The 72089-nt window shown below is 37.0% G+C and overlaps 4 protein-coding genes across 7 annotated transcripts; 1 reads left to right on the top strand and 3 right to left on the bottom strand.

Moving 5' to 3' along the window:
• Positions 1-17443: 17443 nt before the first annotated feature.
• LOC117912151 (probable alpha,alpha-trehalose-phosphate synthase [UDP-forming] 10) lies at positions 17444-23857 on the bottom strand. Of its 3 annotated transcripts, XM_034826659.1 has the most exons (6): positions 23702-23857; positions 23227-23290; positions 18781-20874; positions 18420-18693; positions 18028-18308; positions 17444-17936 (listed from the first exon to the last, which is right to left on the bottom strand). In XM_034826659.1, the coding sequence occupies exons 3-6, from the start codon at positions 20754-20756 to the stop codon at positions 17930-17932; spliced, it is 2538 nt and encodes an 845-aa protein (XP_034682550.1). In that variant the 5' UTR covers positions 20757-20874; positions 23227-23290; positions 23702-23857; the 3' UTR covers positions 17444-17929. The 3 variants fall into 3 exon arrangements, with proteins under 3 accessions (XP_034682550.1, XP_034682535.1, XP_034682542.1); XM_034826644.1 differs by having other exon boundaries at positions 17444-18308; XM_034826651.1 differs by having other exon boundaries at positions 17444-18308; positions 18781-20778.
• A 3992-nt stretch (positions 23858-27849) lies between these two features.
• On the top strand, positions 27850-28848 carry LOC117920082. Its single transcript, XM_034837436.1, has 2 exons — positions 27850-28285; positions 28532-28848. Exons 1-2 carry the CDS (start codon positions 28060-28062, stop codon positions 28846-28848), a joined length of 543 nt encoding a protein of 180 aa, XP_034693327.1. The 5' UTR covers positions 27850-28059.
• A 10756-nt stretch (positions 28849-39604) lies between these two features.
• Positions 39605-50382, bottom strand: LOC117916688 (potassium transporter 6-like). Of its 2 annotated transcripts, XM_034832845.1 has the most exons (9): positions 49981-50382; positions 49720-49840; positions 49141-49630; positions 49000-49053; positions 45128-45388; positions 44982-45034; positions 42372-42495; positions 42025-42279; positions 39605-40763 (listed from the first exon to the last, which is right to left on the bottom strand). In XM_034832845.1, exons 2-9 carry the CDS (start codon positions 49759-49761, stop codon positions 39703-39705), a joined length of 2340 nt encoding a protein of 779 aa, XP_034688736.1. In that variant the 5' UTR covers positions 49762-49840; positions 49981-50382; the 3' UTR covers positions 39605-39702. The 2 variants fall into 2 exon arrangements, with proteins under 2 accessions (XP_034688736.1, XP_034688729.1); XM_034832838.1 differs by having other exon boundaries at positions 49720-50382.
• Positions 50383-56703: 6321 nt separating this feature from the next.
• Positions 56704-67679, bottom strand: LOC117914090 (putative potassium transporter 12). The gene is made up of 9 exons (XM_034829283.1): positions 67259-67679; positions 66330-66558; positions 65995-66243; positions 61610-61660; positions 60802-61062; positions 58936-58988; positions 58722-58836; positions 58340-58594; positions 56704-57899 (listed from the first exon to the last, which is right to left on the bottom strand). The coding sequence occupies exons 1-9, from the start codon at positions 67511-67513 to the stop codon at positions 56851-56853; spliced, it is 2517 nt and encodes an 838-aa protein (XP_034685174.1). The 5' UTR covers positions 67514-67679; the 3' UTR covers positions 56704-56850.
• Between the last annotated feature and the right edge of the window lie 4410 nt (positions 67680-72089).

Here is a 72089-nt window from a genome sequence, read left to right as displayed (position 1 = left end):
ATGAATAAATACATAATGGAGATAATTGCCCTTGACAACAAAGTATGATGTAAATTTCTTGAATAAAAAGCAAGAATGATGACAAGGAAAGTGAAGAAGTATGCTATGTAACTAATTTTATTTGGCAAATGGATAATTAAACACCTATTGAAGATTGCCTTTCTGAATCAAATGACTTATGTGATGGTAGATGGCAAGCACAATTGGAGTTGCATAAAATGAATTATTTAGTCCAACTGTGAGTTGTTATTTATAATTTAATTGCAATATTTGTAATGTAATTCAAACTCTCCTTGTTTTCATCTAAACTTTTGAAGGTTGAAATTAATGTTAAAATGTTGAGGTATGAAGCAATGCGTTTCACATGCCTAAAATTGTAGGCTTAGTTCTCTAGATTGATGAATTAGTAGTAATATCAATCATGAACATGTATCTTATAGATAAATAAAAATTTATTTATGAAGTTTATGTGTTAAAAGACATTAAAGAAGGGACCTAGTTTGTTGGATCATGCTATCTTTTTCAAAGTTATTTTAGTATAGAGAGCAACCATGCACTTGGAATTATAAGGAGGGAAAGCCTCGCATGCTTTGTTTGGATCTTTGAAAGAACAATCATTAGGAAGATTCTTTGTTCATCTTGTTTTTCTTGCTATCCATATAGAGCTTGTAATCGATGGATTGTCCATATTTTTTACTATCTTGTTGACTTTGGTTACATCCAATATGGATGTAGGATTTATAGTGAACCCAAAATGGCCTTCTAAACTAGTATTTTCTTATAAAGCTAGCTTCCCTACTAAGGCGTTCCCCACTAATGAAAGAGTTTCTTTTCTTATTACCACCAACGATCCTTAGTCCTAATCCAAAAGGGTTCATGATTGCTGGAAAAATATTCAACAATTTACTTGATATCACAAACTTGTTTTTCCATTTGGGCTCAGATACTCTTGGCCAAAGAAAAATCACAATGAGGACAAGTTGGAAATTACATATATATATAGGACTCCAATTTTTAGAAAAATAAGTTTTTCATTAGAAAACGAGTCTTGCCATCAAGTGGGGTCGCATATGAAAAATGCAAGTCCATAGGTGGTCATATATTTCCTATGGAATGAATTACTATTGATTAAGACGGGTCACAATATGTATTCTCAAGATAGACATCATGATATCTTATGGGTTTAAGATAATATTTTCTTTTAGGTGATTTTAACAACTTGTAATCATGAAATTTGTGGTCATCCTAATTCTTATAATAGAATTCAACATATGTTTTTGATAAATTAAAGTATATCAGTTGATCAAATAATAGAAGGACTTGAGACTCAATAATGGTAGAGGTAAACTTAAGAGGATGATAACTTATACCTCATTAAATTATAAACATTAGTTCATGAGAAGCTTGCAAACAATAGTTAATAGGTTATGAGCCTAAGAAATTGATTAAATTAGATTTAATTAATTTATTTCCTGATATAAATTTTACAAGATATTAGAGTGCAATTGACTTTTTGTAATAGGATGTTAAGTTAACTTTAGAATTGGATTCTGAAAGAAACACTATTTTCCTATGGGTCATAGTGGTTCTTATTCAAGATCACATTCCTTAGTGGCGTGTTATTGTTGGGAATTTATGTGTTTTTATTCATATATGTGCATAAAGGCGTTTTGATTATAAAAAAATAAAAAGTAAAATTGCACAAGAGCTTATGCATGATCTTTCTGGATTGAGCTAATTAATTAATATTAGCCCAATAAGGCTAATTAATTAATTAAGTCTCAGTAAACTAGATTAAGTGACACAAGCTCAAGATGAACTTAAGTCACTTAAGCCTACAAGGAAATCTATATAAACTCCTAAGTGGTTTAGGATTAGACATACAAGTTCATTATTGTCTTCCAGAATGAGAGCCTTAGCCTTTATCCATTTGAAGAGAAAAGTCTATCCTTCTCAAGTACCAAGTTCCAGGAAAGTGTCATCAAATGAAAAATCCTTGATTTTTGAGATTTGCTTCATTGATTAGAATTGATCTAAGAACATTTTGATCAAATGTAATACTTTTAAAACTATTTACGGTTTTTAATCTTAAATGTTTGTGTTGTACTTAGATCTAAATCCCTAGGCAGATTAGATGCATATACCATAATGATCCAGGGCTTACACTAGATTTAGCCAAGATATTCCAACAACTATGTGAGACAATTACTCATTGTTAGGTAAACTACAATTGACTTTGTTTTGCCAAAATTTGATTGACCTTTTGATGAAAATCTTCATGGGGATGGGACTTAAGTCAACATCTAGTAGATTACCAATGGTAGAATCTCAACTCAACACTTGAAACATTATGCCCTTGAGTTCGATGAATAACAATGCATCATATGTCATAATTGCAAGCAATATAATGTCTATAATGTATCCTAAAAGTGAAAGTACTTGGTAACTACAATGTGAAAGGAAAGGATAAGAGAAAACATTCAATAAACTTATGGAAGGAACATTTTAGATAAGTCTCTCTATATGAGTAAGGAGTGGTATCACTTGCTATGTAACTCAACTAGTTACCAAATTCATGAAAATAGGCGGTAAGACACCATCCACAAGTCAGCTTAATAACTACTTGAGAAATAGAAAAGTTGTGTAAATTATGTTCATTTAATTAAACATGGTAATGGTTCAAAACTTGTCTATCATACCACCTCAACTAACTTTGATATACTTTCACTAAGTGGTTCAAAACTTGTCTATCATACCACCTCGACTAATTTTGATATACTTTCACTAAGTTTTATATATATATATTGCCCTATAAAAGGTATAAATTTAGTTTTAAATTTTTGACATAAAAAAATGCTTTTAAAATGATATTAATAAAAAAAATGCTAATCTTCAAGGATTTAAATAAAAATAACTTTATAAAATTTAAATAAAACTAAAAAACAAATAAAATATTTTTATAAATCTGTTTAATATTCATACTTATTTTTCCATATTTATTTTATCTTCATCATTTTTTTTTTCTCACATCGACATTATCTTAATTTATTTTCCCTCCTTTAGTATACATAAAAAAACTCTATTTTATTGTAAATTTTCTTTTTTTTTTTTTTTTTTTGTATTTAATATTTTATTAAACAATTTTTCCATGGTAAAAATTTTACAAATTTTTGGTACATTGTTGATTAATTTGATACATTATATATATATATTTGGTTGAATAATGAAAGGATATCATTAGCTACTTTTTTAATTTATCGAACACTAATTATAATTAATATATATATATATATACGCACACGTAAGCTTCGCTCCTCCCAATTGAAGTTTGTGGCTCCCCACTGGTTCTCATTCATAACAGGTAAGCTCTAAAATGGTATGTTGTGCCCTCAAATATGCACTTGATGTTCCTTACAGAAAGGGTTTCTTAAATGACATTATACTAGGCACCAACAGTAAAATCTCTGGACTAAAATATTGCTGGAATGGGATTGTTTTGATCATTTAATCTATTTTTGTTTGATCTCCTCTACTACGAGATGACCAGCTTTGAGTGGGGACTGGATGAACCAGAGGGTGCTAATAGGACATGACTCATTTCATATGATTTATCCTGTGCTTGCAAAGATGAGAAGCTACAAGACATTGACTCACTGAGCCTGTCGTGCAGGTTAATCACCAAGGTGATTGTTCAGGTTTGAAGTTTCATTTTTCCCCTTCCATCTTATTAGCAATCAAATGAAGCAACATGGAAGTTATTCTCAGCAAATCTACAAGAACAATTGCAGCACCAGCCCTTATACAAAGTTGGGTCTCTTCTTGTTTTGCTTCCAACTCCAACTCCAACTTCTCATTGAGAATTAGTCACATACCATTCATCAAGGATGGGTTCAGAACCAGAGAGGAATTTGAGCTGCTCCATTATAGTTTGCATGGCATATTTGGGAGTCAAAGACCAACTCTCATTGTGGTTCAACCAACAAAAAATTTTCTTCACTTCATTAGTTTTTTGAGTTAGCTGCTGTAGGGACCCCTCCCCCTGATGACACATGGCGCTCATTGCTATCCGGAGCAACTCCATCCAGACCCTCTAAAGAGGACACGTGGCGTTCTTTTCTATCCGGACTCCCTTAGGGAGAAGCACACGGCACTCGCAAACGTCACACCCGGACGATAGCATATCCTATCCGGATATGTTGTCCGGATCATTGACTGAAGTAAACAAGTCTTGCTACGTCATTCCGACAGCCTGCCACGGCCCACGTTCCGCCGCTTGCAGAGTGAAAGGACAAGAATGATTGCAAGTCACCTCCCACGATCTCTAACAGCCATATATAGGGTGATGATGACCCTGTCATCACCTAGAGGCATCATGACAAGCCAAAAAGTTTTCCCACCATTAAAGAGGGAGGCAAAGCTTCTGACACTATATAAAAGATCTTTCACACAAGGAGGAAGATAAGTTGACTATCCTTGGAAAAGTCTGATAGCTTAATCTCTTGAGCCATGATTGACAAAACCATCGGAGGGTGTGTCAGGACATCCTGTCCGGACATCTTTAATTTGCAGGGAAGACTGGACCAGAACTCAATCTTGGTTGAAAGCGTGCGTCCACTTGGCAGCTACGTGGATCACTGGGACGCAAGGCCTCAACAACTGCCATTTAGTGAACTCACAGTGACAAATTTTCTGGAAATGAGCCATTATCACCTTATAATCCAACAAGAAATAGAAATCAACCATGCCAATACTTGGACCCTACACAAGCGGCCGATCGAGGATGCTGGTCTACTCAAATTAATGCTTAGGATTCGAAACAAAAGGCTCCTTTTGATCTTGTATCATGTGCTGTGTTTGGAGGCCTTAAAGGTGTGGGCCTCAGGTTCTAGTACTAGCATTCCACATTCAGACAATGTTGTAAACATCAATTACTGTTTCCGTAGGGTGGATATGCAACTATAAAGTGATCTCTATACCTACCTGTCCTCCCAAATAATCAGCCCCTAATTACCAGGTACTAAATTCTCACTACCATTAGAGCAGTACTGCAGCGCGCACCAACATTTGTTTGCTAGGAGTTGATATAATACAAGAGAAAAGGTGAGAAATTTTGTGCTCTTAATTATCACATATTAGTGGGCTATTTACGTGGTCTCTAGAGAGTTGCATCCAAACTCATAGTTGAAAACTGAAACATTTATGATCAAAGCCAAGTACACTGTTCAGCAGATGTTTGTGTGGATCAGTAATCCATCTAAAGCAAGAGACATTATCTGGACAGATTAGTCGGTTCAACATGTTGAACTATAGGACATATTTGGTTGCGGATGAAGCTAATTATAAGAATGGTAGGTCATGGATCACACACGTTCTTCATCGGTCCGACAATAGCATGATTCTTTATGCAGAACTATGCTAATTTTGTCGAAACCATGGGATTGCGGCCAAGAGGGAATCTTTTAGTTTTGTGACAAATAGGGGTTGTTGTCCTGTTTACAGGTGGACTGATTTAATTTTTGATTGGACTTCTGCGTTGCTCTAGTGTTTCAAGAGTCTTGCTATCTGATTAAGATGATTCTTGTTTGCATTCAGGAGTTGGACATGTTTTGCACCCAAAGAGAATAATACTCCAAAAGGGAGCTCATGTAGACTTGAAATTAACTGATCATACACCTTTACAGAAGATGAGGGTTTGGCCTAAGAAATTCAGGCTCTTATATATGAGGTTTTGAAGGAGTACTGCAAAATGGTGTGTGATAAATACGAAATTATAAGCCAGTTGGATCTACCAAAATATAGAAATTAAGAGAAATGGACTTTATTATGTAGAACCGAATTTACTGCATGCTTCTCTAAGAGAACATACAATAAAGCCTTGATCTCAATTACTGGAGTGTCTACGAGTTAGGACTTAGGAGAACATAAATGGATAAAACCTATCAATGGAATTACAAAAAGTATGAACTGAATCTGATGAAAATGAAGAGGCGGCGCCTGCAGCATACAGATGGGATCGAAGTGATTCATTCGTATGTAGCATTATAATGGAACTTTTAAATTGTCACTGGCCTCTTGCTGATTCCAAAATTCACTTCTCACATTTTGTCATGCTGTTCTCATATCCTTCTCCCTTGTTTATTATGGTCTAGCCAATTGGCTCAATTACATCTACCCTCATAGCCTGTAGTAACATTCTAACTTGGATTCATTTCATTTCATTTCCTGTTTGCTCAACAATGAAATCCAATGCAGCTTTACCTGAAAAACTGGAATTGCTTCAGAAATGAAAATCCATCCTAACAAATAAAAGGCCCTCCCAATTCAGGTGGGTACTGCTAGAAGCAAATTTTGAAAGGGATAAAATAATGAATCTGATAGAAATGAAGTAGTTGTAAATTTCTCCATTCCAAAAATCTCAGGCCACATGCGCGCAAGTGCAGGAGGTTAAGTTCTGTTGATCGTTGTAATGGTCATCAAGATGTGATGAATTAACTCCTGTGAATGAATTTTGCATTAATACTATATTGCTTTTTTAGTCCTATATATTTAGTGTCGGTTGATTCTATATGCTAACGCGTACGACATCTCTCAAAATGAAAATTTTCATCATGAAGCCAGGTTTAAGATTCAGAAGTATTCAGAGATAGAGCCACATTTTCAACTGCTTTCCAAGCTTCCTTCAAGAGACTAAAAATACTAATGGATTAAAAGGTATTGTGTGGTATGGAGGGTGAAAAAGAAGAGAAAATTAATTTGTTGAGGATTTTGGCTTCTTACCATCTACTGTCTTCTGAATTCTGATGTCTGAACAGTGCCGTGCTAACCCGTGAACAATGATTATCCTCAAAAGTTCCACTCCCTCTCTCTCTCTCTCTCTCTCTCTCTCCTCTTCTCTCTTTCTACTTTTTGTAATGGCTCTTGAAGAAGAGCATGAGCATCTATTTTGTACCTTATACACAATGATGTTCACATCATCAAGTTTATGGGGCTACACATTTACGGAAAAACCATATGCAAGTGAGGAAGGTGATCCACAACTTCGGATTTGCTGCAAATGCAAATAGCTAGGGAGGCTCATGGGGGCTAAGGGAGAGAATAATCTTCCCAGAAAACCAACAAGGACCAAAAGATGAAGAAACCCTTGAAATGTAACCTACAGTTAGTTCAACTAAAAAGATGGAAGCAGCACCTTCATCGACAAGAAAGTAAAGGACCATAATCAAACTATACATATGAAACCCTAATAAATCGGTTACTTTCAGCAAAAAATGAAAATCAAAAGAGCTCCTGAGAACAGTTATCTTATAATCTTGTAGCAGAAAAAGAATAAACCACCCAAAAAGAAGGAAGCGAAGAAGAAGTTAAGAGAAAGAAAGGAAGAAAAAGATTAATGATTCGTATTTATATCCTCTCCTCAAATCTGGCGGAGCGTAAGGCTCTTTAACATTGTCACAGCATACAAAAGGATACCCATCTCAAAGCAATGGAAGATGACTGAAAAACCAATGCTATTTTAAGACCTTGCTCAGAATTGAGAAAAAATAAATAGCCTTCGATCATCAGTACATATTCATGACAAATATATGACTATTTCGATAATAGCTTAGAACTGATGGTATATATGCAAAGAGGAATCCGCTAGACTCAAGGTTTGTAAATCTTGGAAAGAGCCTGCAAAACATTAACCTGCAACCTTAAATGCAAGATGTAATCAGCAGTCCTCAGAAAAAGCCGATCCGGCTGCAGTCCTCTCCCTCCCGGAATCAGCCTCTGCAGCTTCTTCACCTTCCTCCTCACCGACCTCCTCCTCCTCCTCCTCCTCAATTTCTCCCCCGACATCTCTTTGCATCTGCTAACCTCCATTGCCACCTGCACCACTCTCGCCCTCACTGTGGGGATGCCAAATTGGTAGCCCACAAAGAAAAAGAGGAGGGAGGAAATGAGAGATGAGAGGTGTAAGTGGGAAGGATATATTAAGGGACGGGGAGGGTTGGGGTGGTGGTGGTGGAGGAGAAGAAGAAGTAGTGCAAGGACGGGCCATGTGAGCCGATGGGAGAAGCTGAAGCCAAAAGGCTCAAGAAAGAGAGGAGAGAGGGCCAAAACATTGTCGTTTAGTGACGGAGGATTGTAATTCCGCTTAGCTCCCAACTACCTAGGCACGTGTCTGACAGCTCTCACACGCTTACGCCAGCCACTACTTCTGTTATATGACACTATCTGTCCTCGTAATCCCCGAATCCCGACAGTTGCCTCCTCACACGTGCTCCCATCTCATCTCCCACGTCACCCTCACCCTCATTTTTCAAATTCATCCACCATTTTCATCGTACATTCTCCAATTTTAATCATGGTAATGGTGTTCCTCTAATTAAAACGCCACAGAAAAACCAGAAGACGAATTTCGATTTATATATTAATGTCATTCAACCAACCAGCCATTGTTTTTGGAGGGGCTCTTTGATTATTTAATCCTAGTATAAAATGCACATATGTTGCACTAGTTGTTCTTAATTGAGCCGTTCTTGGTCATAATCTATGCATATTTTCATGAATATTGGTTTGGCAGTACCGCATTTTATGGATTGTCTCAAAAGGGCGTCTTGATTTGAAGTACACTCGTGCTATATTCGACATACTTCTAATTGATTCATTTGTTTCCCCTCTTTGGTGGCAATGATTGAATTCAGTCCATGGGCACTACTACTGCCCCGCCAACTAGCTACAATGTGTTCATGTAATTGAGTAATACAACATTACCTTGAAATTAAAGAAACAAATTGTTTCAGCGCTCCAATTTGTGAGATTGAAGCAGTTGATGAGACCCCACAAGAGTTATGGAGGGAGGAAGCACAGTTTACAATAGGCCATAAATTATAATAACTGTGACATGCTTATGCGGTTGAGGCATTTATTAAGTAGCTAGGCATTGGCACATTTGATAGCTCCTTAACTAGCAAGTGTCAGAATGTTTCCCAAAATTTCCCCTTTGTTTTAGCACTAGTACAATTCTTATTTATGACTACCCTCTAATTTAATCCCATTCAATTGTTCTTCCACCAGCAGTAATTTTTTTCTTTCTTATGGCTGAAATGGACTTGGACGGACTCCTACAAATTATTAATGTCTTACAAATTAATGGTGAAATGGGATGGGGCCGGGGTGAAGCAACTATGAAAGGGAGCTAGCCGGGGGAGTTGAGTTGAGCCAAGCTCAATAGCTTGGAGTACATGAAAAAACAGATGAAGGGGTCAACCCCTTTGGATTACATAAAACAGATATGGGGAGTGTGTGTGTATATCAAATATATATGATATGAAAATTAAAGTTGTTAGCATGGAAAGAGCGGTCCCCATTTTGTGCCTCAGAAACTTCCAGGGGTTCACGAGGACAATTAAAGGCCATGCCATGTGAGGCATGATGATGATGATGATGGCTCCCGTACAAATACACATGTAGAAATATCACATATACATCTACACCAGATATAATATAACATGCATTTACTCATTACCACTCACTAAACTAACATCAGCCCCCAGCTCATCTTATAATATAATCAAGTAATATTATCATGGAGGTGTACACTAAATTAAAAGATTTAGTCTTTTTAAATATATTGGGGGGAGGTGTTTGTGGGGGCAATAAGTTGATGTACACAGGGACTCATGTAGTCATGTGCCTTGTCCCTCACCCTAACGTGCTACCAACGGCCCTTAATTTGGCCTGCCCTCTTGATGTTTTAGAATTTGAATCACCTTAATGGCCTTAAAGGTCCTACAGGGATGGCCCCAATCAATAAGGCTCATTTGCGATGTACCATCTTTTGGCGAATTAGCAATTGAATGAGAGTGGGGTCATCCATCGCCCAATCAGTCCACTTGACCTGCAATGGCTACGGGGGGAGGGAGTCGTGCAATCATGGCCCCCGTTTTGGCACAAGGCCTTAAGGCAAAAGGTGTTTGTGTTGGGCCACAGCTGATGAATGGGTGGTGGAGGGGGAGGGTGTATAGGATTACCGGCCGGCTTGTATGGGCTGTCGCTTTTGTGGCAGTCATTCAGGCTATACTCCTGGGAGCATGAGCCGAGAAACATGCAAAATGAAATCCCCTCCATTGGAGTTACATTGTGGGGGTGGGGAGAACGCAGTTGATTTAATTCGTTTCTGTGGGCGAGAGGGGCCTTAGGCCAAACTCCTACGGAGGACTAAGGTCCATCATCAACCCACAAAATTGTCATTGTACCCTACACCCCATACTGTGCATGTGGTCTGCCAACTCATTGATCTCGACCATTCATTCTGTAGACAATACTCATTTCATCCAAGGCGTATTGTCACACTACTATAATATGGCTAGCTGGCTGGCTGGATGGATGGATGGATGGATGGATGGATAGCTGGCTGGCTAACGTTTTGATGATTTATGATGGAGATGGAGTTTTCAGTGATGAATTAATGGAGGGGATTCTTCTGGATTTTTGTAGATAATAACTTCCGTTTGGACTGTATGCATGTGTGAATTTGCCCCCCCCCCCCCCCCCCCCCCCCCCCCCACCTCCCCAATCTTCCAATATGGTGTGCAACAGAATTATTGGGGAGTTTGTCTTCAGAATAAGATAAACGTATATGAGCTAGCTTTGAATGGCACACACACACACACTCATCTCCTTTCCTCATACATTCTCCTCAACATAACTACAAACAAGATACAAAATAATATGCTTTATTTTCAACACTAAAAATATTTGTTAATATATTGTAAAGGAAAAAAAACATCAATTAACCTTGGATATAAAGGATAGAAGATTGAATTTAATCTGCGTGGGGTTCTTTTTTTGCTTTAAAAAGACTCAACGGATCAGTACCATCCTATAGTATTAGAATATTAGAATATTAGATTAAGATAAGATGCATTTCTTTGTTGGAGGAGGTGCTTTCTTCCTATAATGAGTAGATAAGAAAGTGTCCAATGCTCAACAAAATAAGAAAGGAGCCAAACCCACATGAAGATAGGGGGAGGAGGGGTCCGTGCCCTTAGATTAGATTACATATGATTGAAATTAGGAATTGACCAGGGATGTTGCAGGAATGTGAAAGGTATATAGTAGGTGGGGTAACCCATAAGTCTGCCACATTTGAGTATTTAGAGTCCCCCACCCTCCCCCTTTTTACACGATAATGGGAAAAAAGTTTGAAGGAGTTTGTCAGTTGAAGAAGGTGGTGTAATTGGTGTATGTGGTGCTTCTTAGCTGGACTTAGTGGTGGGAACGGAACGCACATGCCTGCACATGCCCATATTTTCACAACCCCCCCTCTCCCCATCAGCTTTGTTCCTAGGTGGTGCCCTACCTCCCTAGTTTGAACTTTCAAGGGTGCGGGGTACCCCACTTTCCCTTTAACTGCCGATGTTATTTCTGAGTGGTGACTAATAACTAATAAACTCTTCTTCATTTTTGGGTCTTGCCCTACATCTATTAAATTCCCTTTTTTGAGTCCGACTGTTCATGGTTGGCAACATAGATGTCCACTTAGTATTGTGAGACGTCTCTCCTCATAGACTTGACCATGTATATGCCCATTCACCACCACCACCTCTTCCTTTCATTCCTACATTTATTATAATATTCTACGGACTTGATCATTTGTGGGACTGAAGCTTCCATCACGTTCTCAAAATTTTAGCTCTAAATTAATTCATCTCACACCTCCCTTCATCGCACAATTTTGTTAGTCATCAAAATCCAATACGCTATAATTTGTCACAAGCTAAAAACTAATTTTATAAAGATTTATTTAATTTAGATATATATTGGATAACCGAGTAACCTTTCATGATCAAACTCTTACGACTCTCCATAGGAATCCAAATCTCGGGTACTAACCATGCTCACAACATCTAGCACTGGGTAAATCAGGTATCATCAATGATAAATTTCTATTATATATAATTAATCCATAAAAAAATTCATTAAAAAGTTATTATAATGATTTGCATATACTTTAACAGTCTCTAAATGGAATTTGGATATGAAATACTTAAAATTTATTTATTTATTAAAGTTTTATTTTAATATTTTGTAATAATATATTCAAAAGCAATATATTCTCTCGTGGCTCGTGAGTCTTGTTTGGGCCTCATCAAAGAATTTGGGCTCCTCAATCAAATGGGTCAAACTGGGCCCAACAGGAAGCAAAGTAAACTTAGACAAGCCCAAAAACGTGCAGCACATGGGCCAGGTTGTGAGACTCTCTCATTCCATTTTATTAGTCATATTATTAATACAAGAGTTTAATATGGTTTAATTCATATTGCACGAAAAAAAAGCAAATTGAAATATAGAATAGTTTTTAGAGAATAAATAAAATTTATTTTTATCCATTTTTCTCTATCTCCCTAAATTAATAATTTCCTAATTCTAGTCAAACTTTAAAAAAAAAATTACTGAAACACAAACTCTATAAATATTGATATATATATAACAAAAATATAAAATAATAATAATTTATTAAAGTTAAAGCTTTATTTAAAAAAAAAGGTTTTAAATTTATTAAAAATTATTTCAAGTCTAAAAAAGACTAGATTTATTTATTTTTTTTAATATTTTATTAAAAGCAAATTCTCAATTTGTTAAAAAAATTGTTTTATTTAAAAAAAAAAGAAAAAAATTATTTTTTTGTTAGTTTTATTTTAAAAATGGGTTTTTCACTTTTATTAAAAAAAAAATTGTCTTCCAATTTTATTTTGAAGAAAAATAGTTTCTAATTTATTTTTAAGAAAAGGGGTTTATCTATTAATAAAAAAAAAAATCTTATCTTAAAAAAATGATTTCATATTATGTAACAAGATTAAGATTTAAAAAATTTTCCATTTATTATTTTTTTAAAATCAGTTTATTAAAAATGATTAAATATTTGTTTGAAATAAAGTTTTAATTTATTAAAAAAACATTTTATTAGAATATTTTTCAAATAAAATTTTATTATCAGATTCTATCACAGACAGAAATATAAGACACTAAATAAATAATAGAAAATACCAAAATAATAATATATGCACAGGATGACAAAATAAATGAAATAAAAAAAATACACAAGGTAATAAATAAAACAAATACATGTAAAATGAGAACATGAATGAATGGATGTAATCCCAATGCCTAGTGGCTCACAAAAAAAAAAAATTAGGCCCAAGGCAATAATATACAAACCCATATAAAATGCAAGGCCCAATAAAAAAATAAAGGCTCAAATACAACATCCAAGATATGCAAGCCCAAATTCAAACTAATAATCAACCTAAATTAAAGGCTCAAATTAAAATCAAAGCCTAAAGTCCAAAAACAAGCCCAAAGCAATATATATCCTTAGCCTAATAACCAATCACAAAGCCCACAAAGCCCAAGCCAACAAACAACTCAATGACAAGTACTGTAGGGATTAAAAGAAGGCTTACTCATATTTGTACGTTGCAACCCCAAGATGAAGAATGTAGTGGCAATGAACAGATGAGTTGTTGTCGGAGATAGGGTGAGAAGTCATGGTGGTGGGAGCAGCCGCAGGTTTATGAGGCAATGGTCGTGGTTGTGGGTGAAGGTGATATCCACTGAGGAAATGGATGTAAAAGGGAGTATGCATGAGGAGTGAAATAGTGATGGGTGAGAGGGAGGGAGAGATACGAGTGGAGATGAGCTATGGGAAGAAGGTGTCGGGGTGCTGCGGTGGCACTAGTAGTCATTGGTGCTGAAATGGCAACAATGGCAGCGTCGGCGTTTTCAACACGTGGCAATAGCTGGTGGTAAAGGTTGTTGTGGTGGAGAAGAAAGGTGATGGAGAAAGGAAAATGTAGGAAAGGGAGAAAAGAAGATAGAGGAAGAAAGAAAGTAGGCGTGGGTGTAAGGAGAGGTGGTTGTCAGCGGTGATGGCTATGACAGCATCAGCGCTATTGGCATGTGGCATATATTGGGCGATAGTGAGGACAACTGTAGTGGAAAAGAAAGGTGAGTAGGAAGAGGAGAGAGAGAGAAAGAAAGAAGAGAGGAAGAAAGGGGGTACGTGGCTGCGAGTGATATTCTTATTCGTTGCGTCTTAGAGATTGAAAAAGTCAGAGATAAATGGATGGTCAAGATGAATCCTAAAAAAGGATGGTCCAGATTAAATGCGTATGAAAGTGGGCTTGAAAACTAGGCTAAAATTCAAATAGAATTGAGTCTCACATTCAAACATAAAATTAGCCCTTAAAAGAGTATAAAATATGAGCCTCACGAATTTTGGGATCTACACGAGAAGGTTAAAACTCTACCCTTGAAAAGGTATTTACAGAGTTCCTACTGGATTTTTAATAAATTAATTCAATATATAAATATCATTGTCAACCTTATACAATATTGTATAATTACCAAAATATCCTTATGCATATAAGTGAACTAAAAGTCAATCAAATCCTCATAAGTTATGTCATTAAGGTATATGAACTCAAATGAGGGATCATAGGAACCCATAGGACAGTACTAACTTCCTCATAATTCAATTATGAAGTTGGCTTAATATTGTATCACAAAGAGTCGATTGTACTCCAATACTCTATGTAAATAATAATGAAACACTAAATGTTCAGGTTCATGACTTATTATCTATCATGTACAATCTTCTTATGAACTGGTGTTCACAATCTAATAAGGTGAAAGTTATCAATCTTTCAAAATTACCTCTATCATCTTTGAATTTCAAATTTTCTTATAATGTATTTAATTAACATATCTTAACTTATTGTTTCAATCTTATAAGGTATCATAGTGCTTTTATCGACAATACTTATTAGTATCAACTTCCATTAACAGTAACTCAATTTATAGATAATACAATATTACCTTAAATTCAATAATAGGTCAAAGTCACTATTAACTTTTACATAAATTCAATATTCTCTCAAGGTTGAGAAATAATACAACATGACAATTTGGTGAAATCATAACAACTTAATAATCTTACATCATGACCATAGGTTTTATTCAATGTATTACTATACATACTAATGCACTCATCATGGAAAATTAATCCTAATGACCAAAACCATCCCTCCTTCTAATTAAAAGGTATAATTTTTAATTAATTGCCTAAATTCATGAATAGGTTATGAACAAATCATTTACTTACACGCAAAGTTTGAAAAATAAAAAAAATTTCACCTTTCAATGAAATATTAGATATCGGAGGTGGCCAAAACAAATTGGCCACCAATTATCACACGAGTAAAAAATCACCAAAAAAGTCAAACGATATTGATGAAATATACATGATATTTAGGGAAAATATCAAAATTTCACCAAAAAAATCGACGATGAATGCATATGCACGTGGGAGGGCGGTTTTCCAAAAAATAATTTGAAATTCAAATAATAATCCAATTAATAAAATAAATTATGAATAAAAATTAATTTGAAGTGACTATTGTTTTTTTCTACTCATTACTATATCTTTTATAAATTTTTTCACTGACTTCAAAGTAAGTGAGACTTTATATTGAATTTATTAATTAGTTGAATAATTTTTAAAAGAATTTGGAACTCAAAAACTTGATCTAATTACTATATAAAAAAAAAAAGAGGATGAAAGTGATATATCATGAGTAATAACTTTAGTATTTTTTATGTACAAGTAATTATATTTTTCATAATTTTTCAATAGGTAAGTAAATTTTAAATTAAGTGAGATGCAATTAATATTTTTATTCAAAATTTCAATTAATCTTTCAATTTTTAAGAAAAATCAAATTTCAAAAAACTAATCCAATTGATTGCAGATTAAATCAATCATATTCCAAAATACTTTGTCTATAATCGAATATTAAATATGTATATATAATGAAAAACTTGACTCATATAATATGTTAAAAAAAGCTCCATCATTTATTTTTAAAATGAATTTAAATAAAATATTATTAACAATACTTAATTGTAAATTATTATTATTATTATTATTATTATTATTATTTTAAATGTTCATATCCATATTTTTATAAAACATACTAAAATAGCATAAATTTATGATTTTATTATAACATTACTAATCATATTTTACTAAAAATTATTTAATTTTTAATTTATTTGTAATTATAAAATATTTTTTTATTTTAATAAGACATTAAATTTAATTAATATTATATAATTGAATTTAAACTTTTTTTTGGGGAAATCAAAACAGAAAGTTATTTTAAAAAACAAGTAATACAAACTTGTTTTTTATTTTTTATTTTTTTGAAAAATGTTTTTAAATATATATTGTTTTATATTCTTTAATTTAAAAACAAGCATAGAGAAACAAGGTCAGTTGGTCAGTAAAACTTTATTCGGATATGGAGAGAAAGTTGAATGAGTCCAAACAGAATTAGTTTTTTTTTTTATGATTTTGATTTTGATTTTATCTTATTTATTTATATAACTTTATTATTTAAAATTATTAATTTATTGATAAATAAAATAGTAATTTATTATTATTATTAAAATAAATATGTACAAAATAAAATCATTAAAATTTAAAATTATAAAACAAGTATATAAAAGTTATATATTTAAAATTACTATTTTATTAACTAATACTTTTTATTTAAGTGTAATTATTTATATATATATATATATAATAAAAATTTTATATATTTAAACTTAAAGTTATAATATTAATTCAATAAGAGAAAGGTTAAAAAAATTAAAAATTAGGTTTTGGTGGGCAAAGTTAAGAGGGCATTTTGGGTATTTTAAATATACTTTTTTAGAAAAAATAAAAATATAAGTGGACACGTTAATAGATGCATTTAAGACTCCTTTTTCAATAAAGATAAATTTTTAAAAATAATAATAAATTAATAATCTTCAAATGAATAAATAAAATAAAATAACAAAATCTTTTTTAAAAAATACATATAAAATTTGAAGTAAAAAACGTAAACAATTAAAAATGAAACAACATTTATGATAAGTAGTTTCAGTTTAAAAGTGTTCCAAAATGAAATCATAGTTAAATTAAAAAAATAAAATAAAATAAAATGATGAGGAAAGTGGTGACAATTAACCCTAGGTTATATTTGATTACAAAAAATACTAAGAAAAAATAAAATAAAATAAAATAATTTTTTTTATGTTTAATTATCTTAAAAATAAAAAAAAATCAAATATAATTAAAACTAATTAAAAACTTATATATTTTTAAATTATTTAATCCCTTCACTTTTTTTTTTTTTTTTTTTAACTTTTCCTTTATATTTTCTTTCTCTTACATTTCCCCTTCCAAACATAACCTAAAAATCATGGATTAAGAATTTAGGATTGAATTTACACACAACATTCATTCACTTTTCCCCTTCCAAACATAACCTAAAAATCATGGATTAAGAATTTAGGATTGAATTTACACACAACATTCATTCACTTGAAGATCCGCGGTCGCCAAGGGTTTAATTCCACCATATTTGAAGATATGCTTGATATGGATTTAGTTAACCGTTAGAATGGATCAACAGAAATTTCTTCAAACTGACATCATGTATGAGAAAGAAAAGAACGTCTCTGTACAAATCAGTGATGCCGTTTTTTTCTCTTTTTTGGTAAGAATCCCTACAGTCTACCCCACAGGATAGGGTCACCCAAACCCAAGTATTACTCGGTTCTATGGGCCTACAAGGTTTTGGTGAGGAATGAATGGAGTACCTTCTATTCAGTATGAACAACCGCAACAACATCTGCAAACCTGAAGTTGGCAAGATAATTCGCCCCAAAGATGCTTCTTTCTTGAAATACAAGATCTTCATCACCATTTATAACCATCCTAGCAAACACTTCGATCTCCCACTCACCTTCTTCAAGCGGCTTGAACCAATTCAATGACCAACAAAAAATCATATCCGCAACAAGCTTCCACTGGTTAAGATCAATGACTCCCTCAGTGCCTACCGCATAAAGAATGGGCAAATCTGCTCTAACCACTTTGTTCAAATTCAAATGGAACTTTCAAAAGAAACCTGGATTTGAGCAATATACCTAGGCTTTGGATTTGAAGCAGTAGCTAGGCCTTGAAGCAATCTCACAACATCAGTAGTATCATCAAGATAGTACTTGGCCTTGCTCGGCTTTTGTCCCACAGTGCAGGCAAAGATCTCTGGACTCATAGACAGAGACGGGCTAGATATCGTCCTGAATATTCCCTCAAACATATCTTCATCAGATCTATCATCTCCAATGCACATTACAAAATCTGGAGGCTTTCCATCATTGACCATTGTTGAGAGAACCTTCTCTGCCACCAACCCTTTGCTCACTCCCTGCATGATACCAAGACACTCATAAGAAAAATTGCTTCAGCTAAGTCTCTGTGCATGTGGGCTCATGTGTGTGTGTGTGTGTGAGAGAGAGAGAGAGAGAGAGAGTCGTACCTGTGGTTTAACTTCGACGATATGCTGGCCCCTTTTCACAACTGCTGGCTCATTTGCAAGTACATTTTCCAAATGATCCATCAATTCTTTTGCTTGGCAGGATCCAAAATCTGGGTCTGCGTCCTGATGGTGCCATACTAAAGCACTCTCTTTAATCTCTATGTTGGAGCCATCAGTTGTCTCAGTATATAATCTCATCACAGGCTCCACAACTTTTTTCCAGTCAAGGTCGGCAGCCAAGTTACAACTTTCCCACTTGGTGGACTCATTCCACCTGCAATGTACAAGAACAAAAACCTAAATTTTGTAGAAGGCATGTCAAAGGGCAAGTGAAACATTAAAGAACATGATACAAACATACCTCATAAAGTACCCATGCTCAGCTGCTATTCCCAACCTTTCACATGGGGCAAGCCACTCACTCAGTGAACTCCTTCCCCTGCCACTAACAATAAATACAGTGTTCTTAGGATCACTGCATAAAGTACTCAGAACAGATATAACTTCAGGGCTGGGGGATTTAATAATAGAAGATTGTGGTACAACAGTCCCATCATAATCCAGAAATATTGCCCTTCTAGTTGTCCTCTTATAGGTTGAGACTATATGGTCAATAGACAATTTCCTAAAACTTGGGGAAAGCGAAACAACTCTGAAACCCAGTCCCAGACCAATTCCCCAACACCGTTTGCTATAATGATCCTTGCATGCTCTGTCAAGATCATGCATAAAGCTGCGTGCCCAGTAGGCCACATCATGAGAGCTAACATATCGATAGTGTTTCTCATGACGCAACTGCTTTTCAGAATTGGGCATGGTAATTGCCAAATTTAAGGCTTCAGCCACAGCATCAGTATCCCATGGGTTAACCCTAATTGCTCCACTTAAAGAAGGTGAGCAACCTATAAACTCAGAGACAACAAGCATGCTGGTGGGAGGAGAAACCAAGTTCATGCCTGTTTCTTTATCCATATGTGGAGTTCCCTGCCTGCAGACAATATACTTGTAAGGAACTAAGTTCATTCCATCCCTTACAGCATTCACTATGCAACATTCTGCCACAGCATAATAGGCAGACTTCTCATAGCGAGCAACAGGACGATCAATGAGAATCACCGGCTCATAATTTGGGGAACCATAAGTTTTATTGATCCTTTCAGCAGTTAAATATGTCTCTCTTTTTGCTTCCTGGACATCTTTCCCTGTGCTCCTCGCCGGGTTCACAATTTGAACCAGTACAAGTTTTCCTTGCAACTCTGGGTGCTGTTGTAAGAGCTGTTCTACAGCAAGAAATTTCAGACTAATACCTTTAAATATATCCATGTCATCCACACCAAGAATCAATTTTTTCCCTTCAAACTGTTTTTGAATTTCTTTGATTTTGGCAGATGTAGAGTGAAGATTCAGTACAGATTCAAGTCTACCCATATGAACCCCAACAGGCAGAATTTTGATATACACAGTCCGACCCGAGTAATCAAGTCCAATGTGTCCCCGCTTAGATTCGTAGTCCAAACCCAGCATTCTACTGCAGCAGGACAGGAAGTGGCGAGCATAATCAAATGTCTGAAAGCCAATTAGATCACAATTCAGCAATCCTCGGAGAATTTCATCTCTAACTGGTAGGGTTCTGTATATTTCTGATGAGGGGAATGGACTGTGCAGGAAGAACCCAAGCTTGACACGATGGAAGCGCTTCCTTAAGAATGTAGGGAGAACCATCAAGTGATAATCCTGAACCCAAACATAATCATCATCAGGATTGATCACTTCTCTGACCTTGTCTGCAAATATCTTATTAGCAGAAACATAGGCCTGCCAAAGCACGCGATCAAAGCGATCGCCATGGTCGGGGCACATGGGCAACATGTAATGAAAAAGAGGCCACAGTTGCTGTTTACAGAACCCATGATAAAACTTTTTATGCAGGTCATGAGGTAAAAATGTTGGTACACAATTGAAATCCTCCAGCAGTTTCTGTGCAACTTCTTCCTGCTCACTTGCATCTATTTCAACCTTGAGAGACCCCACATAAATAACCTCTGTTTCAGGGGAGAAACCATCCTTTAAATGCAATAGAAGAGAATCTTCATCTAAACTAAAGCACCATTTGGCAGTCACTTTATCCCTTTGAGCATGCAAAGGCAGCATATTTGCCACTATAATTTTCCGCTCATGACAAACATCAGAATCCCCATCATTACTGCCATATCCATCCAAGTCAGAGATGATTCCAGGAACAGTCATCACCCGTGGAAGAGGTCTAGGAGTATGAGGGATATCCAGCAGGTTTCCAGAAGCCAAGTCCAAAAAATTTGCACATGATCTTGAGGCCATCACTTGCAGAAAGAGTGTTTGCCTACTTACATATAATACAAGTGCTGATCAAGTAAAATCAACAAAGTCTCAAATAGAAATATCTCTCACAATTGTTGGAGTCCAAAAATATAAAAACCTACAATGTACAAGAAAAAGAAGGAATAAAATGCCCATATTACTTGATTCTCATATGTAAATACACAACATTATATTTCACACACACACACAGGGAGAGAGGGAGAGAGATCATCCAAATGAATCACACAGGCAAACAACAAAAGACAAAATAGTAAAATTTCTATTTCAATTGCTCAGTGATACAATGAGAATAACTGCAAAAAGGAATTTTGTTAGTAAACTTAATTCCACAATGCTAACTAGAAAACCCAAAATCATTTGATTCCAGAATAACTTGTCATATTTATTTCCAACTTTCAGTTCCTGCTCTATTTTATATTCTGTTCCCATATAACACCTCTGATAACTTATTAGAAAAGCACCACCCATATATCCTTTCAAAAATGTTTGGAAGAAATAAAAGCAGCAATTCCTTCTTACTTTCTCTGCAGAGAACAGTAATCATGTGTAGTAATGATATTGATGGTTTCAATATTGTGAAATGGACAATGGTAATGATGGAAGTGAAACAGCCAAAGGACACCAGTGGTAGAGGTGATGGTGACAGTAGCAGTAACAGACTTGTACCATTGGTGGAGAAATCAACAATGATGGATATAGAAGGATGTAGCAATCAACCGGTCAACGCTTGCAGCGGCATTCACGTGCATCAGTTTGGTGTCATTGGTAATAAAGGATGTAGAAGGATATAGAAGGCATGCAAGGAATAAAAAAGAGTTGCTTTAAAAGCTACAAATTTTCATCATGCATCAAAGCTTCTATAATTTCTCTCTTGTTTGGTTTTAAATAGACACTTTTAGGAGCACTACCAAACACATTTCCCCCCTTTACAATATTTGTTGTTGGCTTCCAAAAGACAAGAAAGCACTTCCGAATATCTATCCAGACAAGGCTGATCACCTATGATTATTCATCAGAAGAGGACCAACTATTTTGCTGACCCAAAATATCACTGCTCCCAACAGAGTAATGCTTACAAAACCATTTCATGGTAACACAAGCTAAGGCAAAGCAAAAGGCTGAATTGGTTTGACCTACACTTAGATAAGAGGCTGTAAATGCCAAAAACACTCATGCCCACGAAGCTCACCCACAGTTAGCCAACGTGTAATAGTACATAAAAGATAAAACCACCCAATAATCTGCCCCCATGCTAGACCTAGGTTCCACATGTGTTCTGCCACATGCCAAAAAGACAGCTTCTAGTTCCCCAAGCAATTTCCACGCTCTCTACATAAATATTTTCCTTCTCTCTCTTAAAAAAGGCTTTGTTATTATGCATAAAAATGGTAAAAGGGTAAATGACCTAGATAAGGATATGTTCAACACCAAAAGCATCCTGCGACAGAATGGGTGATTGATACTACACATAAAATAAAATTTAGAGAGAAAAACCAAAATTCATTATATTTTTTGTGATCAACCATTTCTCAACCTAGTTGATTGGCAATCTAAGGATAGGTTGTACTCATATATTAATCCAAGTTGTGTGTGCGCACATGCACCCCATCCCTCCAGGTAATCATAACAAAATTAAAAAATATGAGTTTTTACACTAAATTTGCTTTACTAAACATACCCATATTCCTATACTCTTTTAACAACATAACATTCCATCTTTTTCCTTCAAGAGTTAAGGGTATCCTTCTAAATTTCAAAATAAGTTCCTTCTCGATCACAAAGAATGAGGGGAAAGGAAAAACGGAATGTCAAAAACAGTTTGAAGAAGCGGTCTATTGTTAAGTAATTTTCTTCATTTTTCTTTCTTTTCCTCCAAAAGAAGCCTAATAATTTCAAATATTCTCCTGGGCTTTGTCCTCATTTTCTTGTTTAATTATATTCCAAAACTTCCAAACAGTCTGATTTCTAGTTTAGTGGTATTACTTGTTTCTAGTGTCTTATCCACATGTTTTGCAATGTTATTACAGTTGGGTTCATTTCTTTAGCTGGAAAATAGATCCTCGAAAATTTCTCTAAGAAAAAGATTTGGTCAAGACTCCATTTTGGTGAATTCATGTTTTCTCAGTTGCCTCTGCACTGGAATTCTCTCTAAAAAAAAATTTCACCAAAACATTTCCCTTGAAAGCTAACCTACCTCAAAGAATAGCAAAACACTCGTGATAATATAATCACTAATCGCTAAAAGAATTTAAAAGAAAAAACAAACAAATAATTTGAGAGAACCCTTGAAACAGGAAACAACCTTTTCATGAATTGAAAATAGAAAAGATTAATAAAATATAAATTTCACGGGAAAATGGCTCCAGTTCACGCTAAAACTGAACAGACACAAGTAATTTCAGATCTCAAAAACTCGGAGACAGAAAATAACGAAATATCGAGATCTTACCCAAAAACCAAATCAAGCAAATAATCGATCGCCAAACTTCTGCCGTTAACAGATCAGCAATTTCCTGAAAAAAAAAATAATCAAAATTAAAAAAAACAAAACATACATAAAACGCAACCTAACCTTCAATTCACCTCTTAAACGTTAAAAAACACGCAAGTGCTCGGTTATGTGGCAATAAAAAACGGAAGAAAATAAATGAAAAGTAGAGGAAATCAAAGAAACTCTCGACTTGTACGTTTAATGTAGTTTTCGTTTCCTAAAAATAAAAGCTCTCCTCGACTAAGCTTAATAGTGGACGAGGCTCAATTCAGAGGAAAATAATGAAAAAAACCTGTGATTTAAAGTTTCAAATCCTCGCATTTTCTCTAAAACCAGTCAAAACACAAGAAAACTGAAGAAAATTTAGACCCGGCCAACAGTAGATCAAAGAAACGGTAGTTTCAGCGAGTGATACTCGGTTGTAGAACCCTACCGGAGAAAGAAAAAAAAAGGCATGATTGGGACGTTGCCGGAGCGCCTGCGACGGTAAAACGGCGATTAGATGCTGAGAAAAGCACGTGATATCGAAGAAGAGAAGACGGAGAAGCGATACAAGGATTAGAACATGGAAAAGGAAAAATAGATATGAGAATGAGATAGAGCCGAAGGAAGCTTCATCACAGTTAACATTTTAACCATGGTTTGGATTTACGCTTGGGATTGGGTTTTAACCCTTTTTGACCAAAATACCCCTCGTTATATTCTCATATTTCGTCATTATCCGTTCCCATTTGATGTTAATATGAAATTCAGCATATTAAAATCCTAAGAAAATTCTAGAATATGTCATTAAAAATTAATCATAAGGTCTAAATAGTTCTAGATATAAAAAAATACTTAAAAACATTTGTAATTTAATTTAATTAGAGTATGTTCGAGAGTGTTTCTATTCAAAATCTTTTTAATGAAAGTGTTTTTTCGAGTAAAAGCGTTCTAAAAAAAACCATTATAATTAATTTTTCAATATTATATTTTAAAATTTTATAAAAGTATTTTTAAAATTTTATCAAACATTTTTAATATTTTTTTAAAATACTTTTTAAATTAGAAATGCTTCTTAAAATTATTATCAAATAAATTTTCAATCTTATTTTATTTTTTAATAGATATTAAATCATTGTAATAAAAAAATAAGTAAAATAAATTTAAAGAAGCATATGAAAATAATTTATTGAATTAAAAAAATTATTTTTTTTCTCACTTTTCTTTCAATTTTTCTAAACCAAAAATAATACTAATATTTTATATAAAAAAAATACTTTTTAGGTTAAAAATGTTTCATAAAATTATCATGAAACAAAATCTTCTTTAAATAAAGAGAATTGAGGTTAAAGAGGGCAATTGATGAAGGGTTGGAGTTATTGCTTGAAGGATTAAAGTTAAAGGGTAGGTGAGGTGGCCGAAGTTTACCTAGATTGGAAAATGAAGTAAATAATAATAATAATAATTTATTTATTTTGGCGTTGGGTCGTTCGGTTCACCAAAACATCCCAATTTTATTTAATGGGAAAGAAATGGGCCACTGGTGGGATTCACTCAATAAACAATATTATCCTCTACATTTCCAATCAAAAAGTTAGGTCAAATGCAGCCTCCCCACCTTAGTTAAGATTGGCTTTGGTTTTTTAAAGCTAAACTCGTAGTCTCGGAGGTGATTGGGAGTAAATGTCATGATCATTATCCTTCTCATATTTTAATAAATTATCAAGAGTAAAAAAAGACCACGCCATTACCCCACCATACCATTATCCCATTACAATGGATATACCTATTCTATACCAACATAATTGATTACTGATTTTGTACTCACTCTGCCATCATATTAACGTGAGTGAGAGCTTCCATCTTCATCTAAATAACTAGAATTTTGTCACATGGTTTGTTGGGGTGATTACGGGAATAAGAGGGAAAAGGGGGGTAAATGGGTAAAATGGGAAGGAAGGGCGATGGGATAGAGGGGGGTGTCATGTGTGGTGTGGTGATAAATGACAGCTGGGGGTTGGGTTGCATAGAAAATAAATAAATAAATAATAGAGGGTGAGAGGGATGACCGACTTTTCAAATGGGAAATTACTTTACAATATAAAAACATTAAAATTGAAAAGCCAAAAAACGCAAAGGGCGTTCGCCCAGCCAGAGGAGACTGACTCGGCCAGCGTGACCCAGCACGCCGCTCCCACCCCTCCACTTCCTAGCTGGCATTTGGATAAGCATTGCCTCTGCTTTTCCCTGCCCACCCCTCTCTTTTCTACTTTTTTACATCACTGCCACTCACTCCTATATCAAGTGCCGTTCTGCCTATTTAAATCATCCTCACAGCCGCCTCCATAATTCGCCTCCTTTCCATAAATAATGACTGTGAGAGGATATATGGCTGTAGTCTGTACCGGCGCCACCCCCACTTGGTGGGCATCTCCTCATTAATACATCTGCTGTTTACTTCGTCTTTTAAGGACTGTCGGCTGCAGCCGTAATCACTTCAATATAATTAAGATTAATTTTAATGATTTTTTTTTTTAATATAACGAAGTGTTTCATGCTTTATTTATATTAAAATGAGAAATTTCCTTTAAAAAAATTAAATAAATAAAAAATTGGTGGGGGAAGGGGAAGAGTGGCATGGAGGTAATAAATGGAAAAAGAATGGGGGATTGAGAATAACGTGGTTCAAAGTGGATAAAATCGGCACGACAAGGATCTCCACCTTTCCCCTCTCTCCCTCTCAACCATTTTCCTCGTCCACCCACTCTCCGTACGGTGACCCTCTTCTCACGTGGACCACTCTCCTTCTTCCCACACACAAGAGCCGCCCACGTCAACCGACGTTCGAAACCGAGGGGAGCTGTGATTGAGACACGTGGAGAGCACGTGAGAGTGATGGACACGCATTCTTAAGATTTTTGAAGACGGGACTGGGTGGGTAGGGCCGGGGCTTATCTGGTCGCCGCGTTTCGCGGCAGCTTCCCTAGGATGGATGGCGTGTGGAGTGATGAAAGCGCGGTGGGGGGTGTTGGGGGTCGTCCCTATCCACAACCATTTTTCAGTGGGCCCCGCTTTTCCCGGAATGTTCCAGACGTATCTGACACCCTCTCCCCTCCCTCCAATCCCCTCTCTCTCTTCCCATTACCAACCTCTCTCCTCTTCCGCTCATCTTCTGCCACGTTTTTGATCAACGGTTTCCACTCACTTATATTCCGCCACCCTTTGCCGCTGTCATCATAAGCGAACTTAGCAACTACCACAACTTCTCTTCCTCGCCTTCTTCGGCACTTATTTGACGGCATCAATTCTTTTTTTTTTTCCCTGTTGTTTTTTATTTTTTTATAATTGAGATTTAAAACAAACTTTATTCGATAAAATACTTTTAAAAATAAAAAAAAATTAAAAACTAAGGAAGAAAACCGAGGTGATAGTGAAAGGAAGATATAATATGGGAAGGTTAATGTAGGAAATGGAGAAGGCTTGTATCTTTGTCGGGTTGACCTAGTTTTGGGTAAATATGAAGTATGGATAAATCGGAATCCTAACCTACCCTTTTCAAAGAAAGGCAAATGGAGTGGTGGCAGAGGGTGGCTTGTCAATCTGATTGATTGCTCTGTCTCCATTTCTCCTCTCCTCTCCCGTCCCCTCCCCTCCATTACCAAACCCATTCCAACTTTTATATGGAATTTGTACCATTTCATCTTCTTCTTCCTCCTCCTCATCCTATTAGTTTTTTTTTTTTTTTTTAAGTAATTATTTAATGTCTGGATAGACTAGTCCCTCTCGAATCCTAAAGAATAATTCTAGTAAAAGGACATGAGAAAGGATGCTATACCAAACAACACAATGATTTAAGACTTAAAAAGACAATGACCAAATGAACTAAAATCATCTGTTAATTACATGATTAGCCTTACTTCATACGACTGTTGAGGCCTCGTATTCTCAGCAATCCTCGTAGTTGCCAAATGGATAAACATACGATCTCAACGAACACGAATTCCTGATTCAGCTGCTCCTGCAAAAGGCGTCCGGACGGGGTGTCCGGACACACCCTCCGACGGTTTTGTCAGCCATGGAAAGAGAGATAAAAGTAGATGGCACAGTTGGCCTTTTTCTAGGTATTGAGGAGCTTACCTTCTTCTTTGTGCGAAGGTTCATATATATACCATTTAGAAACTCTCTCTCCTCCATAAATGATGGAAGGCTTTTTGGTTTACCATGATTGCCACTAGGTGGTGGCAGGGACATCCTCATCCTACGAACGGCTGTCAGAGATAACGGGAAGTGACTAGCTGTCACTTCTGTCTTTTCGCTCTGCAGGTATCAGAATATGATTTGTGACAGGATATCAGAATGACGTAGTGAGGCACGCTTAGTCTGGTCAGCGATCCGGATGAACATATCCGGGTGGAACATGAAAGGTCGCCGGATGCGTAATGGCGGTGGTCCGGGATGAACGTATCCGTGTGGGACATGAAAGGTCGCCGGATGAGTGATGGAGGTGGTCCGGATAGGAAAGCGCGCCACGTGTACTCTTGGGGGAATCCGGATGTGGATATTCCGGGTAGGAACACGTGCCACGTGTCGTCAGGGACGTGTGCCACGTGTCATCAGGGATGGGTCCCTACAATGCCCCCCTTTTTAAGTTGTCGATTTTGCCCTAGCAAAATGGGCGGGTTAAAAAAGAATGATTGCCTCTTAAAACCGGGGTTCGCTTTTTGTTCTTACTGGGCCACGTGGCGAGCTGAGGCGAAAAGACAGGAGAGCCTTTATGGCGAGCCGCCGTCTCTGGGTATTCCCTAGGCAATGTGTCGGTTTAATGATAGCGTTTTTCTGAACGCTTGGGATACTGAGGTGCTGTCTCTTATAAATATCAGGCTGTGGACTCCCGTTGCTTTTTCTTACTGCATCTTCCTTGTCATCGCTTCATTTGTCTGCTGTTTTGTCTTTGCTTGTGAGCGTACCGGCAGCATTCAGGTGGTGACGGTGACTGCATTTGCGGTTTTCGACCCTGTTTTCGAGTTTACACTTGGTACGCAACTCTATTTTGATTTCTTTCTTTCTCACATGCTCTTTTCTTGGTTTGCCTTTGATTCGCTTGGGAAGCTCTCTTTTTTTCTTTTTTTTTTTTTTTTTTTTTTTTGTGTATGTTTGGAGTTTCTGCTGCCCCCCTGCGCTTTTTGCGTTTTGGTGGGGTATGGAATCTCCTGTGGGGTAGGGCTTGAGGTTTTGTGGGGTCGATTTCGCTTGTTTGACTTGCTGGGTTTCTTTCATGCAGATTGTGCTTCATCTTTGTACTGGAAAATGTCTGCTACCAAGGAAGTTACTTCAGCTCGCCCGTCTGGTGACGCTCGTGCAGAAAAGTCTGTAGAAAAGTTGAATGTAAAAGAATTTCGCGATCGGTTTTGCGTTCCTAATGGCGTGTCTGTAGAGCTGTTTGATGGGAGGGCGTGTTGCCTGAGAAGCCGGAAAATAACGCGATACTCTTTACCAAGGAGCAGTTTAATGCTGGGCTTCGATTCCCTGTCCCTTCTCTGCTCAAGGAATTTCTGCACTTCACCCAGATTCCTCCAGTGTACGTACATCCCAACATGATCCGGGTGCTGATGGGGTGCAGCATCCTGAGCATGCTGTTCAACTTGGACCTCTCATTACTGGAGGTTCTTTTCGTTTACTCGATCAAGAAAGTGAAGAGTAACATCTTCAGCTTCGTCGCCAGCCTTCCATCCCTGCAACTGGTGACAAACCTACCAGATTCGAATAAAAGGCCGCCAAGGGGCAGGTGCTGGTCAAGGGCGTATGGGCAGGTTTGTCTGAGCATCCGGACAGGCCCTTTGTTCCCAATCAGTCACTGAAGATTCCAGGTATAGCTAAGCTACTTTCTGCCTTTGCATAGTTTGTAAGTCAGCATTGTTTTTAGGTGGCTGACATATTCTGCTTTCTTGGGTGTAGACCAGGATAAGAGAGGAAAACTGGTGGAGTGGGTGGAGAAGGCTTCGTTCGATCGTTTGAACAAGCTTTTGAAATAACTTCAGCCGAGCGGAGATGCGAACTGCTTCTTTCTGCGCAGAACCTCCGCTTGGTCGTCCAGCAGCCTCAGGCATACGTGCTGAACATACTTCCCAGGCGGCTGCCTGAAGAAGTGGTAGTCGGGGAGCACTTTATTCTTGAAGACCTTCCTTTCTATGAGGGGTACGGAAGGCAGATGCCCGGAAACGCAAGGCCCTTCTCAACGATCGGGAGAAGAAAAGACAAGAAGGGCTTCTGCGGAAGGCTCCGGGTGGGAAACGGACTGCGTCCTCTCCGCCTGCTGGTGCTCCAGCAAAAGAAGAAGAAGCTGAGTAAAAAAAGTAAGGGTAAGGCAATAAAAATCCCAACTCCTCCAAAAGAGTTTGTACCCCCTCCCATTGGCTATGAAAAAGAATGTAATATTGAAGAGCCGGAAAATCCTCTCCCGTCCTCTGTCTCAACCACTTTCGAATTTATTAGGGGCCTTAATCTTTCAGGGCCCTCGTGGCGCCAGACGTTCGGATGGCTCTTCTGGCTGAGGAAGCAGCTTCAATAAATCAACCAGGCTCAGCTCACCCGGATGAGGTTGCCGATTGCCTCCTGTTACACCCCCAACAGGAGAGATGGGGGCAGATAGCCAGGAGTTGCCTGTACATGAGCAAGCCCTCGTCCTCTTGTGCCTGTGAAGGGGCCAACTAGGAGAAGGTTGCGTCTGGTACGCGACTTGAAGTCTGGCCTCGCTGGGCGCTTCAGGGCCGGTTCACAGAAGGTATCGAAGTCAGCTGTTCATCCGTCCCGGAGGGTCGTCCGGAAGGCGATGTAGTGGAGATGACGGAAGAGAGCCCGCCGTCCAGCGCTGGTGCCGGCTGAGGTTCCAATTCTGGCTCCGGCTGAGGTTCCGGTTCTGGCTCCGGCTGAGGTTCCAGTTCTGGCTCCGGCTGAGGTTCCACCCAGAGAGGCCCAGCCGGTTGAGAATGTTGAAGGTGTGGTTCCGGAGGAGGAATCACTCTCCAATGCCTCCTTGGGGGAGGGTCCTTTTGATGATGCCACTTTCATCCCTGCTAACCCTTTCAGTTATGCGGAGATGGAAGAGAAGCTAAAACAGATTCCCTCTGTTGCAGACGCTGGGGTACCTTCAGCCCTGATGTTCGAGACAGTAGAGACGGTATAATTTACTTTTTAATTCCTTCGTCATGCTGATGCGCTTGTCGTGTGATTTGTAACTTGGTTTTTTTTGTTTGAGTATTTTTCCTACAGCTGGTGAGTGGCCTTCGCGTGTGGTTCTTCAACGCAATCTTCTTTCTGACCTGCTGGAGACTGCTGAGTATACAAATCTTTTGTGTTTCAGCGAAAAAATGATGAAGAGAAATTGCGCTTGAGAGTGGAGCAGGCTGAAGCCAGTTCATCTACTGCTCGAGAGGAGAACAAGGTTCTTCGGGAGGAGAACGAGGTTCTTCGAGAGAAGAACGAGGTTCTTCGAGAGGAGGTTGCTGAGGTAAAGAGCCGGGAGGATTCTATGGAAGTTCGCCTGTTTGAGCGGAGGAGGAGATGGCTCTTTTGAGGAGGGAGGTGAGGCACCTCCGGACAGAGGTGTCTATTGAGAGACGGCAGAGAGAAGAGTTGCAGTTGCGTTTGTCAACGCAAAAGGAAGAGCTGGAGGTGAATTTGCTGCGGAGAGGGGGGAACTTGAAGCGGAGTACCAGAAGCAAGTTGATGAAATGTACTTGTTCGGCTACCGCTGCTGTATGAAGAAACATGGCATCAAACGGGACGTTCCTTCAATTCCTCCGGGTGAATTGGAGAAACTGCACAGCAAACCTGCTCAATGACAGCTTTTCCTTTTTGTGAAAGAAAATCTACTATCTTCTTTCTATACCTTTGTAGTCCGGAGGTCTTTTTGTGTATGATTCATTCCACAAATATCAATAAAATACACCTATTCATTTTGTATTCTATTTTTGCCTCATCTTTCACTGGTAATACTGCTTTAAATTAGATACATTCCATGGTCGCTGTAATGGGGTTCCATCCAACTTCTGTAGATGATAGGCTCACTTTCACTTGTTTTAGATACTATGTAGGGGCCTTCCCAATTGGCTTGGAATTTCCTGCCCCTATGTCAGCAGTATTTTCAAAAACTTTTCTAAGGACTAGCGTACCATTTTTGAAGCTTCTGGGCTTTACTTTGCGATTGTAGTGAGCTGATGCCCTTTGCTGATAGTCCTGCCATCCGGATGGCTGCAGTTTCTCTTATTTCGTCCGCCCAGTCCAAATTCTCCCTAATTCTACATTTGCATCATCCTGCCTTCCTATTTCGGTTCGGATAGTGGGTAGGCCAATTTCGGTGGGAATGATTGCGTCCATTCCGTATGCGAGGGCGAAGGAGTATTGCCTGTTGGACGTCCGGGTGTGGTTCGATAAGCCCATAGGACGCGGTAGCTCCTCCACCCATTTTCCTTTGCTTGCTCGAGTCTTTCTTCAAGGCAGTGACTAGAGTCTTGTTTGTGGCCTCCGCTTGCCCATTACTTGAGGATAGCGTGGTGTAGAATATGAGTTCCGAATATTGAGTTCTGAACAGAACTTTCGGAAAATCTTGCTATCAAACTGTGGACCGTTGTCTGCTATGATTGTTTGGGGAATTCCGAAGCGACAAATGATGTTCTTCCATACGAATTTGGTGACATCCTTGTCTTTGATGCTAGCATATGCTTCGGCTTCTACCCACTTACTGAAGTAGTCTGTGGCGACAAGCAGGAATTCTTCTGGGCAGGTGCGGCTGGTAGAGGTCCTACTATGTCCATGCCCCACTGTGCAAAGGGCCATGGACCTGAGATCGTTTTCAACTCTCCCGATGCATGGTAGTATGGGGGCGTGCCTTTGACATTGTCGCATTTTGACGTATGCTGCCGCGTCTTTTTTCATCGTAGGCCAGTAATAACCTTGCGAATGGGCTCTATGTGCAGTGATCGCCCTCCAGCATGGTTCCCACATACTCCCTCGTGCAACTCAGCTAATACATAAAGTACTTCTGAATGTTTCAAACATCTGAGGTAGGGCCTGTAAGGATCGCTTGTACAGGTGCCCTTTAACCAGGGTGAAGCGGGCGGCTTGCACCCGGATCTTGTGTGCTTGTTAGATTCTTCAGGCAGGGTGCCTGTTCGAGGTATTCAATGATATCTTTCATCCACCCTTCGTCATCTGTTTCGCCTGCCTTAATGGTGTTGCAAGTGGAGGTTTCCGTGATGGAAGTTTGGCTTGTAAATATATAGGCAGTAGTATTGCTTCTTTGGTGGGAAGGGAGGCAGCTATACCTGCCAGGGCGTCGGCGCGCGCATTTTCGTTCCGCCTGATTTTTCAATTGTCCACTCTGTGAACCGTTGCAAAGTATCTTTTACTTTGTTTAAGTATTGTGCCATGCGCTCATCTTTGGCTTCGTATTCGTTTTGAACGTGTCTTACCACGAGTTGGGAATCGCTATAGACTCAAGCCTAGAGACGGATAAAGCCAGGGCGAGATCCAATCCGGATAGGATGGCCTCATACTCTGCTTCATTGTTAGAGCTTGGAACCCCAGCCGGATGCTTGCTCCAGCTGTTCTCCGGTTGGGGATTGTAGGAGGACCCTACTCCGGACCGGATGATCGTGAGGCTCCACAACCCGCAATGTCCACCATTGTTTTTCGCTTGATTCGTCATGTTGGATGGGCTTTCGAGAGTATTCCAACACGAAGTCAGCCATTACTTGGCCTTTTATGGACAATCTGGGTTGGAACTCTATTCCAAATTCACTCAACTCTATGCCCATTGAAGCATTCTCCCGGTTAGGTCCGGCTTGTGTAAGATATTGCGAAGGGTTGGTCAGTTAATACGACCACTGGGGTGGCTTGAAAATAAGGGCGGAGTTCTGGCGGCACTTCGAAGAGCTAAGGCCGTCAGTTCTATCTTTGAATATCTGGTTTCAACATCTGCCAACGCTCTGCTGATGTAGTAGATGGGTTTCTGCTCCTTGGCGATGGGCAGCGGAATAAGACAGCGCTAACTGCCCACTCTGAGACAGCCAGGTACACATACAGTTTTTCTCTGGGGATGGGCTGCTTAGGATGGTGGTTGCATGAGCGTTGCTTGATTTTTTCAAAAGCGTTTTGACAGCTGTCTGTCCATCCGCTGGTCCTGCTTTACGGATTGCCAGGAAGAAGGCTGTAGCTCATCGGTGAAACGGGCTATAAAACGTCCTAGAGCGACAAGCTTGCCTGTGAGGCGTTGTAATTCCTTTTTGTTCCTGGGGGTGACGTCTCTACGACTGCCTTGACTTGTTCTGGCTCACCTCTATTCCCCTTTGACTGACCATAAAGCCTAGGAATTTCCCAGCACTCACGCAAAGGCGCATTTGGAAGGGTTCAACTCATGTCGAACTTCCTTAAGAGGTGGAAAACTTCTTGTAAGTGGAGAACATGCTCTTCACGAGTTTGCTTTTGACCACGACGTCATCAATATACACTTCCACTGTGCGGCCAATTAGAGGTTTGAATATCTTTGTCATCAGTCTTTGATAAGTGCGCCAGCGTTTTTTGAGACCAAATGGCATGACTTTGTAACAGTAAAGTCCATGTGGCGTTATGAAGGCTGTTTTTTCTTGATCATCTGGGGCCATGGGGATTTGGTGATATCCGGAGAAAGCGTCCAGAAAGGAGAGCATCCTTGCCCGCGGTAGAATCCACAATCTGATCTATTCGTGGCAAAGGGAAACTGTCTTTTGGGCATGCTTTATTGAGGTTGGTATAGTCGACGCAGACCCGCCATTTGCCCTCTTTCTTGGGTACGACTACTACATTTGCCAACCAGTCTGGATATTCCACTTCTTTGATGAATCTGGCCTCCAGTAGTTTGTCAATCTCCATCCGGATGACTTTTGTCTGTCCGGGTGAAACGTCTACCTTTTGCCGGATGGGTTTTCCATTGGTAAAATGTTAAGCTATGCGAGACTATCGAGGGTGAATTCCTTCATATCATAGTGTGTCCATGCGAAAACGTCATGGTTTTGTCGGAGGATGTCTTGGATGCTCTGGGTTTCTTCGGGCGTTAAAAGGGAACTTATTTTAGTAAGATGAGAATCTTCTTCTGAATTTGTACTGTTTGTAAGGGATCTGCTGCCGGGGGATCTCTGTCCGCCGGATACAGTGACTGCTATTGGTCGAGCGCATGGGTGGATTCGGGGAGGGTTCATTCTCTCCGACTGGTCCTGCTTCTCTTGCTATCTGGTAGCATTGGCGAGCGGCTAGCTGGCTGCCTATAGGTTGGTTGCCCATCTTCAGTGAGAAAGCTCACATCTGATGATATGTGGAGGGGATGGCCTTCATACAGTGTAGCCATGTACGTCCCAAGATAACATTGAAGGGTGATAGATCTTGGACTACCGAAATTGAACGTTGAGAGTGACTGGGCCAGCTTGGACTGGTAGCACAATGTCTCCCAATGAGGTAGTTGATGCCCCGTTGAATCCGGACAAATCCTTCCAGGGTTTTCGAGACGACTAAGTGTGTCCCATGTGGCTTATGATGAGACTTGCGCCAGATCAGCTGAGCTACCTGGGTCATTAAGATGCGTCTTACGTCGAATTTGTCTATCCCCAAGGATAGAATGAGGGCATCACGGTGCGGACGTAATAACGCGTGGGGTCTACTGGAGGAAAAATGATCGTTCCGTCTATGGGGTGCGGGCCTCCTTCGGTTATCCCAGGTCGGATGAATGATACGCTCACGCACCATCGCTTCCGCAACAACCTCTGCCTTTTTCGCTTGGAATTGAGCTCTTCATCCGACGGGCCCATTAATGTAATTTATGACGGCTTTGGGGGCGGCCGGAGCCATGGGGCCCCAGAATCGCGGCCCGGGAGGCATCTCCATCTCTAGCATCTGTACGGAGGTATTGCCTTAAATGACCCGCCTTTATAAGCCTTTCCACCAAATATTGGAGGCTTCTGCACGTCTCCGTTGTATGGCCGTGCTCCTTATGGTAAGCGCATTTTTTGCTATGGTCTCTCCTGGATGGATCCGATCCGAGGGTCTGGGCCACCTGAAATCGGACATGCTCTGGATCATAGGGAGAAGCTTCTCATAAGTTATAGAGAGTGGTGTGAGGGGTGGCATTTCCGGGCGGCTTGGTCCTTCTTGCCTTCGATCGGATGGTCTTGGCCTGTCCGGAGGTTTAGTGCTTCCCTCTGTAGTACCCTTGGATGCCTGTCCGGCCACCAATACTTGCTGGGTGGCTGCCCGTACGTCATCTTCAAGCATTGAGTATTTGTTTGCACGTCGAAACAAGTCGTCCATTGTCATAGGAGGCTTTTTTGCTAGTGACTCAAAAAAGGGAGTGCCTGGGCAAATACATCGTTTGAAAATCTGTAGGACAGCGTCCATGCTGCAAGCTTCCACTTGTAGGACAGCCTGGCCAAATCGTTTCACGAACTCCCTCAAGGATTCGTTATCCTTCATTTTTATGTTTTGCAAGGTGCTGATGTTTTGCTTATGTCGGGCGGAGCATAAGTATTGTCCCACGAAAGCTTCTGAAAGGTCTCTGAAATTATCCACCGAATTAGGAGGTAGGCGATGGAACCATGAAAGAGCCTGTCCTTGCAGACTGGCAGGGAATACTTTGCACAGCAGTGGGTCGTTGCCTATGTCGAGGGTCATGAGCTGTCGATAGTGCATGATATGGTCAAAGGGGTCACTGCACCCATCGTATGTGGAAAACTTTGGTACGAGAAATCCCCTTGGGGGTTCGTAATGAATGATATGAGAGCAGAAAGGCGTGGAGAGCATGTCATCCAACCTTTTGCTAATGGAGCCCATGGGTGGCTCGCTCAGGAGATTTTTCCCAATGGTTCGTACCGCTTGGTGCGGTGGAGCGTTCTGCATCATGGGGGTGACCAAGGGGTCACGGTGCGAAAGAGCGTTCTGTGGCATGGGGGTGACCGTAGGATCATGGTGCACTCCCCCTGCGATGGTCGTCGGTGGCTTGGGCCTGCCAGTTTGCTGGGGGCCCAGTCTCGCGCGCATGGCGCCCGACAATTGGGATCTTCTGTCACGTCGTCTTTTTGACGAGAAGTGGGTGGAATCTGAGCTCTCTTCACGGGGAGCTCGAGGCATAGGCGTGTGTGGCTCATGCGGCCTAGCGCTGCGTGTTTCAGGGATTGCTTCCGCTGTTCCAGGGTAAATCGACTCCTGGTGAGCCCTTGAGTTGGCCACCTGGTCCCGGGAGTGCTGACGACGGGGAACTCCTGTCGACGATGCCTGGATACGTAGTATTGCATTTTCTTCTCTTAACCTCGTCGTCTCCTGGAGGAGAGTTTGTAGTTGGCGCTCGCTCGCTAACTGCCTTCTTTCGATGGCTTGGCGCCATTCAGAATTATCTTCCTCTCTTCTTCCAGATGAATGGCTTTGGGAAGGCGTAGCCATTTCTGCTATTTACTGAATCAGCGAAAAACGTTCCCACAGACGGCGCCAATGTTGAGGCCTCGTATTCTCAGCAATCCTCGTAGTTGCCAAATGGATAAACATACGATCTCAACGAACACGAATTCCTGATTCAGTTGCTCCTGCAAAAGGCGTCCGGACGGGGTGTCCGGACACACCCTCCGACGGTTTTGTCAGCCATGGAAAGAGAGATAAAAGTAGATGGCACAGTTGGCCTTTTTCTAGGTATTGAGGAGCTTACCTTCTTCTTTGTGCGAAGGTTCATATATATACCATTTAGAAACTCTCTCTCCTCCATAAATGATGGAAGGCTTTTTGGTTTACCATGATTGCCACTAGGTGGTGGCAGGGACATCCTCATCCTACGAACGGCTGTCAGAGATAACGGGAAGTGACTAGCTGTCACTTCTGTCTTTTCGCTCTGCAGGTATCAGAATATGATTTGTGACAGGATATCAGAATGACGTAGTGAGGCACGCTTAGTCTGGTCAGCGATCCGGATGAACATATCCGGGTGGAACATGAAAGGTCGCCGGATGCGTAATGGCGGTGGTCCGGGATGAACGTATCCGTGTGGGACATGAAAGGTCGCCGGATGAGTGATGGAGGTGGTCCGGATAGGAAAGCGCGCCACGTGTACTCTTGGGGGAATCCGGATGTGGATATTCCGGGTAGGAACACGTGCCACGTGTCGTCAGGGGACGTGTGCCACGTGTCATCAGGGATGGGTCCCTACAACGACCATGTCACAAAAGACTTGAAATGCATTCCCCAACCTTAATTAAACTTAAAGCCTCTGCCATTGAAAGAAATTGGAATGGATAGTGATAGCTAATAAGGAGGCTTGAACTTCTAACTAGTAATAGCGGTGCTGTCATTAGAGCCACAAGGAACATACCCAACCAACAACATTCATTATCATTATCCCTTTTTTAGTAAGTTGGGAAAGATTTAGACAAAAGGGAGATCTTACCCTTCTGGATAAGATAAATCTTGATTATACTGATAATTATGATTAAGCAGAAGAACAAAGCAAGGAGATGCCTAAGATAATAGGGGCTAGGGGGGAGGAGGAGGGGGTGGAGAAAAGGTGGGAGATAAAGCAAGGAAGCAAGGGATGAGGCCTTTTGTATAAAGGTGCCGGGTGGTGGCATCCAGAGATGTGAAAGGGGAAGTAGGAAATTGGGATAAGGGATTTAGGTATTCAAAGGAGTGCATTAATTCCAAAAACAAATGGGGTGGGAGAAGTGGGCATGAAGGGGGACCCCCCCCTGTAACCAACTCATATCTGGACGTATGTGGAGTATAATATTTGAATATTTGGCTGTGAAAGCATGTAGTGTTTATCTTGGATTGTACAAATTCTCATTAATTGAGTAAACCATGTTTGACCTTATCACCATGTCATTTATTCTCATCTGCTATGCTGGCAAACCAGTGGTTCCCATTGGAAGTGCCACAAATGGGTTGAATGTTGAACCAACCTTTTTAAAACTTTTTTTGACTTATCCATTCTTGAAGATGGGGCCACTGCAGGATGCAGAATTGAGAGAGAGAGAGAGAGAGAGAGCCTCACATGCCTAATCAAATCTCCTCCTGTGAACTTCTCCTTTCATGAAAAGTCAATTAGGCAATAAGCAGCCCAACCCCGGAATACAGAGGTCTTGTTTTGGCACGTTTGGATAAAATATTCATTTTTTTCTTAAATATTTATATTTTTAAAGTATGGTGTTCACACCTAACGTTTCATTTTTTCCTTTATTAGAACAAGATTGGAAAATATATCCCATTCAAATTAAATTTGACTACCACCAAGCCTGAGTTTTCTTTCTTTGGCTTTTCAAATTTGATTACCACATGGGGCTCTCTCACCAGTCACCACTGGCCCTCTCTTCTAAGTCTCTTCATATGATATAAATGAGATTTGAATTCCGGGAAAATCCCAAGAAATAGAGTGAACTGTTATTGTTCCTGCAAATACTGTTCTTGTTATTGGCCAGCCAAAGGGCAGTACTTAGATATTAATATTACAGAATTTGTCGCTGCTAATACTGTTCTTGTTATTGAACTGCCAAAGGATAGTACATAGATATTACATAATAATAATAATTCATTGTAATCAAATCTGGGTTTTTGTGGATCTAGATTAGTGGTTGAGACTTTAAGGGTAACTTTCTTGGAGAGTTTACAAAGAGGTCCCAGTTGATGTTAATATGAAGAGAGAGAGGGAGGGAGAGGGAGAGAGAAAAGGGAGTAGGGGATCCTCACTTTCTCCAATACTTTGAAAGATGACTGTGTATGATCAACCAAAAGAAAAGCTTCAACAAATGGGTGTCTTTCTCAGAACTTGTACTCCATTTCAACAGCATTTGGCCTTCAATTATTCCCACCATCCCCATGGCTTCCTCCCAACCAGAGATGAAATTAGATCAGCCCATCTCATCATAATCACTCCAAATTCACCATTATGGATAGGTTGCTGAGTATAGGATGCTGCAATGCCTTCCATGTTTGGGAACACCATGACATCAATCATGTAATGGGTTTTTTTCCCTATACTTATAATATAACCATGAAAAGAGTTGGCAGTAATTCTCCTGCCTCCATGTCCTGTTCTTCACTTTTCAGCAATTGCAAAGGACCAAAAACATGCCAAGCCCAGATAAAGATTTCTTATTTATTTAATATTGTTTGATAATATTGATATTAATTAATTATTTTTTTTTTAGTTTTAAAAGTATTATTTTCACAATTAGATGGGAATGGGCCTTATTTTTTTGGCCCATTTCCTTCTTTTCCTTTGGGCTGGGCCCTTTCCTTACTTTTTGGCCCAGCCCACCTCTCCTTATTTTTATAATTAATTAATTTATTAATATTATTCCTTGAACAGCTCTCTCGACCACCATCAAACGGTGGCTTTTTCATCTATTGCATAAAATTACAATCACATGTACAGAGGACATTGTCATAAAATCAGACAAGGTAGTTCATCCCCACCTCCAGTGTAGAAGCATGGGGTACACATAGTGCATAGGAGGGCCCCCGAGAGTTCCTCCTCAGAAAATCATACCCGTAATTAATCACAAGCTTCTTCACCATGCTAGACCCTGGCTTTGCTTTCACATATGAGTGACCCAGAATGTAAGCGATCCCAGCCTCCCTAGCCTCCATCAGTTCCTGCAGCTCCTCCCTTGCACCCCTGTCAATCTTTGGACTCTCGGGTACTATAAACCTAACCCTCTTCCTTGGTCGGCCCACTGTTGGAGACCGGATCTCTTTAAGCTCTGATGTTCCAGCCACCTGTGCATTGTCAGCATCATCATCACACATTTTAATCCCTTCTGGATGTGTAGAAGATGACCCAACTACTGTCATTTTCTCTTCATCCTTCTCTGAATTGTCATCCAGACCATTGATTCCCACTTTCCCCGACCTGATAGACTCTGCTACGCTACATACCAGATCCTTCTCAAAATCCAAGTCATCTTTGTGAACATCACGATAACCATATCGCACAATACACCTATAGAGTCTGAACTCTCTCGGACCAATATGACCCACAAGGAACCGTTCCTCAGGTCTAACATGTGGAACTGGGACAGATTTAATGCAGAGAAAGACTAGGACCTGGTGGAAAGCTGGAAGGTTGGTGACAAAGTGCGAGAAAATTGCAGGGATTCCAGACACAAGCTCAGTGTGTATGATGCCAATCCCACGAACCCGTACAATGCCCAGGCTGGGACCCAAGCTCAGTAGCCAGTTGATGGAGATCTTGTTTTGGACATCAAACTCGTATTTCTTTAGCGTGCCATAGTGCCAGACATACATGACTATCAGAAAGATGAAAGCAAGTGCAATAGGAACCCATGCACCTTCAAGGAACTTGATGAGAGAAGCTGAAAAGTAGAGAGCTTCAATCGTGCCAAAGAAGAATATGAAGCCAATTGCAAAGAAGACACTCTGGTGCCAACACAGTACAATAACTAGAGACATTAGGCAGGTGGTGACTAGCATCACAGTTATAACCGCCAAACCTGTTCCAAAATGAAGAACAGGCAAAAGGTCAGAAAAATTTTGCAAGGCTGATAATTAGAATACTTGAGTTGCCTTATTTCTAATAATTAGTAATGTATTCTAATTCACCATGGGATTTAATTTTCACAAATAGGCAGTTGTCAGTGGTCAATTATATTCTTTATAGGCAATTAAAAGATATATGGATGTATGTGAATGTGCAACCCAGTTGGAAGCCATCTGAATAAGTCTGTGTGTGTGGGTGTGTGTTTGCATCCTCCCCTTCCTCCCTCCACTTGGGTGTGGCTGTATGTTTAATAATTTCATACTCTAATTCACCATGAGTTTTAGATTCTCTCTTCACAAACAGAGTTGTTAGTGATGAATTATAATTCTTTATAGGCACAAACAGACGATTGGATAAATGTGCTTATTGTGCAATAAGGTGCAACTCAGTTCTAAGCAATCAGAACAAGTCTTGGTTATTTTGCTCACTTTGTATGTATGTCTTCCTCTCTCTCTCTCTCACACACACACACTCTATGCACTTCAAATATGATCAAGAAAGATTCTTGCCATAAACTATCTTCCCATTTGAGACCTCTTATATCCAAAGCATCTTCTGCACACATAATGGGTTCAGTACAATATATGCATAATATAATATGAGAGTTTCAAAGACCCACCATGAATTGCAGACTTTCCTACTGTACAACTGACCCAAACTAACTGTAATGTGGATGGATGATACTTATGCATGGGTATGCACAGAGACAGAGTATAGATTAGACATTCTAAAAGGAATGAGTTTGGTTCCTACAGGAGGATGATGACCCTTGAACTGATCTTGTATCCTATAACCCTCAACATGGTTAAATCTCTCAGCCCTTCACTAGTTCATATAACAAGCCACCAATACTGTATTTTTCCTTTCAATAAGAAAAAAAAAATGATATATCATGACAGAAACTTAGATGATCAATGATTTTCAGCATTGGCTATCTCCTAATGGGGCACCTCCTGAACCATTTTACATGTTATATATGTCATGCATCCAACCATGGCTCTTAAAAAAAGGATATGCTCGAATCTGGGATTAAGACACAAGACTATACCAAGCATCAATTCATTTTGAACTAAAACCTATGTACTAGCTTGCCCACTGCAATAATAATAAAGCTATATGAGGAATAGTTCTAAAAATAACCACTTAGGAACAGTGGGAATAGTGAAAATAAAATGTAAATGGGGTTGAGATTACTTGTTATGTCCTTGCCATACCAGATGCATTACCCAAGCGGTTTGTGTCTCTGAAACCAATAGTAACAGCCAAGCATAACAGCATTAAGATCCAGTTGATCTCTGGGATGTAAATCTGGCCATGTATTTTGGATGATGTGTGAACTATTTTGACTCTAGGAAAGCAACCTAGAGCAGAGCATTGTTTGATGATTGAGAAAGTTCCAGTGATAATAGCTTGGCTTCCCACTACCGCAGCAAGTATGGCTATTACCAGAACTGGCCATCTTAGTTTCTCTGCCACATGAATATGGATAATTATTTATAAGCTGAAGCTCACCTAAAAATCAAGTTACACATTATCAAGAAAAGAAATCTATGGTATCTACCTGGTACAGAAACATAAAATCCAATCCGGTAATCACTTCCAATGAGATGATGTTGAGATAGATAAGCAGCCTGTCCCATATATGCAAGAATCAAGGATGGATATACGACAGAGGTGAAAGCAATCTGCAGAAACATGAACACATTTGTCAACAATTAGCAGTTAATTACAGACGAAGGAAAAAGACAAACAAACAAAACTAAATATGCTGACATTAGCTTGTGCTCTAGTTAGAATTATTGAATAAAAACAAGCTTGTCCAATTAACTTGTCATAGTAAGAATTATTGTTTTATCTTTGGTAAATCTCTGACACCAAAATAGAAGTGGTTTTCACACCCCAACTCCTTGCCATCTGAGCCACAGAGGAGGTAGTCCTTCTTGAGGTAGAAACTTGTAACTTTCTTAAGTAAACAAATGGAATCTTTCTAATTGTTGAAGTTGCCACAAAAGTACAAGGTACAAGTAATGAAAGACAAAAGGGAAAAGGGGAGGAAAAAAAAAAATTTTTAGCAATAAATTCTTGATACTAAAGAAGAATGTTATTCTTATTGGCATTGGAAAATAGAACCTATACAGACTCTCTGATTATCACCTAAACAGTCAGCACCCCAATATTCACAAACAGTGTAAGAAGGGTGTGTCAGTAGACTGGACAGCATCAGTAAGCACTTTGAATTATGTTAAACTTCTGACTTATTTATGTTTCTGATCAGTAAATTTGGAGTGAGATGTCAAGCATTTTGTCTGGCAGGAATTTCCTGGGGTATATTCAAATTCTGCATCCAGCAAAGGAGGCACCATTCCTTGCTCCAACTACACGGAGTAGAATGTTAATATTCGAATTTAAGAGTTTGGAAGTTCAATATAGTTTATCCTGGTAAATCTTGGAGCACAACCCACTAAGGTCCTGGTTGGGAGGATTGGGGATTGTGTACAAGGGTCATGGAGCATGTGTTCCTGAAATTGACCACCCTCATCTCACAAAACCCACCAACCTTTATCCAGGTGATATTAACTCTTTAACAAGCAATGTAACAATTACTCAATTAGCACTTCAACATGGTGGATTTGAAGGGGCAAAATATAACTAAAACTTCAACCTTTGAAACAAAAGAATAAGAAAAATTCATTAAAAAAGGGAGAAACAAGTGAAAGCCACTTCATCTATAGTTTTGTTAAATATTCACAATCAATACATGGTGTCTTCCTAATGGCAGGCCCTTATTGGGTCAGAATATACTTACAGATATAGCCACCCACCCTAATTGCATGTTGGGTCCAATATTCGATTCCAACAACTACTAATGTTGTGGAAACCAAAGACAAAGGTTTCCTGTTGACAACCCTTGCTATAATGACCTACTAGGACTAATATTTGATCCTAACAACTGCCAAGGTCAAGGAGTCTAAACACTTATATGAGACAAGCCCTATTGACATCCATAGCGATGTTTAGAATTTTAGAACAATCTTGAAATCTTCCCTCCCCAGTACTAAACCATAATAATAATAAAAACCAAGCGAGTTAATACAAGAAACATGAAAAAATGAGAGAACCAAGATAAACTTCATAATAGGTATTGACTTGTGTGCCTCCTATTGGATTGTAAAGCTTGAATCAGTATTATTATGTTATGCAGAGGATGTCGAGGGTCGTTCCCCACTGAGTTTGCAAGGTTTGAAGGGGGCAACACCCATGGATAATTTATTTATTTATTTATTTATTTATTATTATTGAATGACAAGTTTTGCTCTACTATATTTAACCCTCTTATGATTTAAGGTTTCATTAGAGAGATAAAAATTGTATGTAGTAGAAATTGTGAGGAGAAGAAGAGCCTTCACCATTGTAACCCTTCTATCTTTGTTTTATTAGTAGATTCTGAAGTGTTGGTGCGCTTTGTGAACATAGGGATCACATTGATCACCAAACCATGTTAAAATCTCTTTTTCTTTTTTCTTTTAATTCTATTTGTGTGTGTGTGGTTGTGTTAACACTTCCGGTGCTTTGACTCCAAAAGATGGTTTTGTATATCAAAATACACAGGGCAAGTGCCAAAATAAGCTAACAAATTCCCCTGAAGTTTTGAAGTTGCTGCTTTGCAGCACAAATATTACTAGCTGCCCATTTCTATGGAAGAAAGATTTAAGGCAGACACTTACACCTGCAACAGGATGTAAACTCAGGTGACGAGTTCACAACTTCTTTTCAATTAAAAATTGGCCCGCTGCAATGAAGGGAAGTATCAAATATCATTTTAATCAGATAATGATCAACATGTAAGTGGCAGGTGCTAATTACGACTGATCTGAAAAATACTGCAACAACGAACTTCATGAAAGTGCATTACAGATGCTAATAGGGAAGTTGAGATGCCAGGTGAGCAACTTGCCCTCCGATTGTGGGAAAAAAGAAGAAGCTGAAGATAGGTACAAACAAGGCTCATAAAAGGGGCTTCTGGGAAAATTTTAAACAACCTTAAAAGTTTAGAAAATAAAACTAGCTAGTTTTTAGTCAGATGGTTTTTCCCCATGGAGAATTAGCCAAACATGTCTCAGGGAGAATTATCAAAAAATCGTCAGTTAATGTACTCACTAAAAATACATACCTTGATTGATAACTGTGAAAAGTGCCCAAGATCAGCAAACATAGCTTCTGAACCTGGAGCAATGGAAGTGGGTATTAGGAAAAAGAAAACCAGTTTGATTGTAAATGCCATAAAATTCACAATTAATCATATGCATGCACATTTACCAGTTATACACAACAGGATTCCCCCCAAGGACATCCAACCTCCTCTTTGAGTTTTCTTCAAAAATGTGTACATGTAGTATGGAGACAGTGCTCGATACACATGAGGGTTCCAGTGAAAAATATTATATAAACCAATCGCACTGATACAAAAAAGCCATGTGACTACCACAGGTGCAAATAAGAATCCAACCCTGTGGGTACCATAATGTTGGAGAGCAAACAAGCCTATCAGTATGATGCATGCAGCTGGAACTTCTACATCTGCAAAATTATCAAGATGTTAGGAGTATTAAACTACAGGCATATGATAGTGTAAAAAATTGAACTTGCTGTTAATCCTCTATAAATCATCAATCACAAGTATTTCTATTATCAAAGTTCCTATATTATTGACATTAATATTCACTAATATGTAAAAGAAGATTTAAATTTTTTTTCTTGAATATTATAGCAACTTAAGCATATGATCAAATACACCACGGTTGCCATGATATTAGGACCCAACTTCACAATTCATCATAAGGATTTCTTTTTCCCTGCTGATGACAGTAAGATATTAGACCAAACTTCAGCATTTGTCACAAGCGTTGGGTTGCCACTACAAACTAAAGAAAGGTCAGGTGATATTTCAACAAGCTGAAATTCTATAAAATTTCAATAGGACAGCATGTCAGTCCAGGATTAGGCAAAAGAACTAAAAGAATCTGCATGTCCAAATAGTTTCTTGAGATTGCTGCGAACCATGATTATATTCAGGCCTTCACTGGTCTTCATTGGGTAACAAGTAAGGCTCTTCAACAAAATAAACAAAAGACTCCTTTTAAAAAATATTGGCTTGCAAGAACTAATTTCTAGAGTTTGAGGTTCCCTTGGGCACCTATTTTCCATTCCATCGCTATCTTCGGATTCTCTATGTATGTTAAATTTTATTCGTTATCACTCTGGAATGTCAGACAAGTGGAGAGTATTGCGATGACTGCCCTTGCTAGATGGTACTTAATCAACAAGAGATGGGAGAAAGTGGATCAAAGATGCCTACAATGAGTCCAGGTGATGGAATCCTTGAAAACATTTTAGTTATACAAATGCTGCAGGATTTATGATGATCAGATCAGATCAATGCAAGAAGGCAATGGCTAAATGGTATAACAATGCAGTTATGACTGAGGTAAACAAAGTCTTACCCACCTAGGAACAGTGGCAAAAACACTCTTTGAGGGGTAGCTGAGTGATTGCAGATTGAAGCTAGTGTTGACACTCTAAAGAGAGGTAATTACCATTTGAACCAGGCTACGAAGAAACGTAATAGGGGAGAGGACCAAAGATGTAAAAGAGGATGAATATGTACAGGTGGAAGTTCACACTAGCACAGCACTCTTTACATGGTGACCATTTGTTCAAATACCAGCTAAGCCCTTCCCAAGTTTTTTGAACATTTAATTTCATGGTCACTGTTTCATCAGAGGGCCTGAAATTATCATTAAACTCAATTAACTATCAAAAGATTGACAACATTTTTAACTGGGAAGGATGCAGGATCTATGTTACTTTTACTATTTTACAGCTTGTAAGCATAGAAGATTAACAAATCACCAATGCATGGACTCCCCTCATCTTTGCAAACTTCTTAGTGTTGTTTTACTTAATAATAGGTACAAATTTGCCAATTTAAACTTCACTGAATCTACAAATTTCCTTTCTGGACGTTGGGATGGCTTCTTAAATTTATTATAAGTAACATGGTCAAGTTCACACTTCTTGTCAGGGACTTATCAGCCAATTTTGCCAAACATGCATAAGTAAATATCACATGCTACAGTGAACGTGGGGCAGTGGCTTCTATAATGGCTCAGACAAGGCACTCTTCACTGAAGTTGGGCTCTGTCTCATGTGATTTATGACAGTTTTTGGATGTCACTTAGTTGTCTAGTTCATCACAATTCAGGAAAATATAAATCCCAGATTTGAATGCTTCCCCTATGATCTACTCCTTATTCAATCCTACAACTTCTTCCCATGTTCCAAATTAAATGGACCTTGTATTATTCATAAGAGTTCAGTTACAGAGACATTCCATATGCTCTGTACTGCATAATCTAAGCCATATCTGGTCACATTTGCCTATGGACATAATTGAAAGGATGACATCATCAGTTGCTCTGATTCAACCAAATCTCATCACTGAATTTTCTCCATGATGATAGGAGCTGAATAATCACCATAATTGCAGCAGCTGAATTATCTCTGTGACTATAGCTGTGTGCATCCTGTGTTTACAACAACCTGGCTTTGGGAACTTGCTCATAATGTTTTATCAGCCATTATGATAAATGATGATGGGTTGTTTGACACACTGGATTAGCATGGAGGAAGATATGAACTCGCTAGAGCAATGTGTGCTCTGATACCATAAAGACTGTAAATTGAGTGTAAAGGAATCTCATCATATTTACAGTTGAATCATCTTCATCTATACAATATACATTGGAAGAATGAAAGAAAAAAAAAATTACAGGCCATAATTGATGGCATAAACACAGGATGCACACAGCTACAGTCACGACGATAATTCAGCTACTGCAACCATGGTGATTATTGAGCTTCTATCATCATGGAGAAAATTCAGTAGTGGGATTCAGTAGAGTTGGAGCTACTATGGTGTCTTCCTCTCAATAATTACTAACCTGAAAAACTACATATATTGCTTGAATTCTAGGGTCATTTGTTTCCTCTGCTTATTTCAATTGATTTCAGTTTCGTATAACATTTCCACACAACAACTTCACATTGCAGCAAGCACAATATGTGTAAGAATACAAGCAAAGGGGAGAGTATTCTCAAACAAGGTTCAGTTGAAGAGCAGTACTCTAAGGCATCAACATCCACCATAAAAGTTCTTGCTGATTCAAATCCCTATTGATTCTGTTGCCTCTGATGCATGAATCCTCTTTATTTAAACTACAACAGTTTGGGAATTTCATTTGTCATCTAAGGGAGAGAAGGCATTAATAATCCAACAGAGGTAAGCATCATAAGTTTTCCAGAACATTGGTAGGGAACCTTAAGTCAACCCAATAAACCAGAGGATCTAATAGGTCGAAAGAAAGATTCACTGCATCAAATCTAAAGAAAGGTTGATTATGCATCAGCCTGCATCAAGCTTGAATCTTATTCTCTCCTTTTGATAAGACATCACTCTTGATTTGTACTTGAGCAAATTTGCAATTCTATGAACAAGAAGTTTTGCATTTTCTTACAGCTAAACCTGCCATGATGCATAACTAAAGAATCTAAGTGTTCCTCCTTCCCAAACAGGCAAATAGTACTATTCATTTGTATGAATTTCTAGAGGTTTTCTGGAGGCTGTCAGTAGTGTAATATGAATTTAAAATCCCTTGCAGCAAACTGCCAGATGAGCTGAAAACACGCCCTTGCAGTAACTTTGAATACTATGGGTTTCTAAATCAACTTGAAGGTAGATTCTGACAGCATCAATGTGGTTCAAGATTTTGTTTGGGAAGAAAACTAATATTTTCTGCAGTTTGGGGATGGCAACAACATTCTAGGCGTAAAAATTTTGGGAAATCAGGCCTATGTTGAAAATCTTGGACCCAGTAAACAAAACCCAGCTTGACAGTGTACCAAAATCTACAAATTCAGGTCTCAAATGAATTCAGGTCAGGAGACATGTTCACCTAAATTTAGAAATTACTGAGAAAAATTCACAAAAATATACGGACACACCAAACCAAGAACTGGAACTGTTTGAGCATAATCTGCGCAAATATCTTGATGCTGTCAACTTATGAGAAATCATTCTAGAAATATCCGAAGATCAAGTTGCAGAATGATAAAAGTAAAACAAATCTTACATTTGTGATGCTCTTTCTCCATTGAAAGCTCGAGGCCCGACACCGCAGAAAAAACTGCACAATGGCCCCCCAAAGATCCCGTGAGTTGAAAACACCTAATTTCACAAGTCAGCCAAAAAAACAAAAAAGAAGTGAAAATACCAGAAATGGCAGGCGTGAGGACTCCATCACCAATCACCATGCAAGTCCCAATCAAGGCCAGAACCAGCAAAAATCTCTGCAACACCCTATGCTTCTCTAGTGCAGACTTCAATCTTGACCCGAAATTTGGAGTTTCGGTTGACCCAGCACCATCCTTCTTGTATTCTGAGAGCTCCTCATCAGCAGACTGACAATTGGGCAATGAGTTGACTCGGGCGTGTCGACAGAGCAACGAGTAAAGCGCAAAGGTCCCTCCTTCACCATTATCGTCGGCTTTGAGAACAATGAATACGTATTTGAGCAGAGGAACCAAAGTCAGAGTCCAGAAAACGAAAGACAAAACCCCATAAATCTCTTCGTTCGTCTCCGAGTGTTGAATGTCTTCAGCGAAAGTGCTCTTGTAGACATACAAAGGAGAAGTGCTCAAATCCCCATACACAACGCCTAGACTCTGGTACGCTAAGGTCAAAACAGCCCTCCACGATTCCTTCTGCAACAACAACACGGTTAGCAAAGATCACGCGGCGTCCTTCTCAAACACCCAAAAAAAAAACGCAAATTCCTCAACACCCATCTCACCTTAGCATGATTCGCATGAACCCCACCCTCCAGATCCATCATGGGCCGCCTCAAACCCCTCCCAACACCATTTCCACCGCGAATTGGAGAGATTCAACGATGACCCATTTCCCCTCTTACACTAATAAACAAACCAGAAATTGATTGTTATATAGTTTATTAAACAAGTATGCCATATAACACAACAGTTCAACAACCCTCAACCTCAATAACTATATATAGCAAAGAAGAAGGAAAGAAACACGAAGAAAAGGCCACTACCCAGTACAAGAAATATATTGTTTTCGTGGAGGGAGTGGTTGGGACTGGGAATCGGATCACAATATAATAATATTATTTAGCGTGCATCGGTTTTGTAGTTTGTGAGCTGCTGGTGGTGGTGGTGGAGAGGTTGGGCTTTGCGTTTTCTTCCGTATTTTGTATTAACAAACAAATGTAGTTTACTCAAGGGATCTGCATCTACTTCTCCCACACTTGCCTTTCTTCCCCCTCTGCTGCCTCTGGGCTCACAAAGTCGGAATTCAGCAGCTCATATGCCCCCTCAGAAACTCTCTGATTTCAGTGTGTTTGATCCCCAGCACATTACCAAGTCAAGAATGCAGCACATATGGCAGTCATCCCCTAGCTTGCTTATTTCTAGTTGTTTTGAACCTATTTTTCCTACCTAATATAGATATATATCATAAAAGTGACATGTTTTTCTATATTCTACTGCATACCAATCCAATGAAATCAACAAATCATATGCTTTCCCTATTCCTTTTGTTTGTGGATAGAAAAATTTATGATCAAGGGATAAGTGTTGTGACTAGTCCATTTTTGTAAGGTAGTCATTCAAGTGACATTACAACAAAATATGATCAACAAACATTTTACAATTTTGCAAAAATTCTAAAAGAAAATAAAAATGGAGAGAGATAAGAAGAGTAGGATGTGGGCTTGTAAGTAGTAGAATGTAGATGTTACTAGACTGTGATTGGTTCATTTTTGGAGCTCATTTTTTGGAGCCCTTCTGAAAGGGATTGGCTCAATGATTGTGGGTTCCCATCAAAACCCATCATGGGTGATCTTAGTTGATTTAGTTCATTAATACAATTTCATCATTCAAATTCAAGCTCATATACCTTTCAATATGACCCCCCACCAAACAAGAAAATATTTGAAATCACCTTGATTGATTTGATGGGATGATTGGATAATTGTTTGCATATCTTTCATTGTTCACAAGTTTGATTCTCTCAATTTACTGAAAATGTTAATCAAGCTTATCATTGGCATACTTTATTTGTTAATCAAGCTCCTCATTATTATAAATTTATAATGTTAGAACTTAGAAATATGGCTTTAGGAATTAAATTTAAAAAAAAAAGAGGATAGATATTGATGTTGTGACAATGTAGTAATACACCATTGTATTAATTTTAAAAAATGCCCATAAATAGAAATTTAAAAAAAATTATTTAAATTAAATGAATTTAATAAAGATTAAAAGGGTTGGTGCCAACTCCCATGCAAAAAAAGAAGCAGAGAAGAGAGAAACTAGAAGGGTCCAAAAGAGGGACTAGGGAGTGTCCCAAAAAAGTCGGGTATTCCACAAAGAGGCCTACAAGTGTCCCCAGATACCTCATGCCACAGTTACTCTCGTAGCGTGTATCCCACTCGCGTCCACGTCAATCCCTTTTCATGTCCATGTGACTGTTCTGTGTGGAAGTGGAAAAGTAATTTTTTCTTTCACCGATGCAATCTTTTAGTCACGCTAATTTTTATTTTATTATTATTTTTTTTTAAATTGTCTTTAACGAGTATGATTCTAATTTTAAAGCTAAAACCCTAGTCATCGCTTTAATATAAATAAATTTTAAAAAATATTAAAAATGAAAGTGGACGTGATAGGAACGTTAATACTTTGGAAACCAATCAAAATCAAAAATTTTATTTTCAAAAAGGTTTACTTTGACCGCAAACTCCTTCCCAATTTCCCCACCTTTGATCCCATCTTTTCAGCTCTTTTCCGAGGGAGGGAAAAAGAGGTTCCCATTTACTTTTCCATTTTGCCTTTTGCTCACGTTGATTTTCAGGGTCGGTGAACACTTTTAAGAATTTGACGCAAAACAGGGAAAATCGATTCGCCTTCAATACTGTCGTATACCTTCATATTTGGAGCAACTTCACAGTTTTGAAGTAGGTGGGATGTGCTTATTTTGGAAAGTTTTGATTTCTTTATTAGGATATCCAAATCGGAAGTATTGTAATATAAGTTTAGGTATGATAAAATTGTTATCAAATCACCCACGTTCCGCTGCCCTGAAGTGGTTCAACACTTGGCCACGTCCTTCATTATGTAGCTGCTGTTAAGGAGCACGTTTCTCTCAACTGCTCATCGTGTGACAAATCAGAGAAACGTGGCTTTGATGGGAAGCCACGTTTTCTTTGTATTTTAAATATCGGTCTTGGTCCTGAGCTCCTCTCATGCTACTGTTAATCTTCAGAAATTACACCATCTATAAGGAGAGATAAAGTTTTGGAAACCAGAGACTTGCAACCCAACAATGGCTGGAGGTAAGTATGGCATAACTTGCATATGAATGAATTGTTTATATGCATTATGAATTACCTTCAAAAATAAGATAAGATGTGTATATTTTACAATATGATATTCCATTTGATAGAAAATATAATTCTAAGATATGATTTTCAATAATATATGATATCATTTATATTAAATTTAATAAATATGATATTTAAGGTAACATATCCAATTAATTAAACATACCATAAAACTCTTATATCAAGAGAAAATTTGATGGTTTTTAAAATTTAACATAATTATTTAAATTTATATTTCTCTTTCAAATATTGTAAAATAATTTTCATGGTAGTAAATATGTGAATAAAGATTAAATATTTGAATATAATATAATTTTTATTTTTAAATAAATCATCAATTAATTTATAAATATGAATTGAATTATGCATTTTAGTCCAATCTTAAGTGCATGCTTTTTTATTTTTGTTCTACGTTTGAAAAGTCTAAGGACAAGAAACGTGTAAAACTCTTTCATCTCAATTGATGAAACCATTTGATAAAATTTAAATTAATGGATATGAGCATGTGAATTAAAGTATAAAATAATGAGATCGACTTAAAATTAAAAATAATAATAAAAATAAAAGTCTAAATGTAGATGTAACGACAACAATATCCTAATGAAAAGAGTTTGAGGTAAAAATAAACAAGTTCAAAATAGGTTTGGGAAATTTTTAAAATCCTAATATAGATTTGGAGCAGGATTAAATATCAACCTCATCTCACCTCAACTATATATAATTTTAAATAAAAAAGTTATTTTAATTGATTTTTTTAAAATATAAATAAAAATTACCTTTTATAAATCTAAATATTTAGAATATTTCTTTTTTTATAAATCATTTTTATTTTTAATAAATTTAAAAAAATAATAATAATAAATGGGGTAAAGCGGATATGATAATTTTTTATACCCATTTTGCTCTGTTTATTTATTTATTTTCATGAAGATAAAAAATAGGTATAAATAAACGACAACAAGATGAAATGAGGATGATTCGTCCTGAACTGGCCCATTACCATCCTTGTAGGCTTATTCAGGCAGCTACATTAGGCGTCAAATCACAACTTATATAATTGAGCCACGCCCAAATTATTATATGCTATATTTCTTGACTATTCACCCCTTTTCAATAAATCCAAAACTCAATATTTAATTCTTATTTCAAAGTTGCATGCTTAAAGATTGGTCCATGAGCTAAGATATTATGCATATAATAATCCCATGTTCCTATTTTTATACTTTTTATCACATAAGTTCATTAGAAAATTGTATTTAATTCTTTTTTTTTTTTTAATTTTCCTATATGAACCCGTGGCACCGCGCATCCTTATTGGGTTTCAATAATGATGTTTGAACCATAAACACTACGTAATAGAAAGTGACGTAGCGGTGACAATTTGGTTAGTCTATTATATGAACCATTCGTAATCGGATTTATCATTATTAGTATTGTGTCAAGCGGATACAAGTCCGTCTAACTTCATTGGAGTCAAACGGACTTTTTCCCTACAGAAAAGAATGTCCGAACAAGTGGTCCAGGTAGATCTCTCCGAAATTTAAGTCAAAATCTAATAAGAGTGAATCTAACTTTTTTGAATAGCTATGTGTGCATGTACCTTTTTCATATTTATCGAGGGGTTTTTATAGAACATATAACGCTATTGTCATAGTGTTAATTGTGCATTTATTCCTTTCTTGCACTGATGATTACCATTGTGAGGGATTATATGTCTTAATAAGGTAGTCAATGTCATTATCTTAGCATGGATTGAACAATCATACCAAACAAGAGTCATTGATTATTACCATTTGTTGGCTAATTGGTACCATTTGTTGCTTGTTGTGCAAGAATCTCATACCATATTGTTAACTATGCATTTACGTTTGTTAATGTTGCTAATTACGTGTAAGGACTGATTGATATTGATTTTTGGGTATAAATGTTATTTAGATTATCATTCAGACATTAAGTGATTAATCATATGTCCGGTGCCTAGAATTTTTTACTAAGTTGGTTGGTCTATCTAGAAAGAAAATCTAACTTTTTTCTTGTGTCAGATAGAGTTTGTCTTAGTTCAGATAGATTACTTCTAGACAAATTATCTACTTATCTTAGATGATGAAAGAGTCTTAAATTTGGGAATGACACATGGAGGAAAGTTTCCCACAATCATATTATATATATATAAGAAAAACGAAAATCGAATTAAGATTTAGTTCAACATTTACGACAACGTTGATTGATGTTTTGATGATGGGTTGTGGGGGGATTAGTCAAATGAAATTTCAATTGTATGTCATAGGTTTTTTTTTTCTACCTATGGTTTATGCTTAATGGTTGTTTGAAAAGACCTTGCAATAAGTCGAAATAAAGAGGAGGTCCATCAATGGTCGACCAAACCCATAAAAAGGAGGAAAAAATGATAACAATAATGACTAGTTCCTAGTGTTTGATGATATTTTGTGATTTCATATCCATGCCATGGGTTTTGATTTGACATAAGCTTGATAAATATCTATTGTTTGGAAAGAAAACCAAAAAATGAAAATGAAAATAAATTAAAATTAAAATTAAAGTTTGTCTTTTATATATATATATTCTAGAATGGAAAATAGTTTTTTAATTTCAAAATTTTTTTTGATATATTTTTGAAAATATTTCAGTCAAAAATAAAAACTAATAAATTTATGCTATATTTTGGATTATGAAATGAAAAAAAAAAAAAAAAAAAATTGGATTGAGGAGTCAACTAGTAAACAGGGTTAGTAGGTAAAAGACACTTGATTCATGGAATTTCAAACCTTAAATAAAGACAAATCCTAGATTTAACTCCCCACCCACTACCCAAACCCAACTAACAAAATGTGGCATTGCATTCGCACTATGTAAATGCTTTGTTTTCATATTGCGTGTATGATGCCCTCAAAAAAAAATTAAAACAAAAGAAAACTAAAAACATGATAGAAGCTAAGTACAAGCTCGTGGTTCAAAAATAACTATAATTATTAAATTCCTTAGACATCAAATTATTTTTATAATTATTAAAAAATTAATTATTCAACGTGATATTAGAATTTGATTTTATCTTTATCGATAATTTACATATTTGTTGAAAGAACATGAAATGCATATCAAAGAAGTTGATTGGTGGAGGTATGAATGATATGATAAAAGGATGATTATGTGGAAAACAAGTAGACAGTTGGCAAGAGCGAGTGATGATGGTTTTACCTAAAAAAAACTGGGTGCTGCCGACTCGTCTCACTCAGTGGTGTGACACCTACTTGGTTGTATTATCATTATAATGAAGTGTAGCTTCGGTTGACGATGACACCGGCTGTGGAGTGTTGTGGTTTGGAACATTGGACCATTTTCATGATGCAATCCCCCCCTACCCCCGTTCCATCCCCCCTCCTCTTTATTTCAATACATGCATCAACATCTAACCTTTCAAATATTCCAAAGGATAAACAGTTGTTATAAATTAAAAATGCTTTAATCAAAATTCATGAAAGGATAGCAAAAGGCTCTAAACATTTAGGGGTGTTTATGTCTTGACTAAATAGAAAAAATTAAATATTTTAATTTTTTTTATTCAGTTAAAAATAACGTATTAATATCCATCAATATAATTAAAAAGAATTTGTTATTAATATGTTCGGTTTAATTATATTAATTAATATCAATAAATTATTTTTAATTGAATAAAAAAATTAAAATATTTAACTTTTTATGTGATAATCAAGAATGAAAATCATGGTGTAGTAAAACATGTTTTGTAGTATACATTCAAAAGCTAGTTTTTAGAAATATTCTCTAGAAAATATCAAGATACGAATTTAGACTTTTTAGGACATGTAAAAACTTTAATAATAGAAAATAATATGAAAATATCCCTGATTTTATGTTTTAAAAAATAAAAACAATTTCTAAAATTCACCTTTACATTTGCGGTTGCCAAAAGCCCATAATGCTGTGTCTTGCCCTCATCCCTAATGCTCGTGTCAGTGGCAGTTGAAAATATGAGAACCCCAACCCACCATTGAATTAATGGGTAGGGCCAGCTCATTTATGGACTTTTATTTCTTATCACCTGCCCACCCCCCTCCTTTGATTTGAAAACTGAAGCTTGTTATCAGAATGCAGTTCTTCCTCTGCCATAAATAAATGGAAGACTGATTTAAGTGGGATGGTGATGTTGAATACAGTACATTGTCTGTGATTTGATGTACCTTTTCATGCTGATTTTTCAAAGAATCCATCCAGTCCATGAGGGTATCAGCCTGTTTCTTTCTTGGGTACAACACGAGATTCCTTCCAAGAAAGTAGCTTCACCTCTCAGAAAATCATGGTTGAACAGGGCATGTGAACATGGAAATTTCCAATAAGGAATATGAAAACAGGGCCTGACACAGCTGGGCTGGGGCTGGGCTTTTTATTTAAATAGCATTCTCATTTAATATTTAGAAGAAGGAAAGTAACACCAGGAAGGTTTCAATACAAGAGCCCATGGCAGGCTAATACAGATGAGAAGGGGGATCAGACCATGTATGTCATCCCAACTTGCATGATATTCATGTGAGGAACACGCAGATTGGCCGTTCCAGCTCTGCAGTTCCTTCTCAAGAATGCATAGAAATAGTTTATGGCCAGTTTCTTGATGAACCAAGAATTCTTTTTGGCCCTTACATCACCATGCCCAAGCAAATAAGTAAATCCTGAATTCATTGCTTCTTTGAGAGCAGAAAGCTCATACTCCAAGCTTGGATCTTCATCTGATGGCATTACACTAGATGGCAATCCTGAGGTGGTTTCTCCTGACAAAGAAGTTCCTGCTTCTCCCGCTTCTCCCAATCTCTGATCCCACATCAAAGGAATCCTAAGATCGTCCCCTGCTGTGTCACTGTCCCTTGACCTCACTGAAACACTATCAAAATCCAACTCGTTTAAATTGCTTTCCAAGGCAAGATCTTGAGATTCCCTTCTCAAGAACTTCTCGAGGCTTTCAACTAAAAGTTGCTCAAATGAGTGGTGATCTTCCTTCCGGATATCTGTGTAACCATATCTAGCAACACAACGGAACATATGGTAGTCTCTAGGACAAACCCTTCGAAATAAGAACCTTTCCTCTTGAGGGACAACTGGGATTGGGACATACTTAATGCAAACAAACACTACGGTAGAGTGGATAGCTGGAAGGCTCAGTAGGAACTGCCCAAAAATGGAGGGAACGCCTTGGACTAGCTCATTGTACAGCAATCCGATTCCTGGGACTCGTACAGTCCCAAGGCTGGACCCTAGATCAAGCATCAAGTCCATGGAGATCTTCTCCCTGACCTCACTCTGGTACTTGAGCACGCTCCCGTAGTTCCAAATGTACATCACGCAGAGGAAGCAAGATGCAAAAACAAGTGGAAGCCAACCACCATCTTTGATTTTTGTTAGAACTGCTGATAGGTAGATGAGCTCTACTGTTCCAAATACCAGTGGGAAACACAGAGCAAGAAACAAGTTGATCTGCCAGATTAGAAGCATTACAAGCGTCACCAAGGTGGTGCTTACTATCATTACACCAACTTCAGCTATCCCTGCAAGAAAAGTTTGGACTTGCATTAGTTTAAGGCACCATTATAGGTTCAGGAGGACAACTGTTAGCTTGTCTTCTCTTCTTCTATGAAACAAAGTCACTAAAAATTTGCGATGGAAGTTTTAAAGTCACAGGTCCTACTAATTATTGATAACATTTTGACATTCAGTCCATAATCCAAAACATACTATGATAGTAAATCAGAAACAATGTCAATGAAAAGAATGTCATCCAGAATTTTAATAATATTTGAAATATTAAAAATTGATTGAGTGGGAGAAAAGCATTGCATGAGACAGAAAAAATAAGTTTAGCTGTAATTCTAGAACCATTCAAGCTTTCCAGCACAACTGGGCAATGTAGATTGACTGGAAAATTCGTATATAGGCTCAGAACTTCCCAAAAAATTGGGAATATTTTCAGAAATATAAGATACATTACCATATGCATTTGCTATGTCTGTGGTGCTTCGGAAGGAGGCCACTACAACTACACACATGATCATTAAAAACCAGTTGATGACAGGGATGTAGATTTGACCCATTAGCTTCCTCGAGGTATGAATGATCTTCAGCCTTGGGAAACATCCGAGGGCCATGGATTGCTTGATGCATGAAAATGTAGCAGATATCATGGCTTGACTGGCAATCATGGCTGCAAGTGTGGCTATCACAAAGACTGGCCAGAATAAACCATCTGTATGTTTACAAATTCAAAAAAAAAAAAAGAAGTGTCAAAGTTTACTGGTTAATATAGAGCATGTCAAAACCAAAAAAAGAAATCATTGTATAGAATCACCAAATCTACATTATGAAAGTGAAACCTGGGACACAATCATAGAATATCCTTCCTGTTGAGTGGGGGTGTTTCATTAGGTATGCAGCTTGGCCCATGTAAGCCAAGAGAAGGCAGGGGAACACAACACAAGTAAAGGCAATCTGTGCAGTATAAATTATACATAAGAGGCTATTATGATCATTGTTCAGTGAAAGTTACAAGAAGGTAATATTGTGGCACACTGGCACTGGGGGGACAACCTGAATCGCTCGTACAGAGAAGTGCCCTAGATCAGCAAACATTGCCTCAGCTCCTGCAATTGCACATATACTAAATAAAAAATTTACAGAATGTTGTCAAACTTGAAGAGTGGAAACACAAAACAACATTTCCTAATGTTGCTGCTGATTAACACTAGGCCGTGATACTCACAAACAAACTCAATTAAATTCATCTAAAGGTTAACAACTTCCAGCACAAGAAAATCACAACACGAAATAATAATAATAACAATAATGATAATAATAGTAATAACAATCAATTAGATATCAAAAGGTTCAGCAACTTCACGCACAAGCATATAAAAAAAAAGAGAAATAATAGTAACAACAACAATAATAACAATATAATAGTAGCAATAACATTATTGCAGCACCACAAACAACAGTAATAATAAGAACAACCACATCAATAACAACACTAGCAGCAGCAGTAGTCATGGTGGTAGTAGACTAATGGTAATAGTAGTAGTAATAACAGAGTGGCAGTGGTTAATCATAGTAACATGAATTGATTAGCTTGTATTTGCTACATAATTACTGAGGCTTAGAGTACTTCAACTGCATAATGAACAAATTTATAAGGTACCATATCTAGGTTTTTTTCTTATAACCAGGAAAGCCCACAAAGGCAGGGCCCTTCAGACCCACCCATGGTTTTCAAGCCCCAGGGAGCCTGACCGAACCTGCCACAGCCAACTCCGGGTAATCCAGGGATTCCCAATGGCAGGAATCGAACCTGACCACATCATACTTGTCATAAAGATCATCTTTTACAAATCCTATGAAACATGAATTTAACGAACCGCTTAAAATAATTCATCTTGGATACCACTGGCTTTCAGAATCCAAATTGAGGGCAAAACTTAGACATATAAATGAAAACAGGTCTACTGCAAGTAAGTGCCTCTGGAGAAGCAGAACCTACCGTGTTGACAGATAGCTATATACCATCATCAATAATTCTTTTGGCAGAGAGATGCTGATCAACTTTAGTTTAAGTGCTCTTTTGGTGACTTGATTTTCTATTAATGCTCCAAGGTTATTAATATGGGAAAATACTACAAGATTTTGCCCCTTAATCAAGATAAAGATCCTCCAGAAATAAAATTACGGCATATCAATTCTCCAGTAAAACATTCTACCAGTATGGTAGCTGTTTTGAGGGATACAGATAACCTTCCTTGGATTTTTCTGCATCTTCCTCAAAACTTTCATGTGGAAGGTAAGGGCAAGATTAGGGCTTAATTGTTAATGTTGAAACACCCCCACCCCCCCAACCCTGTGTGCTCGCGCACACAAAAAAGAAAGATAAAGGAAGGAAAACTCTGTGCCTTCAAACTGAATCAAATTTAGTTACTGAATATCATTCATAATTCGCATCAGTAGTTTGTAGTAATCAGCTAAAAAACAGCATCAGGCCATCCAATTTGTGAAAGCCACTCCTAGATAAATCTGGAATAATTCACTGAACTTCCATAAATGGGAAATTCATTGCCATGAAAAAGAGAAATAAGGTAAACAAATGAAAAATGATAAAAGCATGTGAAAAAATCAAGAGATTCTATAATGAACAGTGCTACTAAGATGAAAGAAAATCGAATAAAGGTGATAATACAAATGTCTTTTCTTTTTTTTTTGAAAAGATAGGTGATTATCCAAATGTTGGAAAGAATACTTTTTAAAATTAGTAAAGAACTTCAGTTTACTAATTAAGGAAGACATGAAGATCCACAACAACTAGTAGAAGCATCCAGTAAATATTGCTCATGTATCCTCTTTCCACTTCCTTTTTTCCTCAATATTTCCAGTAGAGCTGCAGCATACAAGAACTAAAGGAAGACATACCTGTGATGCACAAAACACAGCCACCGAGGGCTGACCAGGCCTGTATGCTGTTTTTCTTGAAGAACAAGTATACATATGCTGGATTGAATGCTCGTAGGACAGTAATATCGTATTTATATATGTTATAAATGCCAATAGATCCCAGACAAAAGAACCACAAAGCAAGTGCAGGAGCAAATGTGAAACCCACTTTACTAGTTCCAAATTGCTGTATGCTAAACAATCCCACCAGGATTATGACTGAGACAAGAACCACAGCATCTGCAAATAAAACCAAGAAAATCATAAGTCATTTATCCATAATGTCATCATCAGTTCATGCCCACATCTTGATGCAATGTTAGAGAAAACAATTGAAAGAAAATTGCCCAATATTGAATCAATTGAATGATTCTAACTGTTTTTCAATTCAGAACTTCCTCATGTGATATGCCGTGTACTCAATAAAATGGCTGGAATCAAGTGATTAATCAGATGGCTCAAGTATTCCAACCAATGCATAATTTACAACTGAATATGACCTATCTAAGATTATGGGTAACTCGACCACCTTCCAACAGATGAGAAAGATATTTATTCTTTTATGCAGTGTATGCTGGCCAAGGAGATAGATAATTCATCCAATGAATCTCAGGTCACAATTCTATGAGGTATTCAATATTTCACCGAAAACAAAGGAAAAATTGCAATAGCCACCCCTTCTCCCATCTGTTATAAGCTTCTGAATTTTCATTTCTTTCCTGTAAAATTTATGCAATCAAACAGACTGTAAAGGAATTGCATCAGAGAAAAGAACAAGTTTACCCACTTGTACCAAATCCTCGTATTTCACCTTGCAGACCACTCACAGCAGACATGACTGCAGCAGAAAAATATAACCATTAGGCATTGTTGTAATTCCAGGTAGGTGGTATTAAGGACATTCCACTTCTCAAAGAAAGTAATAATCAATAAGTAACATCATATTGAACTGAACTAAAAAAGCTTCTTCCCAACTATTTGGTTGGCCTCATTTATGGCTGCAAATCTATCAAAGAAGACAATGAGAATGATGATATTTCATAAGCTAGTCGAGCACACATCAAAGGCGAAGCTTTCCATCAGGAAGGTGCAAACACTTCCTTCAGTGAAATGAACATGGAAACCAAATGAAAATAACTTGCAGAAACCAAATGAAAATAATTACCGCATTAGAAATTTATTTCCAATGAACACTTAAAGGGAACCAAATATTATCTTAATGTGCATATGTATCCAAGTTTTTGGGTACTGCATGCTTGTTGACCAATAATTATACCCATAGTAGTGAAATATAAACAGAATGATGCATGTGTGAGCACACAAGCACATACTCTAATTGTAAACTCAGGAACTAAGGAAGTATATATTTGAAAACAAACAGTTGCAAGAGAAATATATAGTTCACATGTGCGCTCAAACTAACATAGTTCAAAGCTGCTGTGTCAGACTTGAGAAATTCGAAGGTGAATCAGTCTGAGCATTTCAAATTGGGTATTGGAAGTATATATAATATGCTAGTCAAAAAACTCAAAAAATACTGAAAATTATTTTAAAAATGGTTGCAAATAGATGAACTCAATCGCATTTGAAAAGTCATTTACAAATTTTCATCTGAAGGGCACATGATTGCTTGAAAAATAATAAAAAGAAATTTGATTCATAACAAATCAATAATTTTTAAAAGTTAAAAACTCTTAAATTTATTTTTCAAGTGTTAAATGAGGCAACCGTTTTAACAAATGATAACAAAAAATCATATATATTAAAGGCCATTATTTCTAAAATAACAGAACCACCTTTTAAAAAATTATCATTATTTTCTCAATCAAACATATTTAAAATAAAGAAATTATAAAAGATAAAGACTTATAATTTTATTTATTTATTTTTTTGCCTTTTATGTTAGTGTGCCATGTAAGGAGCTTCCAAGTATTTAAAAATGCGGAGATTCTCCAAACTTTTCTCCTATTTTCAACGGATCTAAGACACAATGTTGTGATTCTGAGCTGTCTCTTGAGTTGGTCAAGTCAATTTATATATGAGTTAGGTACAAGCTATTGTTGAACTCCTCAACTCAAGATGGATATGACTCATTCAAGTCATACTAATATAGGTTGATTCTTTGAACTATAAAAGTAAAACCCCTCTCAACCATCCAAAAAATATAAATTTGATACAAGTTTATGCAAAAAGGTGAAATAGATTCCTCTAGTTAAAGGAAGGGACCTTGTTTCAAAATCTATACTGCATATAAAAGCCACTTCAGTTTGTTGTGTTCAACCATACTTCTATGACAAAAATTGAAGAGAGTTTATTTTCTTCTGATAATAGATGTGTATCATGTAAAGACTTAAATGCTTAAGTTCTCCATCCATGGCACTTGATTAGAACCAAATAATTCCATTTTTCTGCCTAAAACTGAAACATTCCTATTTAATAGTTGACCCAATTACACACTATTTAATTTTGTTACTAAGTCCCTATTCTTGAATCTAATATTTTTTTTTTTTGGTACCATTTCCCTTAATTTTTGGCAGGTTTATATCACATATTATCATGCTATTGGTAGCCACATTTTCCATTCCACAGCTGCCACATGCACATGGGTTGTCACATCATCCAACCATTGGTTGCCACATTTCTAACTATTTTTCTCCTGCCATTACTGAAAAAGAGCAAACAAAAGCTTCTGCCAGCTTTGTGAAGTTGCCACCATCAGGCCCTTGTTAACCATAGGTGCTTTTGCTTCCCACCCCTTATGAACAAAGGGTGGAAATGACTCTTTATAAGGAGGTGCAGGCTGGTTCTTTAAAAAAAATGTAGAGAATAGGAGGAAGAAACGTGGTTGTACTCTTCCTTTTCAAGATGAAGCAGTGTAGTTGTAAATCTTTGTTTTCATTTATCAAAATTTCAATTTCCATTTTAGATTCAGTTTTCAGCTTTTATTTAATTTGTGTTGCCACCATGAGTGGCTAAATTTGTAAGCTAAGGTGAGGGACGGATTTGGATTACTCTGTTCTCAGTGCTTCCAACATATTTGGAAAACCCACCCGTAGGTGATACTTCCTTATTTAACTTGCTTGTCTCTACCTATTGCGTGAGCTTACTTAGTCAGTGTCTTAGAATGAACAATTGTTGCTGCATTCACAATACTTTCAACTGCTTGGTATGCCTTGAATTTAAGGTGTTAATGATTGAGTAGCAAATAGTACATTTGACCTTCACCATAGTGAAAATTGGTTTGGAACAATGAAGGGAAATAGGATCTCATATGTGTGCCTTTGGACTGTAATTTGATGAAGGAACACATTTAATGCCACAACTCTGCACCCGAGATGATGGGTTATGCATTACCATGGCATTCCAGAGATAGTTTGAGAGGAGGATACCTTAAGCTAAACTGAAGCCTTAGCCATTTTCTGATTTTGTTTAAATTCTTGATTTTTCAGCTTCATCCCGTTCAAAATTTTATAATGAAAACACGAAAAACTTCCTTTTATCTCATTCTTGAACTTGTTTTCAGTCACTTCCTGGGGTTTGACACCTGAATATTCACTGAGTACCACAAATTCAAAGTTCTTATGATTAGGGACTTGACAACAATGATAATACACTACCAAGCTGCAAGCAGCACTCTTGTGATATCAAAATTAGCTTGCATTTATTCTCACACAACATTAGATTGACATAGGATGTGGTATGGATACTTAATGGCATGGTAACAAGTTTTAACTTTGATGTAAAGATGTCTAAATAAATACATCAAGTACATAACGTAATGAAAGCTAAGAAACATTGTAATTCAGCAAATGAATATTATGATGACATGACTTTGATTAGAGTATTAATGTAAACATAAGCAACATAGACACATATGATGATTTTTATTTTGAAAGAAAATTCAGGGTTGCGCATATTTTAGGGTTTTAGTAATCTTCAAAAACAAAGAAGAAATATCTTGCATTATTTCAAATAATTCTGCACATATACATGTGTTTAAGCTAAAGATCTTGTCCTTTAGGATTTATTTAGGTGGTGTTTGTTTTTTTATTTAATTCTAAATAATACCTTAATGCTTATTAGTGTTAAATATTAGGTTGTTTGTTTTTGTAGTATTTTATTTTTATTAAGTATTAAAAAGTAAAAAAAAAAAAAAACAATATGTTATTTTTTCTATTTAGAAAAAGCTATATATTTTGGCTTTTTCTATTTAGTAAAAAGTTTATAATAAGTCATGAAAAAAGTAGAAAAAAAAACAACCGAAATTCTGAAAACAAATTGCGTTAAGCAAAATGCCAAAAAAACAAACACCACCTTAATCTTAGCAGCTTTAGAGTACTGTAAACAATTTGAGGGTGTACTAATTTTCAGTTAATATAACTAGCCGTGCATTTAGACAGGTTGCAGTTGCTTGAATTCAAATTCATACATGTGTGAAATTTAAAGACCTGCATATTTATGGATACATCCTGATGCAGAGGATATCCTATACCAAGAATGAGAAGGTGGCACAATATCTTGGCCCAAGAGGAGAGTGGTTTTGGTAGAGTATGGACAACATGGCAATAAGTGTAAGACCTTCAATAACCTGAAAGGCACTAGAACCTCCTAAGCCCTGGCCCCAAGCCAGGTTTTGTCATGCCAAGGTACATGATACTTTGCCCATCAAGGTAGTTAAAACCCAGGGTGCCAGGTTTGCCTTTGACTGTGGTCTAGGACTGCATGGCAGGTGAATGACAAATTCGGTAATCAGGATAGCATGAGGCAGCAGAGCAGTGGTCTATTAACTACTATGTCTCCCTTAATGGAAACAAAGGAATAAAATAAGGTATCTGATTCTGACACCATTGTTAAAAAAAACCAGAATGACTTTATTCCCAAGCCAAGAAGCTCTCACCCACAAGATTGAAAAAACTACTAGATGACTTTGATCTGTGCTAGCTCTAATTCACATCCTGGAAGATGGAAGAAGGTGAAGAAGGTTAAGATTTTTCCCAAGTTAGGGTTGCTTTACCTAGAAGGAGTGACCAACTTGATGATGTTTAGATAAAAAATTATTCCACGAACAATGCATCTAGTAGAATTTAGCTATTCCTTAACATGGCAAGTCCAGAAAATTTAGGTTTATGCCTCATGGTATTTAGAAAACAAATTAAAAGGGTATCTACAAACCTGACATTGCTGGGGTTAGAATGCCATCCCCAATTATCATTGAAGTTCCCATTAGAACCAACAACAAGAGGAGGGTTCTCAAAGAGGATCTCCTTTCCAAGCTGTCCTTTATATTTAAAGCCCTTTCCAACTCTGGAGTGGGCAGTTTGAGGCGAAAACTGGAGATCTGTTCGTCAGCTACTTGACGATTTGGTAGCATATTAACTTTTGCATACCTGCAAATCAGAGAATATAAGGCAAATGTTCCTCCTGCAAATCGGATTGATATCTTATTATTAGCAAATGTATGATATACCAGAAGATCATTGCATAGAGAATGTAAGGGAAACCCATACCTTCCCCATTGTCATTAGCTTTGAGCACTATAAATACGTATTTTGCAAAAGGGAGAAGAGCAATGGTGTACATTACTAGAGACAAAGCACCCAAAACATCAACCTCTGATTCAATGGGCACCTTGCTAAATACATCAGAAAAGACATATAAAGGGCTGGTGCCCATATCACCATACACCACACCAAGTGTTTGGAATGCCAACGCAAGAGTGGGCCAAACAGAAAGATCCTGATTCATTAGAGTAAAACATTCAGTAAGAAATTGTTCCTTTACATGAAACATTTTGAGGAAAAAACTATTTTGGCTACACAGTAGAAAGTGAGTGCACCTTATGAACTCCATAAACACCTTCTTATTGTATTCAGAACAGGACCGTTTAACTACTAATATTTCCAATTTTCAACTACTTCTAAAGCTTTGTACTCTTTACGTCTTAACATGGAATTTTAGTTATCTTATTCCCAGAACTCCTGTTTGGCGGGCTGAACCACTTGAATTAAAAGTTCTCAGCCAAATTTTCACTAGAAAACAATTATGACTTGTCCGCATTAACACTTAATGATTAGGGAGAGTGGTTATGAACTCCCTGAATCATGGGCTAGACCAGGCTAAATTAAATAATCTTCCCAGTGTGGCTAAGCCCTCTCAAGTCTCAACAGCCCCAAAGTACTACTTCCCCCACTGCTCTGATTAGAAAACTGAAGTTCAGGTAAAAGTTACTCAGTACTGCTTCAATGATTCTGTGTTCTTCATTGTGAATCAAATTTAGTTTCGAATACCCCCAAATTACATGTAACTCCAATTTCTCCATAATCAAGAAAAGAATCACATCAAAATCAAATAAAAAAGAATGCTATGCCTTACTAGAAACATAAAAGCAAAACAAAACATGTGTTAGTAGGAAGACGGCAAAAAAACAAAGCATTGCCTTGGAATCGTGTGCATGAGAGCCGGCGATCTCCATGGCTTCAACATCAAAAGAATCAGCTCTTTTCGGCTTCTTGACAAGCCTCCTCCTGATAGAGCCATAACCCTCTCTGCCCTCATCATCGCCAAACAAGGACCATGGAGGTGAGTCGGAGTCCATTTCACTCCCATCAACCCACCTCGACTCTCCACCACTACTGCCCATCAATCTGGAGCTGGTCTCTTCAATCCCTCCACCACCGCCTTCGTCTTCCATGTAAACTGGGCTGCAGCTTCAGCAAAACCAGAGGTTTCAGAGATCCAAAGAAGCCAGATGCCTGAATTGCAGCCCGACTGTACCAACCGTATTATCGGCTACTGCAGGAACAAGATAGAGACTCGGAGAGGAACGGGAGGAACAATGTATTCAGTGGAATGTGTATGATTGGTCCATGAGTTGGACGGTAAGAGATCCAAACTGAAGGTGGGGCCCCACGATTGTGTCCGGATTCTAGGGTGTGGGGGCCAAGGGGTCTAGTCAATCGTCTGCCCTTTTACTTCAAAGGGCCGACAACCATGCCTCCTTAGCCAATCTCGTTTTCTTTCTTTATATTATCTTTATTTGTATGTGGACAATATCCGCAACCTCCATAAATGTTTCAAATATTTAAAAACAAATAAAATATAAGGTCGTGTTTGGCAACTTTTTTTTTATTTAAAAAAAAAAAAGGTTTTATAAAATAATTTTTAAAGATTATTTTGTATGATAAAAGTTTATTTAAAAATTTTAAAATATTTTTAACCTATTTTTTTTATATTTTTAAAAATAATTGTTGTTTATATTGTTTTATTTTTAATTATTCCTGATTTTCTATTTTTTAAAATATAAAATTATTTTCTATTTTTTGAAAATAATTACCAAATAGGGTCTAAGTAATTTTTATTCTTTATAAATATTAAATATATTTATTTTAAACATGTTTTATAATTAAATAACAATATGTAGGGAAGAAATTTTATAACTTTTCAATGAGTTTTCGTATGTTTCAATAATTTTTGGCGGGGCTATGATGACAAGATGTTAGATGAGAATTTCATATTCGAAAATTTGTTTAGAAATAATTGAGGAAAAAAAAATAATTAATTTTACTTTAAAAAATTTATGCTATTAAATGTTAGAAACAAAGAGGTTGTAAGTTTTAAAATTATTTTCAAAATTATACAAAAACTAAAATTCAAAATGCAACAAAAAATAATTATGAAAGTTTAGATCTTATAAATACCCATGTGAAATATATTTGAACACACTCATATAAAAATAATTATAAAATTCAAGCACTTATGATTAAATGTATTACTTATATTATTAAAAGATAGTACGTAAAAAAATATTACCTTTGACCAAAAAATATATAAAATAGTAATTATTTTTAAATAAATATTTGAAATTTATATTTTATAAACTTGGATTCAATTTTGTAATTATTTTCATATGAGTGTATGGAAACATATTTTTCTCAAAATATTTTTCACAATAATATTTTCTACTAAATATAAAAATATAAAATTTTAAAAATAATTTTCATTATATTTTTTAAAAAATATTTGCTAATGCCTTAGCCCTTAAGCTCTACTTGGGGCCTTTGGATATATATATATATATATTAATTTTGGTAGATTACAAAAAATTAACTTTGTTTTGTTTTACTATTTTTTATAGAATTCTTAGACATCCATATACTTAATAGTGGATTTTTGGCATTAATTATTTTCCTTTATTAAGATCCATTTAGTCGCTAAAAAGGAAAAAAAAATTATTAAGAAAAATGGTGTATTTGATTTTATTATGAAAAATATCAAATTTAGAAACTGATATAATTTTAAATTATTTTATTTTTATATAAAAATAAATAAATAAGTAAAGTGAATTTTAAATAGTATATAAAAATAATTTGTTAAAATTAAATTTATTATTTATTTTCTTTTTACTTTTTTCCTTATTTTCTTTTCCTGCCATTTTTCCTATAATTTTCCAACAACCAAGACATAGATGAAAGGTTTTGAGATTTAGGGCAAAAACTATAAGTAGCTTAGAGGACTTTGTGAATGATGCCTCGATTAGAAAATGCTTTAAGAACAACTTAAAATATATATAATGAATTTTAATTGAAAGTTGAAGTAAAAGTCACAATTTTAAAAGGTATTATTGGGATTATAAATTTTTTCTTAAACATAAAAAAACTTCTAAATAAGTTAAAATGAAGCTTCTACTAGAAGCAAAAAAATTTTGGTCTTTATTAAGTTCCTTTTTAAGATCTAAATTTTTTAACAAAATTAGTCAAATAAGCATAAAAAGCTCTTAGACTCAAAGGAGAAAATTTTGTCTCTCAAAACTCGATCCAAATATGACCTCAATGTCATAAAATTGAAATTCAATAACAAAGGTTATTTATGTCATTTTTTAAAATTCATTTTCCTTTTTTTTGAAATAAAAAATTACATATTTTTATTTTTCTCTCATTTTCTTTTAAATACAACCTATAAATTATATTATTTTATATTGTAAAAATTTTAAAATACGTATTTGTTCTGATCTCATGTTATATTAGTAGGCAAAACACATTTTACATGTAGCTTCTAATTTTATTTTTTTATGTTCAACAATAATTTTGTATTTAATATAATTAATGGCCTCAATCATAGTTTAGAACTAATGTGTTAATAAAATTGATTGTTACAATTTTAGGAAATAAAAATATTAGAAAAATATTGAGCTAAAATGTCACTCAAATAAAACATATACTATTATAGAAAATTATAACAACCAAGATAAGTTACAAAACAATTTATAAATACTTGAATGTTTTAATAAGAAAAGTCAATCAAATGCGAAGATCACGAGATTGTAATTAATATATCATTTATTTAGTTAGTGTATATTTCTTGGTAGTATATATATATATATATATATATATATATATATATATATATATAGTTAGCTTCCTTTTCTTATTTTTGGTAGTGTAATAATTTATTTTAGTGATTTATTTATTTATTTATTTATTATTTTTTTTGTAGTTTTAGTTTGACTATATATTAAGACAAGTTTATATTCAAGAGAAACTTTATCAATAAAAACTAGAGATCATTTCATAATTTCTTTTTTTTTTTTTTGTATTTGTTTTATGGTATCAGAGCATCTCTAAGCTCTCATAAGTGAAATCTCTCAAATGGTTGAAACCATACAAAATCAATTTCTCACTCCCACCTATTCAATTGCATCCCTTTGTTCTCAAGTACTTCCCTCTATTCTCAGTCCTTATGACAACCATTCACCTCTCACATTAATCAACGTGGCTACCTAAGTATCTTTCAAATTCAATTCAACAAACTACTCATTATAATGTTTTCAATTCAATGTCATCCTTATTGGTTATGATTAATGAGATTTATCGATGGAATCCACCCCTATTCTCTTCCATTTCTCAACAATTCCATGAATTGAATATTTCTTGTGGGTCAGACAAGATCAATTCATCCTTAATACAATCGTTGTCTTTCTTACTCTTACTCATTTCGTTCATTGTATTCGTAAGAACCTCTCGTGAGGTTTGGACAACTTTGGCAAACACCTATGCCAAACCATCACATGGTTGACTCACTACACTCAAAGAACAACTCCGACTCATCACCAAAGGCATTCAATCAATCATAGAATATCTATAGTTCACCATAACCATTTTTTATGAACTCACCATGTTCAATGCTCCACTAGATCATGAAGATTTTATTTTGCAATTTTTTTTGTGGTCTAGATGATGACTATAAGGATCTATGCTTTGCTTTTCATGTGCATGAAAACTCAATCATCTTTAACGAATTACATGAGAAGCTCCTCAACCATGAAGCACATCTTAAAGAGAAGAACTTTTCTAAGACACCTATTAGCTCGTACCCTACCTTCAAACCACCCCACAACCAACATCGACCACCTTCTTATTATCTTAAAAACCCGATTATCCAAAGTTGTCCATCCCTTTATCAAAACCATCACTCTGTTCTTCCTACCAACCCACCTCCCACCTACTAACCTCGTCTTTACCTTAACAAATGTCAATTGTGCAACCATCAAAGATACTTTACCAAATGTTGCCTTTCTTTCACATACATGCCTTGGACCCCCACTCACCAACCCAAATGATTTGTTCCCAATTGGTGTCTCAGCTGATTCATGTCCAGTTGGTGCTCTTTGATTGAGAGAGTAATCAACAAAATTTATAACCTATATCACCATGCATTAGGATAGCTTAGCTAATATAGCATAGTGACTCTAGGATCGTTCACTGGGAAGGGTTTTCAACTCACAACTGATACCAATTCAAAGTAAATTGGTGCTTTTTCATTTCAAGGTTAGCTTAAAAAATAAAACACAAACTTTGTTTAAATGAGGTTTTGTTTAAAGCTAACTAAAAAGAAAGTAATGGAAATTACTTATGAAGAAAAACATTCCTTGGAGGTTTAGGTTCACAGGGGAGGTTCCTTATGCAAAAACAAAGCTCCGGTCATTTGGTTCATTTCCTCGCATTAGAGAATTAACATATAGTCGATTCTCTAACCGGTGTTGTACAGATGTATCATTTAAATGGATTTCAGCTCTAATTCTCTCTCACTGATGCAACTTGCAATGGCTCGTGCCTCTCACCTAACATTTGTCATTCAAGGTGATATTTAACTTTGGACTTTCCTTCTCAAGCTCGCAAGAAATAACTAATGGATGTCTCATTGGAGTCCAAAAGCTTACCAAGTGTTGGCAATTCTAGAAAATCCTACCTCCAAATCACTTCCAAAAGCTC

This window comes from Vitis riparia, chromosome 1, assembly GCF_004353265.1.
Source record: "Vitis riparia cultivar Riparia Gloire de Montpellier isolate 1030 chromosome 1, EGFV_Vit.rip_1.0, whole genome shotgun sequence".
NCBI classification, from domain to species: domain Eukaryota; kingdom Viridiplantae; phylum Streptophyta; class Magnoliopsida; order Vitales; family Vitaceae; genus Vitis; species Vitis riparia.
Note: the sequence above shows the minus strand (reverse complement) of the source record. Positions and strands in the feature narration are given on the sequence as shown.

Bases quoted from the DNA above. Each gene is read 5' to 3' on its own strand.
- LOC117912151 (XM_034826644.1), bottom strand. From the start codon at position 20,756: ATGGCCTCAAGATCATGTGCAAATTTTTTGGACTTGGCTTCTGGAAAC. The intron at 18,694-18,780 runs GTATGTTTGTAT...TGTACATTGCAG, and splicing joins GAGCATGGGTACTTTATGAG to GTGGAATGAGTCCACCAAGT. The intron at 18,309-18,419 runs GTACGACTCTCT...GGTATCATGCAG, and splicing joins TCGTCGAAGTTAAACCACAG to GGAGTGAGCAAAGGGTTGGT.
- LOC117916688 (XM_034832838.1), bottom strand. From the start codon at position 49,761: ATGATGGATCTGGAGGGTGGGGTTCATGCGAATCATGCTAAG. The intron at 49,054-49,140 runs GTATTTTCACTT...GCCATTGTGCAG, and splicing joins CCTCACGCCTGCCATTTCTG to TTTTTTCTGCGGTGTCGGGC. The intron at 42,280-42,371 runs GTAGATACCATA...TTCATGTGGCAG, and splicing joins ATTTTATGTTTCTGTACCAG to AGAAACTAAGATGGCCAGTT.
- LOC117914090 (XM_034829283.1), bottom strand. From the start codon at position 67,513: ATGGAAGACGAAGGCGGTGGTGGAGGGATTGAAGAGACCAGCTCCAGA. The intron at 61,661-65,994 runs GTTTGTAGATAC...TTTCTGCTGCAG, and splicing joins TCTAACCCCAGCAATGTCAG to TCATGTCTGCTGTGAGTGGT. The intron at 58,989-60,801 runs GTATGTCTTCCT...GTGCAATTGCAG, and splicing joins CTGTGTTTTGTGCATCACAG to GAGCTGAGGCAATGTTTGCT.
- LOC117920082 (XM_034837436.1), top strand. From the start codon at position 28,060: ATGTGTCGGTTTAATGATAGCGTTTTTCTGAACGCTTGGGATACTGAG. The intron at 28,286-28,531 runs GTACGCAACTCT...TCTTTCATGCAG, and splicing joins TGTTTTCGAGTTTACACTTG to ATTGTGCTTCATCTTTGTAC.